At 35.6% G+C, this 64,325-nt stretch overlaps 6 protein-coding genes, 1 long non-coding RNA gene and 2 pseudogenes across 8 annotated transcripts in view; 1 reads left to right on the forward strand and 8 right to left on the reverse strand.

Moving 5' to 3' along the window:
* LOC144545643 (WAT1-related protein At4g30420-like) overlaps positions 1-4,109 on the reverse strand; it is a 6,678-nt pseudogene extending 2,569 nt beyond the window's left edge. Inside the window, exons 1-2 of the transcript XR_013508569.1 lie at positions 3,873-4,109; positions 3,003-3,071 (exon numbers count right to left, since the gene is read on the reverse strand). The product of XR_013508569.1 is annotated as a WAT1-related protein At4g30420-like (transcript). The remainder of the gene's footprint in view (positions 1-3,002; positions 3,072-3,872) is intronic.
* On the reverse strand, positions 1,297-2,904 carry LOC144545447 (WAT1-related protein At4g30420-like). The gene is made up of 5 exons (XM_078294026.1): positions 2,793-2,904; positions 2,462-2,690; positions 2,123-2,293; positions 1,888-2,039; positions 1,297-1,581 (listed from the first exon to the last, which is right to left on the reverse strand). Exons 1-5 carry the CDS (start codon positions 2,900-2,902, stop codon positions 1,386-1,388), a joined length of 858 nt encoding a protein of 285 aa, XP_078150152.1. The 5' UTR covers positions 2,903-2,904; the 3' UTR covers positions 1,297-1,385.
* A 6,114-nt stretch (positions 4,110-10,223) lies between the features above and the next one.
* On the forward strand, positions 10,224-14,330 carry LOC144545804 (uncharacterized). Its single transcript, XM_078294373.1, has 2 exons — positions 10,224-11,345; positions 13,945-14,330. The coding sequence occupies exons 1-2, from the start codon at positions 10,602-10,604 to the stop codon at positions 13,966-13,968; spliced, it is 768 nt and encodes a 255-aa protein (XP_078150499.1). The 5' UTR covers positions 10,224-10,601; the 3' UTR covers positions 13,969-14,330.
* Positions 14,331-17,577: 3,247 nt separating this feature from the next.
* On the reverse strand, positions 17,578-18,450 carry LOC144545644 (BTB/POZ and MATH domain-containing protein 1-like). Its single transcript, XM_078294205.1, has one exon. It carries the CDS (start codon positions 18,448-18,450, stop codon positions 17,578-17,580), a length of 873 nt encoding a protein of 290 aa, XP_078150331.1.
* An 18,574-nt stretch (positions 18,451-37,024) lies between these two features.
* Positions 37,025-37,849, reverse strand: LOC144545551 (uncharacterized). The gene is made up of 4 exons (XR_013508547.1): positions 37,745-37,849; positions 37,581-37,662; positions 37,394-37,492; positions 37,025-37,223 (listed from the first exon to the last, which is right to left on the reverse strand). It is a non-coding gene; the product is annotated as an uncharacterized LOC144545551 (long non-coding RNA).
* Positions 37,850-39,142: 1,293 nt separating this feature from the next.
* LOC144545980 (uncharacterized) lies at positions 39,143-41,123 on the reverse strand. Its single transcript, XM_078294530.1, has 4 exons — positions 40,489-41,123; positions 40,210-40,413; positions 39,586-39,825; positions 39,143-39,498 (listed from the first exon to the last, which is right to left on the reverse strand). The coding sequence occupies exons 1-4, from the start codon at positions 40,813-40,815 to the stop codon at positions 39,340-39,342; spliced, it is 930 nt and encodes a 309-aa protein (XP_078150656.1). The 5' UTR covers positions 40,816-41,123; the 3' UTR covers positions 39,143-39,339.
* A 687-nt stretch (positions 41,124-41,810) lies between these two features.
* LOC144545645 (uncharacterized) lies at positions 41,811-48,462 on the reverse strand. Its single transcript, XM_078294206.1, has 4 exons — positions 47,982-48,462; positions 45,103-47,861; positions 42,782-43,079; positions 41,811-41,839 (listed from the first exon to the last, which is right to left on the reverse strand). Exons 1-4 carry the CDS (start codon positions 48,460-48,462, stop codon positions 41,811-41,813), a joined length of 3,567 nt encoding a protein of 1,188 aa, XP_078150332.1.
* A 4,339-nt stretch (positions 48,463-52,801) lies between these two features.
* LOC144545646 (BTB/POZ and MATH domain-containing protein 1-like) lies at positions 52,802-53,785 on the reverse strand. Its single transcript, XM_078294207.1, has one exon. It carries the CDS (start codon positions 53,783-53,785, stop codon positions 52,802-52,804), a length of 984 nt encoding a protein of 327 aa, XP_078150333.1.
* An 830-nt stretch (positions 53,786-54,615) lies between these two features.
* LOC144545647 (WAT1-related protein At4g30420-like) lies at positions 54,616-57,656 on the reverse strand (annotated as a pseudogene).
* Between the last annotated feature and the right edge of the window lie 6,669 nt (positions 57,657-64,325).

Raw genomic sequence — 64,325 nt, forward strand, 5'->3', positions numbered from 1 at the left:
GTAGCAATGCTTTGTCTGTACACCACAAAAACCATGGTGCTGAAACCGCGGTTGAATGCCGCTTTCGACACCAGATTAATTCCTGCATATATGCACTGTGTTGCCACCATAGCCATAAATGGTTTCTGTCCCTCTAAGCTAAACCCAACCATTGTTGTGTTTACACTTAGAGAGGGAGAGAAGCTTTCAAAAGAGAGAGAGAGAGAGACAACGTACGTTACAACAAGGATTTAAGGTGTACATTGTACATTTTTTATAGAGGCACTATTACAGTTTGCATGCAATTAAGAATTTTTTTATAAAAATCATAAATAAAAAGCAATATTTTATCAAATCAACTTGATTGCTTTAGTTTTTATAAAAATCATAAGAACCAAAATGTCATTTCGGTCCGAGTCATTTTCACAGATTTCGATAAAAAAAGTGATAATAAAACTTGTGAAAACACAAAATGACATTTCGGTCCCCAAAAAAAAAGTGTTTTAGACCAAAATTGTATTTCGGTTCTTATGGTTAAGCAATCAAGTTGGTTTGGTAAAATATTATTTTTTATTTATGGTTTTTAAAAAAAAATTTTACAATTAATGTACTGATCAAGTGATCATCATCTCGTAGAGCCCACAATAGGCTTTCGTTTGCTGTATCTATATATGTTGCAAACTTTGGATTGTTGGACTTAGGCCTACTAATATTTGGGCCTGGAATCTGTAACCCATCAATTGAAATAATTGGGCCTGAACAATTCATCTTGGTTCAAATTAGCAAATACATTGCGCAATTGTCGATGCCTCATCCCCTGCAAATTAATATCTATCTCAAATATTAAGTATCATTTTAATAAATATTAGCATCAAAATACCTTTCATTGTTTTATTAATTGAAAATTCATACTTACATACATACTTACAAACATGGATTTTTATCTTATTTTTCAATTGTCTTAGCAGTAAAATAGATTTCGTACCAAATACAAAATAAGATATACTTTAACAAATATTTGTATAATTTACTCAATATATTATTTTTTTCAATTGAATTCTCAGATACTTATTTCAATTGGTTGTTTGATGGAAAACCCAATTGGGCCAAGCAGTCTAATTGGGCTGGCTTTTATTTTTGTTTAATTTATAACGATTATTTTTAAACCAGACTACAGATTGCAGAAATTTTTTATACAGATTTGAATGATTTCTGTGTTCCATTTTTAAACCAGACTATACAAATTACTTAATTTTGGTAGTCATATTGTAGTTATGTATATCCAATAACTAAACAAAATCTCCCCAGTTGAAAAAAAAAATGGCCAAAATTAATATTTTAATTGAAGGACATGGTCTTAATAAAAAATATCATAAATACTAACAAAAAATTGACACATTAATCTTCTATTTTTCCAACTCTGACTTGTTTGTCAGAAGGGGTTGTTCAATATCAGCTTCACAATTTTGAGATTCAGTGTCTATTGAGGTGGAAATCTTTTTATAATCTATAACTCTCTGTTCTTTCATTCTCTTCAAATCCTCTGCTTTACCCCATAACACTACATACAGTCCTCCAATAATGGCAGTAGCACCAACAAAGCTGGAGAAGAAATTAGCAGAAATAATTTGTGTCAACTCTTAGAATCAAAAGAAATAAAGAGAGTTATTAGAAGTTACAATACGAATAGTAGATATTGGTGATAAATTGTAATAACCGATATAAGTGTTCGTCGCCTGCGAGTCAACCTCTGTCATTCCAATTCCTTTATTTCCTTTTTCTTATTATTTATAGATTTTTCATTGATTTGTTGATTATTTATGGTGGCAATCAAGTTTCTCAATGAGTATTTATTACTGTAAAACTATCCTGACTATGAATTTTGTGAATGATTTTGAACACAATTACCTTCCAACGTGGAGCTCTTCATGAAGAATAATACAAGAAAGAACTGTTGTAATTATAGTCGAGAACGGGTTAAACATAGCAGAATATACAGGCCCTCTAACCGATATGCACCAAGATTGCAGATAGAAGTTCACAGCAGATCCAAATAAACCCTGTAAATCATGGATCAATTAATTATATCTATATATGCTCCCCTTAAATAACTAACAGATCTGAAAAAAAGGCAAAAGGGTTAGTTAGGTACAGCATATATGCAAGCAAAGAGGTCACTCAGAGAAGTGAAACACCAAATGCTCAAATCACCAGGATGCATGTAAAATGTTAAGGCGGCTGTTTGTAGGGCTGACATTAAGCATGTCCATGCCGAGAGTGATAACGGGTCGGAGTACGATTCGCAAATGGGAACCTACAAAGAAAGGGAAAGACCAAAATTATCATATTTCTTTGGAACCACTACTTTTAGAATAATCTTTTTATCAAGATTTGGAATTTAGTAACATGAGTACACAACTTTCTTTCTATTTATTCTTTTTATTCACAATTTAATATTGTTGTAACCTTTAATGAAAGCTACCTGTAATATAAGCCATAAAGACCACAAACTGCTTGATCCCATGAGACAGAGGCCACTGATAACCCATTTGTCGATATTCGTGTGAAGATCCACCATTAAATTTTGGAAAGACATGTTTAGAAGCTTTGGTCCTTTAAAGAAGGCCACTGTCATTGCTCCTCCTACACAAATCATGGTGCCAAGTATCTTAGCCCAACTTCTTAAACTTCTTAATTTCACTGTCTCTAATCTGTAAAATGCAAATTTAAATGAGGATCGAATTCAAATAATTTCATTGTCTCTTAATTTCACATATAAAATAAGATTAAAATTTTAGGAGTATAAAACATACCCAACAGAAGCAGCCATTACAAAAGTAATTGCTGGAATTAGGTTGGCCATAGCTGCAGCCATTGATGGAGACCCCAAATGTACCCCTTGATAATACAATGACTGAGTCATGGTGACACTGTTGAGTATTTATATAAGACATTGCAAAAGCACCAACTTATCATTAAAAAAAAATCCAGCTTAATTGAATTTCAAGTAATTTCATACATACCCAGCTAAAGTTGCAAGGAAAACCAATCCAAAGCCTTTAAAATTGAGAGACATGTCAGAATCCCTGCCCCTGTAAATTTGAAAGGTTTCAAGCATAGTAAGAAATATCGGCCGATACCGATACGGATTGGCCGATACGTATCGTTATCGGCCTACCCCGATCCGATCTTGAACCAATCCTCACGTAGAAAATCATAAAGAAAAAGCAAAAAAAAACTCCGATCCTGAGCTGATACCGATCCGATACCCCAATCCCGTATCGGTATCGGCCGGGACCGATCCCGATCCCGATACCGATAATTCCTACTATGATTTCAAGTTAACAGAGATGCTTAAACATTTAAAATTAATTCAGATCAACACATGATAATTGATAATGACTACGTTTATATATATAGCTACTAACTTTTGGAAAAATCTAGCAATCTATCCTCTATGACTCTTTTTTTAACTTTGGAAATAGCAGCATGATCAATCCATCAATATGGACTCTACTATTCTCTATTGCTCTCTATATTTAATTTGCCTCTGGTTTTCAATGATGGTATTACATATGTCACCCAGATAATGGTTATACATGTTTTGAGGCCCGAAAAAAATAAATAAAGAAACATAAGTGAAAAAAAAATATGTTCTCCCTTCTTGTGCCTTGATAAGTAATAAATTCAAAATTCAAACTATGACTAGTAGGAAATTAACTAGGAATAGTACCAAATAATAGACAATTTGTTTCATGCTAGGGACTTTTAAGTTAAAAATGCTGATTGGAGATCTAATTTTACTTAAGGTATTCCTCTTTGTATGAAATTGTTTTGTCAGTGCTATCTAAAAGGTGATTAAAGAGAAACTATACAGTATATACAGTACGTACCGCTTTGCAAGGAGTGTGAAAGGGATTAGAAAAAGAGTAGCAATGCTTTGTCTGTACACCACAAAAACCATCGTGCTGAAACCATGGTTGAATGCCACTTTCGAGACCAGATTCATTACTGCATATATGCACTGTGTTGCCACCATGGCCATCCATGGTTTATGTTCATCTAGGCTGAATCCACTCATTTTTGTGTTTACACTTAGAGAGAGAGAGATGAACTAAGAAGGAACCAGAGACAAAATTTAGGATAAATTGGCCAATAAAAGAAGAGAATTTCCTGTATTCCCCTCAGAAATCTCAAAATTACATATCTCTAAAATTCATAATATCATATTTACTCAATTATTGACTTTTCTATTAAAACTCATTTAAATTTTTTTTTTTTTTAAAACTTGACAGAAGCTGTCAAGGCTTTGGTTAAACTAAGAAAAATCACAATGTGATACATCAGAGACTGAACTACACGGTATCAATCGGTACCGTTTACTCATTTTAAATTTATAAAGTATCATTTTTACCCTTATTAAACAAATGGGTCATTTTCTTCTTCTAATTGGTCAGTTGTGAGAACAAATGGATCATTTTCTTACTTGTGACACACACGCAAGAGTAATATACCAAAATGTCACTGTATATGTGTCACAAGTCAAAAAAATAAACTAATTGTCCTCGGAAATCAACCAGTTAGAAGATGAAACATTTTTTTTCACATACTGCATATTTTATTTTTTTAATAAAGGATACAATGGATACTTTATAAATTTCAAATGAGTTTTATTGGATAGTTTTGTGAACTTTTAAAATTTTAAAGGATAAATATTGATTTTCTGAAAAATATTGATTTTGTATCTATCTTAAAAAAATAGTAAAAAAAATTTATCTATTTTAAAAAAATAGTAAAAAACATTGATTTTGTATCTATCTTAAAAAAATAGTAAAAAAATTTTAAAAAATATAAAATTTAATCTCTAAGCACATTTTAATGTAGATATCATGTTGAGTAGTTCAGATCTTTTGTTTGCATTTTGAAATTGAAAATAAAGATGTTGGAGTACGATTGGGGCATAAAACAATGTGGCACTTGGGCCCTCCTCTATTTTTTTTTTTATATTTGAGTCAGTGAATTAATGATTCTGATATCTTTCTTGAGGGTATTCTTTTAAGATTAATAATAATTATAACATTAAGCGGTGAAATAATTTTTTTATTTTTACATCTAGTTTATCCTTATCTCTATTCTTATATTAAAATATTATGATCCGCTAACGACAATGATTAAAAATATGTAATTTTAGCTTAAATATCAACTCTCCAATCAAATAGTTTGTCTTAGTTGGATTCTATGCATACTTTTTAATATTTTTCTACACGCAAAAATCAAAATTTATTTAAACACGTACTCACCACATTACTCGTCATATGTAGATATCATTATTTTCTCATTTGTTTCTATTTTTTAATTTTTAAAATGTTATTTAAGGATACAGATCTATGATAATAGTTGCAATTCCACTTTTTTAAACTAAGAATGTAGCTCTGAATTGGAAAATAATGAAAGAAATTACTTTTATCCTTCAAATAGAAGGAATGAAGACTAAGAATATTAAGAATAAGGAACAAATTTAAAAAAAAATAAAGAATTGTTCACTGTTTTTTTTTTTCTCACTTAATCTATTGCAATTTAAACTAAAAAAAATAACCATTCTCTTTGTTCCTCTCAATTTTCTTACCATAAGTTGGTCTTTTTTGCCTAAATTGGAGAGCACATGGTTTGTGCTTTTAAAAGGCACTTTCTAGACATTGTGATTCCATGAAAAGTAATTATTGCATTTGACAAAATTACAAAGGAAATAAATTCGGTAATTCTTTGTTCCCTACTATTTCAATTCCCTCATTTATAACTATTCCGATTACCTAAAAAAGGATGGAATTTTTTCGTTCCTGACCAATGAGAATCACACGAAGCAGACTTTTTATTTTTTTCATTACGTCTCTTTCTTCTTCTTCTCTCTCTGCTGCATGTACTCATGACCAATTCCTTTTCTTCTCCTTATTTCTCTGCCTTCCCTCTCTAGTCCCTATCACCTCCTTCAACATATCAAAATTTGTTATTGACACAACAATATTATAAAATTTTAGAGAAAAGGTTTATGTCCACTGAGTTTTGTCCACCATTTGTCCACAACCTTATCCAACTCTCGTTCTAACTGTCGGTCCCCACCTTCTTCTAATGATTTCCTTAAACAAACCTTCCTTCCTCACCAGCAATTCCATTTTACAAATTTTCGATCTCTCCGCTGACTCTTTTCTCTTCTAATCTCTCTCCCCGTTCTCTTCTCTCAGCATTCTTATGGATTCAGATCTGATCTCGCCCCGTTTACACACTAGCTTTTGCCTCGTTTCTTTTGCATCTAGATCTGATCTCGACATAACATACTTTCTTCTCTTCCCGAAATCTCTCTTCTGATCATCAAATCATCACATCGACCTTTACTTCTGCCTCTAAAACACCATTGCAAGATCGAATATGAAGAATCAATGAAGAATCGATGCTAACTTGGTCGACAATGGAGCAAGAGGAAGAGAGGGACGAAGGGGCCCTTGACAACGACATTAACTTGCTCAGAGAAGAACGGTCTGGAGCATAATCGGGATATTTTACAGTATTCACTTTGTAGTTTTACAGTATACAAGATTCAATTTTACTGTATACAAGATTCAACCCAGTGAACAGATTTTGTTTGTGGTGAACAGATTTTTGTGTGGTGAACAGATTTTTGGTGAACAGATGATGGATGTATGTATAGATTTAGAAATTTTACAATATACATGGTATTATTTTATGGTTTATATTTTGAAATTTTACAGTATACATGATTCTTTGCAGGCTGTAGTTTAAGCTGAAATGTAGCATTTTTTACATTTTATCTTACAGTATACATGGTATTATTTTATGGTTTAGAGTTAGAAATTTTACAATATACAAGATTCAATTGAAAATTTACAGTATTATTTGAAAATTTTACAGTATACAAGATTCAATTGAAAATTTACAGTATTATTTGAAAATTTTACAGTATACAAGATTCAATTGAAAATTTACAGTATTATTTGAAAATTTTACAGTATACAAGATTCAATTGAAAATTTACAGTATTGTTTGAAAATTTTACAGTATACAAGATTCAATTGAAAAATTTATTGTATACAAGATTCAATTTTACAGTATATAAGATTCAATTTTACAGTATACAAGATTCAATTTTACAGTATACAAGATTTAACCCAGTGCAGACGCTAATAACTAACTCTAACTGCCAATAACCACTAATAACCGCTAATAACTAACTCGAACTGCCAATAACTTCTTATAACTGCAATTTCCAAAAGTACAGTTTGAAAGTACATTTCTTTTCTCATTGCAATTTTCTTGGGGAGACCCAATCCCTCGCCGAGAGGGGTTGCATTGAAATCCATCTCTTCATTTATTTTTATAAAAGAGTCTATCTTCCATTCGGCTTCGCTACTGTAATCCTACACCAAGGACATGTAGCCATATTTCTTGACTACCACTGTATCATCTAACAAACAGAGATAATACCACACGAATTCTCCAACCGGGTATAGGGGGATCTCCCATTCAATATCGCCTATGGTAAATGGACCATACTTGGTATTATACATTCTTTCGAAGGATTTTTTATTTTCAACAATTCTTCGTTTATTCAGCCCTGCGGTGCAAGCCGTGAAACCTCCTTTGTTTCAACTGTAAACACTCCTTCAGCAAATGAACCCATTGTTGGATGAGGTGAAAAAAAAGCCATTGAGGTATTGCACAAATTAAGAATTTGAAGGATGATTGATAGGGAACAGAAATGAAAGAGGGCTTCAATTTAGGGCGTAATTAACAGGCAAAAGACTATTTCTCTGTGTGCAAAGCACGCAGCTAAGACATGAGATATAGTGACAATGATTTGAGAATATTCCTTCCAGAATATGTTTATTAATTGCAACATGTTATCTACTATTCAATAAAGTCAAAACATACAGATTTTGAATAAATTTATATATATTTTCTTTTCTTTTGCACATCAATTCCGTACGGACCGTACTAATGAAAATCTAGTTGCTGCCAAATTTGGATTTGAGGCCTTAGGCCTGCTTGTATTTGGGTCTACATCCGTAACACATAAATTAAGAATAGTTGGGCCTAAACAATTCCTAATTTTATATTTGTAAATTTCGAGCCACAATATAAAAAACCCTTTGATTTTTCAAGCTCCCCTATGTGTGCTGAAGCTTTGATTCATATCTGCTATAGCAGAGTTCAAAATAGGTAATTCTCTACAAACAGCGTATATTAATGGTAGGAGTGCGTATCCTCTGAGATATCTCATATTTTGCATGACCGACGTGTCCGGTGTCTATTCGGGGGTGACGTGTCTGGTGGCTATTTGACCTTTGAGATTCATGCAGAATGTATTGCAACGGTTGGGATTTTCCAAAAAGTCACACAAAATATGAGATATCTCAGAGGATGTGAATTCTTAATGGTAGCGGGTCATGAATATATATAGTAGATTTTGGTGATTTTCTCCAAGCAAGAATACAATTACAGCTCTGTACTTTGGCACATAAATGCTTGAGAATTATATGTATATAATGGAATCCTTTCTCCGTTTTGTTAAACAACCAATTGGCGCATGAAAAATTCAAGCAATTAAAAAAAAAATCATAATTGATATTCCTTTCAAATTGACCAATGTACAGAGCACCACCAACTAATAGGATTCTGAATTGAACTTGCAAGATCACCACCTCCATTCCTTTCTTTGAGAAGAAATAAAGATCATATTAGACTTCCAATGGTTTGGATTAATTTAGTATAAATTCAATCGGTCAAAAGTAGAAGGTCATTAAATTAATTTTAGTGCATTCATTTTTTGAACGTTTTTTGACCGCTTGACTTTATACTAAATTAATTCAAATATTTAAAATTTTCACATGTAGACGCATCACTCGTAAGATTGGCTGGTTTCAACAGTTCAGATTCGTCATTTGAAACCGATTTAATGGGTTTTGGAGTTAAGTTCACCAAAGTGTCGGTGAGCTTAAGAACACCCTAGTTCTACTCTATATATATAGGCTGTGGCTAATTTGTCGGATTTGTCATTAAATCGTCCTTTTCAAAACACACACACACATATATATATATATATATATCTATATATAGAGTAATGCTACGCTACTTTGCAAATTAATTCGGCTGTTTTAATTTGCGTTTCTGACCCTCCGATCTGCTTCAAAAATAGTGTTGATCAGATCTAAAATTTGCGGAACTGGACGTCTCTTGTAGAGCCCCCTTTACATATCCTTTTGAAATTATCGGAAATGGAGATCTCCAATTAAACCCCAGACGCGACCCGTTCCCTCTATTCCTCTCCTTTTCCTGGCGACTGAGCGAAAACCTAAACCCTAGACCTCCCCGACCCCTCTCCTTCTCTCTCACGCGAAAAAGAAAAGAGGCGACGTCGCTCCCTCTCCTTTCTTTCTCTCTATCAGAGTCGCTCATTCACCTCTCCTACCAGTACTTCCCTTCGCCTCCGACTGGTCACTCGAAGTCTAAACCTAGCGCCTCTTAGTCGCTCAGTCGCTGCCTCTCTTGCCAGGTGCTCTCTCTCTCTCTCTGAATTCAAGCAACAGTCTATGCATCATCACAAAGGTAGTCTGAAACACCTTATTCTGACTGTAGTCTCTTGTTCACATTGATCCGACTTTATGTAGTTCAATTGCTGGCAGTAAGAGACAGAAAGTAAAAAGAGCTTTTGCTTCTAAAATACCATTTCAGATAATCTGATAGGAACTTTATGTTCCAGATTATCTGAAATCTGTTGAATGTAATCCAAGTCAGCAGCCAAGTCAGCAAGGTGCATAAGAACTGCAGTTTCTAGAAGCTACGTTTTTAGTTGTAGGTCTATTTCTGTTAAGAATTAGTTGTAACCAGGTTGTTAATCTTCTTAGTCAGACACGTTCTCTGTTTAGACGTGTGCAGAAAAGGGTAGTTTCTATATTTAGTTTGTCATGCAGTGGGTTGGTTATAGGCTAGTTATAGCAGCGTTATTTTGGGATTAGTGGGTTCTAAATATAGCTGTCTGTAGTGGGAGTAGTTGGTTCTAAATTTAGATATTGTGTTACTTTAAATACTGAACTTCTGTAATCGAATGTGAGGAATGACAAGTTGTTGCTTATAGTTGAAAATTGTAGTTGTTCTCTGTTTTTTGTACCAGCAAATTTACCAGAAAAAGGCTGCTGCAATCAGCAAAGTTTCCAACAAATTGGTATCAGAGCCAAAGGTTAGAGATCAGGGCAGATCCGACCATGGCAGAGAACATGAGCGTTTCAAATCCATCGATTCCGCTGTTCAAGGGAGACAACTACGAGTTCTGGAGCATCAAGATATGAACTTTGCTCAAGTCGCAAGGTCTATGGGAATTGGTGGAGACGGGAGCACCGACCGCAGATCTCGCACCAACAGAAACAGTGAAGTGAGATACGAAGGCGCTGTTCTTCATTCAACAAGCCGTTGCTGACACGGTGTTCACAAAAATAGCAGCAGCGGCATCGGCAAAGGAGGCATGGACAACCCTGAAAACCGCATTCCAGGGAAATTCAAAAGTTCTCGAGATAAGGTTACAAGGCTTGAGAAGAGAGTTTGAGACGCTGAACATGAATCAAGGCGAATCTGTTCAAGCATTTCTAACAAGAGTCACATCCATCGTCAACCAAATTAAGAGTTGTGGCGAAGATCTCACAGAAAAGATCGTGGTTATGAAGGTGCTCCGCAGCCTTACAGCAAAATTCGACCATGTCGTGGCAGCAATCGAAGAGTCCAAGGACCTCTCCACAAACTCTTTCGACGAGTTGATGGGTTCGCTGCAAGCCCATGAAGTACGACTTCTCAGATCTGAAGAGAAGGACGATTCTAAGGCATTCCTCACCAAAGGCAACTCAAGTAGAGGAAGAGGTCGCAGCGGTAGAGGTCGTGGAAGAGACACGAGCAGCAACCGTCAACAACAACAAACAACAAAAAAGGATATCGAGTGCTATTATTGCCACAAGTTCGGTCATGTCAAGGCAGATTGCTATAAGAAGAAGAGGGAAGACGGACAAGGCAAGCAAGGCGTTGAATGCCACTATTGTCACAGAATTGGTCATGTGCAGGCTAATTGCTACAAGAAGAAGCGTGAGGAAGAGCAAGCCAATGTTGTAGAGGAGAAAGGCACCGAAACCATGCTCTTCATGGCAAAAACTGATGAGAAATCAGACGTGAGTCAAGTTTGGTTCCTGGACAGCGGATGTTCTAATCACATGTCCGGTTACAAGTATCTCTTCGAAGAATTGGATGAGTCATACAAGAAGCCTGTGAGTCTCGGTAACGACAAACAAATACAAGTTGAAGGTATCGGCAAGGTGGCTGTCCAAACTGCAAACAATACAAGGTATCTACACAATGTATACTACATCCCTCAACTTTCACAAAATCTCCTAAGCATTGGGCAAATGATGGACAGCGATTATGCAAACAAATTCGAAGGCAACACTTGTAAAATTGAGGAGTCATCAACAAAGCATGTGATGGCAACCATCCGGAAGACACAAAATAACTTGTTTCCCCTGGAAATAACAGAGGTTGATGATACTGCACTTGCAATAACAGAACCTAGTCAAAGCAGATTATGGCATCTAAGGTATGGGCATTTAAATATTAATGGTTTGAAATTACTAAACCAGAAAAATATGGTGATAGGACTACCAGAGATAGAGGAAGTCGGGTTATGCGAAGGTTCTATACTTGGAAAACAATCAAAATTGCCATTTCCGAAGGATCAATCTCTCCGTGCAACTCGAGTACTTGAACTGGTGCATACCGACCTATGTGGGCCCATGGAGACGAGTTCAATGGGAGGAAGTAAATATTTCATGTTGTTCATCGATGATTTCAGTAGAATGACATGGGTATTCTTCATTACCTATAAAAGCGAAGCATTTAAGATGTTCAAGAAGTTCAAAGCCATGACTGAAACGCAAACCGGCATGAAACTGAAAGTGTTAAGATCAGATCGGGGTGGTGAGTATCAATCAACCGAATTCAAGAAATTTTGTGAACAAGAAGGCATCTTGCAGCAACTAACCACACCCTACACCCCCGAGCAAAACGGTGTAGCTGAGCGAAAGAACAGAACCGTTGTTGAGTTGGCAAGAAGCATGCTGAAATCAAAAGGCATACTGAATTCTTTTTGGGCAGAAGCCGTAGCCACAGAAGTCTACATTCTCAACCTTTCACCAACAAAGGCAGTCATGAACAAAACTCCGTATGAGGCGTGGTTCGGAAGGAAACCAACCGTGAGGCACTTACGAGTCTTTGGATGCGTTGCATACACTCTTATCAACTCGCACAACCGAAAGAAGTTGGATGCCAAATCTGAAAAGTGCATATTCATATGGTATTGTATTCAATCGAAGGGATATCGACTCTACAACCCTGAAACAAAGAAGACAATTGTCAGCCGCAACGTGATGTTTGATGAGAATACGAGTTGGAGATGGAATTCGGAAGGTGTTGAAGTACCGATTGCTTTACAAAATGAGGAGGATGAGGACAGCGAGCAGCCTCAATTTGAACCAAACACCGAGCAGCCTCAAGTTGAAACAAACCTAAACGAAGACATACCAACACCATCACGAGTTTATACAAGAAGAAGCAACCAATCGCCACAGCAAAAGACCAAAACCTTGCAAGAATTATATGCAACAACACAAGAGCTTTTGGTGGCTGATCCCGAGTGCTTTGAAGAAGCTGCTGGAAAGGAAGAATGGGTTACAGCGATGAAAGAAGAAATGAGAGCAATTGAGGAAAACAACACTTGGGAGTTAGTACAGCTGCCAAAGGATCACAAGCAAATCGGGGTCAAATGGATCTACAAAACCTAGCTTGGTCCTGATGGGGAGGTGCTCAAATACAAGGCAAGATTAGTTGTGAAAGGATATGCACAAAGGCAGGGAATTGACTACAATGAAACATTCTCCCCTGTTGCGAGGTTTGAAACCGTTCGACTCATGTTAGCACTTGCTGTCCAATTAAAGCAACCAATCTTTCAACTTGATGTTAAGTCTGCCTTTTTGAATGGAGAACTAATGGAAGAGGTGTATGTCGAGCAACCTGAAGGTTTCAAAATCAAAGGCAAAGAAAACTGGGTGTATCGGCTCTACAAAGCACTTTATGGCTTGAAGCAAGCCCCACGAGTGTGGTATAGCAAGGTAGATGCATGCTTTCAGACCTTGGGGTTCACGAGAAGCAAGAATGAGCCGAATCTCTACATCAAACATAACACAGGTCTGCTGGTTGTTTTTTTATATGTTGATGATATGATCTACTTCGGTACAGATCAAGGAATGGTTCAAACATTTAAAGAACAAATGATGCGTATGTTCAAGATGACAGATTTGGGTAAGATGCATTACTTTCTAGGGCTAGAGATTGAGCAAGAAAAAGGTCATATGTTCATTTCTCAGAGGAAGTATGCCAAAGATCTAGTTGAGAAGTTCGGTATGAAAGGATGCAATCTCGTGCAAACACCATCTAATGTCAACGAAAAACTCACAGCAGAGGATGGCACAGAACATATTGATGCAACACGATTCCGAAGTTTGGTTGGAGGCTTGATGTATTTAACACACACATGACCCGACCTCTCGCACTCAGTTGGGGTCATCTCAAGGTTCATGCAAACACCGACCAAACAACACATGGGTGCAGCAAGAAGGATATTAAGGTATGTTGCAGGCACAACGAGCTATGGACTGTGGTACAAATCTGTGGAGAATCCAAGTTTAATTGGGTATAGCGATAGCGATTGGGCAGGGAGCTTAGACGATAGAAGGAGCACATCCGGGCAAGTGTTCTTTTATGGCAACAATGCAATTTGCTGGAATTCAAAGAAGCAATCAACCGTTGCACTTTCCACAGCTGAAGCAGAGTACAATGCTGTGACTTCAACTGCACGTCAAGGGGTCTGGCTTAGACGCATGCTAGAAGAGTTAAATTGCAAGCAAACAGGAGCAACAATAATACTATGCGACAACCAGTCAACGATAGCAATGAGCAAAAATCCAGTGTTTCATAGTCGTACTAAGCATATTGATACAAAGCAACACTTCATCCGAGAGTTGGTTGAGCAAAAGGAAATCGAATTGGAGTATGTTAATACAAATGAACAAGTTGGAGATATCATGACCAAGGCTCTTGCAAGAGAGAAGTTTATTTGGTGTCGAAGAATGATGGACGTAGATGACTTTGGATTAAGGGGGAGTGTTGAATGTAATCCAAGTCAGCAGCCAAGTCAGCAAGGTGCATAAGAACTGCAGTTTCTAGAAGCTACGTTTTTAGTTGTAGGTCTATTTCTGTTAAGAATTAGTTGTAACCAGGTTGTTAATCTTCTTAGTCAGACACGTTCTCTGTTTAGACGTGTGCAGAAAAGGGTAGTTTCTATATTTAGTTTGTCATGCAGTGGGTTGGTTATAGGCTAGTTATAGCAGCGTTATTTTGGGATTAGTGGGTTCTAAATATAGCTGTCTGTAGTGGGAGTAGTTGGTTCTAAATTTAGATATTGTGTTACTTTAAATACTGAACTTCTGTAATCGAATGTGAGGAATGACAAGTTGTTGCTTATAGTTGAAAATTGTAGTTGTTCTCTGTTTTTTGTACCAGAAAATTTACCAGAAAAAGGCTGCTGCAATCAGCAAAGTTTCCAACAAAATCACCAATTTCTCTGCACTAGACCTACTGAGAAGACGCCCTTTTCAAACTTTTGAAGCCAAAGAAAGAATGAATTGTGAAATTTTATATACTAAATAAATTGGATCTATTAATTGGTGATTTCATTGGCTCTTTTATTAAGCTGTGACGGTATAATGCAGAGAATAGATGTTGCTGAATTGGAGCTTTTGGGGCAGCACAGTGAACATTGGCACTTTGCAAAATACCATTTCAAGAGAATCTGATGGAGAAGTGTAATAAATACAAAGATAACATATCCTAGAAGAAACATGATTACAGGGACCAATTTGCAAAAGATACCCAAATTTGTATACATTGGCACTAGATCAGGAAATTCATGTCATTGGCTCAAGCAAGGTAGGGGCAGAACTGGAACTCAACCAACTGATGCAACGACATGACCAAGAGGACATACTGATTGGGTTGCACATTTTGATGTCGATGTTGTAACTTGTGTGTATTATCTGCGGGTTTTGATGGGATGGATAGTACAGGAATCTTTTGGGTTTTCATATTTTTTGTTCTTTTTTGTAAAGTGTCAGCTTTTATGTATCATAATTATCTGCATGAAGTTTGCAAGTCAGCTTAATGTAAAACACTTCTTATTTGTTACTATTATTGTTTGATGTTGTAACTTGCTGTATTACTGTTATGTGAATCTATAAAGTTCATAGTTTCATTTTGGGCATTGAAGAATATCTCTATATAATTGTTATTTCTCATGTATTAGAGATGCTGTAAGGTTTTGTAGTGCTTGTGTATGACAATTTGATGTATGAAATTTGTCGGTCAACATTGGCTCAATCATTATGTTCTTTATTTTTGTACCAGTCAGTTTAAAATTATGCTAGTTTCCTGTACCAGCCAGTTTTGTCATAGATCATTTTCACTTAAGAAATCGATTACATACCAATACAATTAATCACAAAAGGCTACATGATGAAATAATCTCTTTCATCACTGTCACAAATAAAAAAAAGAAGCCAAATTAACAGTGCATGCTTTCCATTAAAATTTTTGTTCACACAGTGCAAGTTTTCTACTGCCATTGCAAATACATCTCTAAATTCTGACAAAAAAAAGATAGAAATACACAACACTTTTTTTTATTATTTCAAAGCCCATGGACAATATTAAACAAGTATCCTTACATCATAGCAAACATCCCAGAGATATTGTAAAATTCTCCAATTGCTACTGGTACCACAAACTGGTATCAGATCCTAAAACATAGGTTATATACCCTAGAAACCTTGTATTATTCAAATTCTAAGCTATGCTTACACCTAGAATTCCTAAATTATGAAACTGAATTTTTCACAAGACTAGCTTGATTGGTTGCACCTTTGTTGCTCGTTTGATTCGGAAGAGAGGAATCACAACTGAGACTTGATCTACTAATACTACATCAAATGACGACCAGAAGAATACTACACATAAAGCTACAAAAATACAACGAATGTAGGCACATATGGCATGAAAGCGGTAAAAGATATGCCGTGGTAGGAAATCATTATGTGCAGTGAAACATGGACATCATGTCCATGTGAAACAAGCTCACATGCCGCATCAACAATCAGTTGTTCTGCCCCACCTATTTTTCAGAAGAAAAAAGACAAATAACACATACATAAAAATTGAGATGTATAAATGAAAATAACAGGATGCTTGTTTCCAGCACAAAACTAGACAGCATGCTTGTTTCCTCCGCTAGTTATGGTTTCAGCCAAAATTTGGGCAATTATGCTCCTTAATGCTAAGTACTAGGGCCGTACCCATAAGTGTTTTCTATTAAAATATTCTAGACACCGTTTTAAATTCCTATCAAATTTTCAGTCATGAAGCTAAAAAAAAGGATGGAGGGGTCTAAATACATTTGTTTAGACTTTAGATCCCCGTATGACTGAACAAAATGATGTATCCATCTATCCATCAATAAAGAGAATAAATAAATTTAAAAATAGAAGTGTTTTATCATGGGGTCTCAATATTAGCTTACCTTCGGTTGGAAAAATCACAGTTGGAGATTGAGCAATTGATTCGAGATTAAAAACGATCTCCTTCCTTCTATGACTGAGGAGCTTAAAAATCACAGTTGGAAAGTACTGGTAGGAGAAGCTAGGTTTAGACTTTAGAGAGGGGAGATCGACTGAGCGACTCAGAGAGAGAGGCGACTAAGCGACTTCGCGACTTAGAGAGGCGCTGATCACCTCTTTTCTTTTTCGTGTTAGAGAGAAGAAGAGGGATCGGGAGGTCTGGGGTTAAATTGGAGATCTCCATTTCCGATAATTTCAAAAGGATATGTAAAGGGGGCCCTACAGGAGATGTCCAGTTCCGCAAATTTTAGATCTGATCAACACTATTTTTGAAGCAAATCGGAGGGTCAGAAACGCGAATTAAAATAGCCAAATTAATTTGCAAAGTAACGTAGCATTACTCTATATATATATATATATATATATATATATATAATTAAAATGAGAAAAAAGGAAACTGCCAATATGATACAAGCAATAAAAGAACATGAACAACTTAACAAAAACACAGATCACAACAAAACCTTTGAAAAACAAAAAACTGGATAAACTCCGATCCCTGTTAGAGATTAAGTGGGTATATAATGTGGAAAATAATTAGGAATACAAGAGTGGTAGGTAGGAGATGATTAATTGGAGATGTTCAGAAATAAACCATAATATAGTCTGTAAATGAACTTCATTGTAATTGTAATTGATACACAAGATTAATACAATATTCATTCTCTATTTCATCAATCCTTTAATCCCTTTTATTACTTGCAACTACTCCTAACATAGACATAGGTGGTCGACTTCTTTTGTACCCAGAACAGTTGAAGCAATTATTTCAATCATGCTGAACAATTTTGAGCAGATCACACTCATGATACTCCGACAGATCTATTGTGGTTATCATGGCATCGGCAACCACCTTGGTAAGCTTGTGCTCGCATATTAACTTGAGCCCTTCAATTTTAAAACGATGTGCTGCGACAAACATGCGGTAGTATCTCTCTGGTGGGGTAACCTCCTCGAAGTCAGGCGGCAAGGTATCGGTATAAATGAAATGGAGCAAGTGTTTAAATGTGAGTCCATCAATGTGCCGTACGGATACACATAAACTATTCATGCTCATATTAATATCCTTTTGTAGGGCGAGAAGTTCTGATCGGAAAACAGATGAACGAGCCGCAAGCACACACCTATGGGCAGCAAATGTGTCTTTTTTCACAAGAAAAATAATATCTGCAAAATCACCAGTTACCAGGAGGGTTGATGAGGCTGTCGAAGGCACAGAAAGATTTGGTGATATGAACTCGGGTTGATGAGGCTGTTGAAGGTGCACAGCATTTGCCGGCGCCTTCCTGAAATCGTCAGCAATGACCCATAATACGAATTTGTTCAAGAAGCAATCATCTTTACAATATTTCTCTTGCTCTGATTTGCTGAAGTATGTTAACTGTACCATGGGGAGGCCCAATACCTTGGCAAAGGGGAGTACTTCGAAACCCTTCTCTTCATTTAATTTTGTCCATCTGTGGATCTTCCAATCACCATTGCTACTGTGATCCTGCACCAAGCATATGTAGCCAAACTTCTTGACTACCACTGCATCATCTAACAAACAGAGATAATATATCAACAATTCTCCGAACGGAAATAGGCGGATCTCCCATTTGATGTCACCCAGGGTAAAGGGACCGTACTTGATAGTATACATTCTTTCGTAGGATTTTATTTTGAACAATTCTTGATTTATTCGACCCTGGGGTGCAAGCGTTGAAACCTCCTTTGTTTCGAAAGTATACAATCCTTCATAAAATGAGCCCATAGAATGCTGCCTGAGGTGAAAAGAGCTGTTGAGGTATTGCACAAATCAAGAATTTGGATGATGATTATTGAGGAAGTCTTTGATAGGGAACATAAATGAAACAAGGCTTCAAAGTAGTGTGTAATTAACACGTAAAATATTAGTTCCTTGCATGCTCAGCAAGAGATGATTAGTGACAAAGATATGAGAATATTTATTCTATATTTGTTCCTTTATACTTACTCTTTTGTGCTCATTCGTGCCTTGTTTAGCCCACTAAGTTCATATTCTGATTATAGTTACAAGTAAAGAAGTTTGTTGAATTTAAAAAAAAAAAACAAATCACACAACCTGAACAGATTTATCAAAGGTTAGTATTTTGGTCATATCTTTCTCAAACTGACTCGGATTTAGCTAAATAAAAAATTTCTGGAAAATTGTAAAGGAATCTACAACATCTATATTTTGAGTATCTTTAAACATATCTTGGCCAAGTAATTTGTTGATAGGTTGAAATTTTATAGAAAAAATGTCTAGGGCTTTGGTAGGAATTCGACCTAAAAATCTTGTTTAGCTTAGGGATTTCAACGATAAAAATGTTACTGTCAAACTTAGGATGATAATTTCAAGCCATAGTCATATTTGAATTATTTTTGTGTTTAATTTGGTTAGACAATGTTAATGTAGTTAAGATGTTGAGCAAGAGATTAATTACTTAATTTTGGTTGTCAAACTGGAAATATGTAGATCCATGAGTTGGGATCTTCCCAATTAAAAAGTAAAATGGCCCAAATTAAATTTTTCATTGAATGACATGGTCTTGAAAAAAAAGATCATAAATAATAGTAAAAAATTGACACATGTTGATCTTCATTCCAACTCTGACTTGTTTTTTAATACTGAGCTTTATATTTATTTGTTAACTAAATGAAGATTACAAAAACAAAATTAGAGTTGAAGTTTCAATAACTCATGCTTCTGTAATTCGATCCTATTCAACAATTCTTTATTTTTTAATAATATGAACAAATAAAGCAAAATTCTTTTTTTTTATTATCTTTTGGTGACTTAATTTGCTTCATGCATGCTTGACACGGGAGCAGGCAAATGTACAAATTAAGCGTAATTGGTTCACCAAGGCATGCATGCATGAGCCATCTGTTACCGGTACACTTAATTAGGAGCCACATAATCAACATGAGTTAAAAAATCATGTCAAGAAATATTAATTTTTAAGTATTTATAATATTTTTCAATTACGGAAAGCAAAAAAAAAAAAGTCTAGCCCCGCATGTCAATATAATATAACTATTAGTATTTATTAATTATTTAATTTCATTGATGTTTGAAACTGGTCTGGCTCGATTCGAAATTGGCCTGAATTGTTCTAAAACCTCTAACTCTTCCTATTCTTCTCTGATTCGTCTCAATTCAAACTATTAACGAACCAAATTGAATTAGTTCGAATCGTATCTAACTAAACTCGAACTCCTGTTTGAAACCCTACTTTGAATCAAACCAGTTCAGTTCGAAATTGGTTCAAAAGAGACCCGTTAATTGAGCTTAACATTGTTATGAAGACCGAAAGCACAAAACAAACCCATTAGTTGAACAATGGCCTGATATCAAGCAAAGATACTACCACACGTTCTACTTAAAAAGAGGACTAACACTACTAGAATTCACTCTTTTTTCATGCTCCCGAAAATGGCTTTTTCCAAGGGATTACCCTTGAAAAAAGCCCAAAAATCGTTATTTTCAAGCGCTACCCTTGAAAATACTACCGTTGATAATACCCTCCTTGGAAATAGTCAGTATTTCCAAGGGGACCGTTGGAAATACTCTTTTCTAGCTTTTTTCAAGAGACTACCCTTGAAAAAAGGACCGTTGGAAATACTTTCAAATTTGACTTCTGTCTACATTATTTTCAAGGGGAGCATCGTGGAGCCCACTAGATTATTTTCAAGGGAAGCATCGTGGAGCCCACCAGATTATTTTCAAAGGGAGGGAACATGGGTCCCACTTGAACATTTCCAAGGGTGACACCCCTGGGACCCACTTGAGTATTTTCAAGGGCAGTTTATGGAGGACCCACCCCAGCAAATTCATGGCCAACAAAAGTGGGCCCCACCTGGTCAAATGTTGGTGCTATTATTTGAATGAGTTCGTGCATTTTTTTTCCATGGAAATACCTCTGGAAATACTAGCCTCCTTTTTTTTTGTACCAGAATGCTTTCATTGGATTATTCTCCCGGTACCAACCCAATATTCCTTTACAATTCCCAATTCTCATTCAAACTGATAACACATCTTACAAATCGATAAAAAACACATTGAGAAAAGAGATTGCAAAGCATTTAATAAGCATAAATCATTAACATAGCATAATCAACACATTGTATCAAAAGAAAGTGAAAAACCCTTTACAACACAGTATTGTGTACTTGCACACTACTAATATACCCAAAATATACCCACTATGCTATGAGTTAACAAAAATTCACATAATAAGTTACCACCTAGTTTGTTGATATGTTAGAGGTTGTAAATTCACCAAAATGTGCACTTTCGGACACTAAAAGGTCTGGTTAAAGTTGAAGGTAGATTGCCACCTACAATATTAAGAAAACATCCATGTGAGCATCCATGTGAAATTATCGAGTCTGTTACCTACAATATTAAGAAAATAAATTATGAGAATTATATTATTATTATTAGCTTGGAAATGCATTTTGCAAAAATGTGATAAGTTACTAAAAATTGTACTCTACCTTGCTGCTGTTTATCATGGACGATGGTAAGTTTTGCCTGGACATATAGTTTGACTTATCCTCACTGTAGAAGGTATAAGTTAAATCTCAGTTGCTAAAATTTCAATAATTAAAATTAAATAATAATAAATAAAATCTTGGATGTAAAGTACATGTTGGTACCCAGGACTAACATGGCCATACCATTATAAACAGACAATAGATTGACAAGGTTAATTTGTTGGGTATCTTTGGTTATAATGATCAGTGTGTCAATTGTCAAAGTAGTATCTAATTATGGTAGAATGAATCTCATTATTATCACTCCATGTTGTGTTTTTAACTTGACCATCTTGCTAGTGTAAATTTGATAAAAAAGTAACCAGATGTCAACCAAATAATAGTTTTTTGTTCTTTACATCAACTGCTTGTGGAGAGGCTAGTTTTCAATTAATTCAAAATGTTTGAGGCAAATTAACCACTTTATATGCAATTTTAAAACTAGAATTGCTAAGATAAACCAATGTTCGATGATGATCACAAACACAATTAGTAGGCATCAATGCAAATACAATAATGATATGAGGTGCAATTTGAATTAATAAAAAATGCTTTGCATATAATTATGGTCATACAAGCAAGGATAGGTATAATGAAATACTAGTTTAAACTTGATTAAGCAACCAAAGCAGGAAACATTTTCAGAAATTGGCATACCTGTACTGTACTGGTACTGTACCAATGTCTCGTCATTTTCACAATTTTAATCAAGTGATTTGTATCAGTGTACCTGTACTGTACCAATGTCTAAATAATAGAAAATAGAAGAGAAGGCAAGCAATATTGATACCAGTATCATAAAAAAATAGCAGACTTGAAAAGATATATAATCTCTGATACCTTTTGAAAAAGGACAAAACTATCCTCCTTATATGGATATCTAAAGCAGAGTTACAAATATCATTAATTGTCAAATAAAGCCTCTTAATTTTGGGCTATAGACTAGAAAGTTCATCATTATTTTTGAACTTACTGGTTGTATATAGTCGAAATCAAAACCAGCATATTCATTGAAATGATTCTCAATGTTGTATCCTCTGTAACTGTATGAGCCATACTCAAATCTATGAAATAAAGTTTACCTATCCAAATAATAAATATGAAAAAAGCATAAGTTACTATTAATTGACAACTACAATTATGGATTGTCAGAAAGCAAAACCTGCATTTTTTCAATTGAGAATTAAAAGCACAAGTGAAACATCACTAAGGCTTTAACTTCTAAAAAATGAGAAGTTACTTTAGATGGAGGAACAACCTTTGCCAAAAATTTCGAAAAAAAAAATACTTAAGAGAAGGTTACCTTGCAAGTCATTTAGCAAAATATTTTCAAAAAGCAAGTCATTGTATGAAAAGAAGGTGGAAAAATTTAATAGATCGGTAAGATCCTGTTAAAAAATAAAAAAACAAATACTACAAGCACCAAAAGCATAGAATAAATAACTACAAGTATATATGAAAGTACCTTAAGTTCATTAACTTGCTTATGAATCTGGACTGCTTTTTGTCATCATCGAACTAAAGTTTTTCAGCTAAAACCAAAATATTAGTTAGTTTTCAATTCAACATTAGTTAATCAAACAAATGCCAAGAATACAAAAGATAATCCCCCAAGGATTAAAATATAAATTTTGCATGTACATTCTTATATAGAAATCATGTTGAATAACTCAGATTGACATTTGGACTTTAAAAATGAAAATATTGATCCGTAGGACGGACCAATATGCACTATGCATATATAGTACCATAGCCTCACTCTTAATGCTATTGCCACCTATATAGAAGTCAAGTATAAGGCCAGCATGTAAAACCAAGTGTGCATTCATCTCTTCCACAAGCAAACTGCAGGCCTAATTGACATGATGAAACAAGGATACCAACAAAAAAGTAAATCCAAAATACGTACCCCATGTAGGAGATGAATATTGCACACAACAACTCGACCAGAGCTAAAATCAAGCAGTTATAGTAGCATATTAGCAAATATGGCAAAGGCTACAATAATATTCAATTATGACCAATTGAGCCTCCATTAGCCCCTCAGCACTGCAATTCACCATTTATTCAGTTTTTAGTGCCTAATAATGAAAACCAATGTGGAATTGATACAATGTGAGAAATAGGGAAATAATATGAGAAAGAACAGTTACTGTTGCGCCTAAGTTATTTTTTTTCTCTCTAAAAGTAACTGTTCTTGCCCGTTATAATTTTTTGGAAATAATATGAGAAAGAACAGTTACTGTTGCGCCTAATAAAGTAACTGTTCTTGCAGCTTATCACATAAACCCGATGTGCTCCAGTAGCTAGTTTTATGAAAACTAGACTAAACATATTAATATCATCATTCTTTCACTAGAGGTTCATATGGGCCTCCATTAAGGTATTTTTTTTTCTTAAACAAAGATTTTCATTACCTCTCCTCAATCTTTCCCAGCACCAAAGGCTCCTGAAAAGTAAAAAAAAAGTGAAATGCATGAGAGGGAAATGTACTTTGCATTCAACATTATCATTTAACTAATGCATGCATTATGAAATTGTTTTACCTATGTAGCCTAGAGTCAATGGCAGAACACTCAATGTACAAGGGGATAAGCTGGTTACTAATCCAGCACCAAAAATAACAGCCAGACTGTAAATCATGAAGAAGATCTAATAAAGTTTGTCAAAAAATTTAGTAAAAAACTGTCAATTTTGCATAAGCAAGCAAAAGAGGCATTTCATCAAACAGTTGAAGTGCACCACAAGAAAGACAATAATAACTAATCAACTCATCAGTTCCCCGTAGCATACCTGCTATGCTACTAAACTTGTTGTCACTGAAGGAAGCGAGATTTTCTGTGCTGACACGACTAATTTGGGCCTCTTCAGAGTTCCTATTAGGCAGAAGGAGGTCAATTGCGTTAGAATTCTATGTGCGCATATGTGTGCGTGTGTGTGAGAGAGAGAGACTTGTGTTAATTTAAATTGCAATCAGATGCGTAAATTCACAAATTCAGCCACTGCTCATCGCGGCCATCTTAGTCGCCACCTCTGCTACCTCGTCGCGGCGGCTGCATTGTAGAAGATGGAGAGCACAGATGGAAGTTTGCGTGTGCAAAAGGGTTTGGTGGTGGGATTGGGCGAAGGTAAGGTCTAGTGGTTAGATCGTAAGTGAAAAAGATCGGCATTAGGTTTGGTGATAGCGGCAACTCCATTTGAAATTTCCAAAAAAGAAGAGGAAAATGGCGGATAAAATTGGAGGGAATGGAAAATTTTAGAGAGAGTAGGTGCCTAAAAATCTTCTCTGGATGAAATGGGAGAACAAAAAATTTGAGAAGTATAGATTTTAACAGAGCAGTTTTAGCTTCAAGCAGTGTATCAGATATTTTAGAAGCTCCTTAAATTATATAGGTTGTGCGCTGCATAATTTAAAACTGCTTTGCTAATAAAATCACCTCAAATAAGTACATCATCACCATTTATTATTTATCAGACGGCTTGGAGGTTGATATTTGCTAATTATGTAATGCATATACATCAAATAATATGAAAAAAATTAAAATTAAAATTACTTATGTTTTTTAGGGCCAAATTATACTTATAAGTGTCAATTTTAAAGACTTTCATCATTATTTGCCCCTTCAAATTTAGCAAATATTTGCGGACCGTTCATTTTCACATAAATGATCGACGGTTGATTTTCAATGAAATGATTCTAAATTTGTTTTGAAATGATCAAGGAGATATATTAAACACAACCAACATAAAAGTTTTGAAATTTTGTTGTATCTGAGCCTTGATCCAACGTGAAGTATTTATAGCCCTTCGATGTTTTGATATTCCGTCGACTTGATGGAAAGGTAAATAAATATAAAATTTCATCAAAATTTTCTGCAATAATATATATGCAGTGCTCTTTGATTTCAACGGTTTCGATCGACCAACGGACGACATGTATACGTGTGCCTTCATTAACTCACAAAGCAAGAGTATATGTTTCATAGAACATAAACTCTTGCTCTGTGAGTTAATGAAGACGTACGTAAACACATTGTTCGTTGGTCGATCGGAACCGTTGAAATTAAAGAGCACTGCATTTATTTCCTTATAGCAAAGTTTGATCTGATTTCATGTTCATTTACTTATCCATCTGGCTGATGGAATATCGAGATATCGAAGGGCTATGAACATTTGTAAATCTAAGCCGTTCGATTAAAAATGTGTCATCCTGATTGTCAATGGACATCTCCATTATCTCAGGAGATCCGGACCAATCTATACTATGTATCTAATCCTTGATGATTGCTACAGTATAATGAATTAAACAGCGTCTCTGACAAATGGGTCCCTTTCTTCGAATTCGTATCCTCTGCATTAACTCAAAAATGAATCTTTTGAGTTAAGTATCTAGACCGTCTGATTTGTTTTGATAGTCGTGAAAATTAGATCCGCACTAAAAGTAAAGACCCCTATGTTTTAGGGGAGGGTCGGATGGACTCCGTTTATAATCGGACGGCTGGTATCGATTCTTTCTTTTTTTGAGTTATTGCAGACGATGCAGACTCCCTTTCTTCAGCGATATCGATTCTTTTTTTTCTTCTTTTTCTGCATTTCCCTTCTCTCTACTCCCCTCCGATCCTCATTCCCACCACCCCTTCTCCTCCCTCTGCCTCCTCTCCTCCTCCACCGCCACCTTTTTTTCCCTTCCCCTTCCTCCGACGAATCCCAGCCTGAAACCCAAGGTCGACACCATGCGCTCTGTCCCCTCCCTGCTGTCTTCCCCCTCTCCGTCGGTCCCATCCTTCACCGCCGCAGCTCTGTTACACCGCCCCCTCCGAGATTGCTTTCACTCACCTCCTCCGCAACTGGTACTCTCTTCTCTCTATTTTTTTAACCATTTTTTGTTATACACTGATATTGATTAATTTTTGTTTAATTGGGGCTTTTTAATTGAATTAGGGTTTTACCAGTAAAAGAGAAAAATGGAAATGAGCAGTAAAAGAGGAGAGAGGTGGAAACACCCCAACTCAGTTTTGTGAGAAGAAAAAAGAGAGAGAGGGAGGGAGAGGTCTCAGCCGAGAGAGAGAAACTGTCATTAAGAAGTTTGACACAGAGGTAAATATACGCGAACTATATGTTGATGATTTTTACCTGGCAGTGTTGTCTGCTCTGCTGGTGTGGAGGAGCTGCCTATCTCCAACACTGGTTTCCATAGCTGCTACCAGATACCCTCTCCAGTGTTTGCTTGCGACACGATTGTAAAGGTGGAGATCAGCACCTATAGGCTGGTGGTGCCATCAGAATTAACCGGCATTCGTTCTGTCAAATCACTGGTGCTCATGAATGTTACAGTGGCTGATGACGACCTCCAAAGGATGATTTCATGGTGCTATGGTACATTTTGAAATTGTGGCACGTGTTAATATCCTTGCTTCTGAAGGGTAATCTCTCTCTCTCTCTCAAAACATATTTGAGAAAAGAAATACTTTGGTAATAAAGTAATCTAAAGTTTGTTTTACTTACACCAGTGTATATAAATTGCAAGGGTTGTAACATTTCGTGTTTACACAAATTTGAGAAGAAATAGGGGTTTCTCTTTCAAATACGATATACCTTGCCAGTACTTGTAATATATTTAATTACCCTGCCTACCAAGTAAAATATGTAAATTACAGTTTTGCAAATGGTGCCTAGATTATCAAATGGTCTGCCATCTTTTTTAATATTTGCAAAGAAGGGTTAAGGAAGAAACTGGAAGTTGCCATGAATATTACTGTAATGCTTTGAATTGAATTTATATAGGATATGGAGAGATTACTGAACTTAGTAGATATTATACATTCATCACAAGAAACCAAAATGAATGCTGTTATGAAGTCTCAGCTAGAGGAGTTTTGGCGAGGCTCTTGTTACTACCTGCAAGAGGATGCCTCAAGGACAAGTTGGTCATTTTCACTTTATCACAAATTATCCTTGGTCCATTTGACAGATCAGCTGTCATTTGATTCATCTGAGAAACTTGAAGAGAAACACAAGACAAGTTTATTTTATTATATATTCTTTTTTATTATTTTACTTTTGACAAGGAAGAAAATTTTGGTATAGAACAGAATCTCAAACTTGCCATTTGCACAAATAAAGATATAAAAGGAGAGACAACTAAGGAGCCAGTACCAGTACTGTCTCATTGGTTATTTACAAGTCACTATGCACTAAACAAATAGAAAAGCATAGCTCTAATTCAAATATGTTCAAACTGCTACATCTACATGTGGAGGACATTCATATGAATATATTGAAAAATGAATTTCTTGATTTGGAATTTTCTGTGATTTATGATCGATTTTAGAAGTTCATCTTTTGAAATTGGGACTGGTTCAGAAAAATTGCTACCAGCCTGAAATTTGTCAGTTAGAAAACCACCTGTTCATCATAGTCCCTGAGCCATAAACATTCTGAAATTAATTAGGCATAAAGTTCAAGTATTGATGGTCATTTCCATATAAAAAACTCCAAATTTGGCCCAGCCAATTGCTCTCAGCAAAAATCACAAATCAGACTGTCAGAATAGAGAACTGCAGTTTACCAACAAACAGATTTTGTCATTTTGAAAGGAGAATTGTGCAAAATCAATTGAATTACTTGTATGAAATTTTGTAGATTTGACCATTTCCAAAGAAGGTAAACTAGTGTCTTACTAATTTAAGTCTTCTTCTTATTATCTTGTACATGGTGAAATAACTTATCTTATCCATGACCTCATTTTATTCAAAAAAGAGAGAGAGCTGACATTGCTTTTTTTTTTTTTTTTTGCCTCTTAGTCTAGTAATTGGAGATGGAAGCATACAAGGAAATGAACAAATGATCAGATTACGAAGAAAAATTGTAGTGGATTTTTTTACACTTTTTATTGTTTTGAGAAAAATTGTAGGTGGATTTTTTCTGATCATAGATACATGAAATTGTGTGTTGAATAATGAGGTACTTTGATTTTGTAAATATGATACTTGGATAATATGATATTATTATCGTGTTATTTAGTAATCTTTTTATATAATTTAGTATTATTAATTGGAATTGTGGGTGTTTATTGTACTAGTTTTATTGTTGTGATTTATTATTTTCATCATTCAAAGGGGCATCTCAAATAAACAAAAATGTTTCTGTCTCTAGGAGCTAAACATTTTCAAGGGTAGTCTCTTGGAAATATTATGTCCAACTATAAAATAATATAAACTGAATCAATAAAACATTTCCAAGGGTGTGCTCCAGCATTTTCATGGGCCTCAGCATAAAATAATATAAACTGAATCAACAAAGTATTTTCAAGGGTATTGTGCTTCAGCATTTCCATGAGCCTCACTATAAAATAGTATAAACAGACTTACCAAAACATTTTCAAGGGTAGTCCCTTGAAAATAATATGGGCTCTCAATAAAATATAGTATTCGTTCTGTTTAGCGGGTCATGGGTCATGCAAAAGTATTTCCAAGGGTGGATAGCAAGCATTTTCAAGGGTTGGCATCAGGGATTTCCATGCGCTACTATTTCCAATGGCCTACCCTTGAAAATAGTTAAATGTGTCAGCAAACTCAATTTCATTTCCAAGGGCCCTTCTTATCCTTGAAAATATAGATGCTACCCTTGAAAAAAACGGAAATTCTAGTAGTGACTTTCTAAATTATTTTTCAATTTCGAACAAAACAATAATTTTTCTATATTTTTTTTGTAAAATCTATGAATTTATTTTTGGATAATTTTTAATTCTAAACTTCTTTAGAATTAATGTTGTAAACTATTAATTAAAAGACACAAAGTTTAATTTTGAGACGGTAAAATATATATATCACAACGAGCAACAGGTTGTTTGCATCCATTTCATATTGAAAACTGTATATGAATGTTGAAGCATATTTTCAGATGAAGATTATACGGGCTTCAGAATTTTTATGGGATTAATGTAACAAAAAGTTACTTAAAAATATCCGGCCATTTTTATTAATACCCTTAAAAAAAACTTAATTTTAAAAATGCCCCTACATCCTTTTTTTTTATTTTTTTAAACTGTCCCGACTACCAGGCCCACGGGCGGCCCAGATCCTCTAGCAGACCGCCCGGGTCAGGGGAGGTCCACTAGGGACCAGACTACCTGGGGGCCGGGCGGTCCTCTAATTTTTTTTTTATAGAGATCTTAATATTTTGATTTAAATAATTTTGTGAAAAAAAGTTTTCTTGTATGCCAAAAAATAAGACATTTGATATATTTATGAAGTGATGTCGTAACGCTTTATAACTTTGATTTGATTTGTCAGTGGAATATCACAAGTCTAATTTTAACACTAATTAAGGACTTGGCCTTGATTACAAAATTTCCAACCTCTCACAGCTTGTTGTTCTTCTCTTTATTTCTGGTATTAAAACAGTAGTTTAGAGCTACTAAAATATGTTCAAATCTCAAATTAGATCTCTGTCCATGCAAGACTGACCTCTGGTATGGTACCAAGTCCAAACTCAGCAGCCAAGCACTAGGCAAAGGCCATTGGTATAGTGCAATACACTAAAAACATCCAATTTGACCTTTGCTGGTAAATAAGAAAGTATGGATTGATACATGGATCAAATAGCAAAAGTTATTACACCAGCATGTCGAGCATTCAAAAATACACATAATTGATATAAATTTCAATTTATTTGGATTTTTCTACAGTTAGTTATGAATTTCCAAAGTTTAGCTTTCGAAAAAACTTTAAACAGCCATAACTTTGGCTAGAAAAGTCGGATTTGCACGTGTGACCACTTTTTGGAAAGGGAGGGATGAGACGGATTCGAATATCATCCGGAGGATTACACCCAAGCATCCGAAGCATCAAAATTTCAAAAAAATGTCGTTTAGTGCCTCAAAAATTCAATTTAAGTTTTTGTTCAACAGTAGGCATACAACGATCGATATTTTGTTTAGTTAATAGCCTAAGGGATTATTCAAGAATGATTCATATAATTATTTTAAAATGCATTTACTATTTATTGTGTTCATTTGTCTATCTCCAAGCAAATGATATATGTTGACAATAATCAAATAATCTAATTATTCTCTCTCGCTCTCCAATTATTCCTTAAAAAAAAAAAGTTGACATCATTGATGCAATCTAACCATATTTTCTTGTGTATATTTGAATAAAATAAATTATTAAGAATGAAGGTCAAGTCCTTAATTAGTATTATCTTTAGAAATATACAAATTAGGAATAATACTAGAATTTCTTTTTGTGTGATTTTCTACACTTTGGCTGTGAATTTATGAGTTATTGAGACTTTGATACTATGCATAGCATGGATTGCTCAGTGCTATGGCTGAGAGGATTCAACAATTGTTTAGAATCACAGTGTTAGAAGTTCCAATAAATGGAAACTCAAGTGCTGAGATTCTACCTACTGTTTGGTTTCTTTGAGACTGTTTTTTTGACTAATGCAATGTATGAACCCAGAGTAACCCGTTTATTTATCTAAAGTCTATAATAATTTGGATACAGTAAGTAATTGGATAAATGCATAGCAGACGGCCACGGGTAATTAAACCCAATTAGTTTAGTACTCAATGTTCAATCCAGGTTTTTTAATTATGTCACATAATTAAATATTAATTAATTGTTCAATACTGTACGTCCCTGATCAGATTGAATGTAACCAACACATGCAATGCGACAATTAATATACGCAAGTTAAATATTTATAACAAATGTGAAGTAATAGTAATTTCTTTTATTGATCAAAAACATTAATTAATCGTCAGATCAGTATGATTGTCAATTAATTGCACCAATATTTGCAATAATGGTGTGGTGTTTCTTCTTTAATTAAAATATAAAACTAAATAAAGTAACACAAAATTAAGTTCTGCGTTAATTTTGAAGAAAATTTTAGTCCCATACTCTAAAGTAACTCAAACTCTGAGTTGATATCAGGTCCGTTCATTGGCTTGCACCAATTCCAACCCTCGGCATAACTTCAAACTCAACATTTCCGTTACTGCCCAGTATTAAGTCTCAAGCCAACTTTTTACTTCAGTCACAAAAGAACTCTATCTATCACGTGGCATTTTTTTCAACTGGCCTCTTTTTCAACTGGCCCTTTTAGTTTCAAGGGATAAACCGATCACTGGTATTAATTACTTGAGATCTACTCCAACAAACTCGTCGGTGGAACAACTACTGCTATCATCACATTGAAGGTTGACTTCTTTTGTACCAGCAACAGTTGAGGCAATTATTTCTTGCTTCTTGTTCTGATCAGGTTGAACTACTTTGAGCAGACCGCACTCATGATACTCCGAGAGATCTAAAAGCAGTTATCATGGTGTCAGCAACTGCCTTGGTAAGCATCTTCTTGCATATTAACTTGAGCCCTTCAATTTTAAAACGATATTGCGCTGCAACAAGCATGCGGTGGTACCTCTCTCGAGGAGTAACTTCCTCAAAATCAAGGGACAAGAAATCAGTATAAATGAAATGGAGCAAGTGCTTAAATGTGAGTCCATCCATATGCTGTATGGATACACATAAATTCTTCATGCTCGTATCGATATTGTCCTGTAGAGCGAGAAGTTCTCTTATCTAAGAGGAGAGCTGATTAATTGCAGGTCGCGTGCGTGGTTTTAAAACTGAAGACAATTAAAGATTTTCCGGCCATAAATTAAATAAGTTTGAATTACAATGGGCCGAATTAAAAGAAAAAAATAACCCTTGTTGTTGGGCTAAAGTTGGACCTACTATCCTTTATACATCAGAAAGCAGTTGACTGTGCCCTTTTTGTTCCAATGTCACTCATACATTGGTTATACATGTTTTGACGCCAGACAAAAAACTAAAATAAAAAAACATAAGTGAAAAAAAAAATAGGATCCTGATAACAATCTCCGCAGTCTTAATCCCACAATAAATCCCGCACAAACTACCAAAAAAGTCATGGGGAGACCGCTCAATCATGAATACTCCGCAGAAACTATTAGTATTTAACTTCAACCATCAAAGTATTATCGTGGATTTGCAAATTATTAATCCCTATGCAATGATCTCTATTTATAACTGAATAAATCAATCCATTAATTGTACCAGCACAAAATTTTCTTTTTTTTTTGAATTGTCTCCGCACAACTGGGGACCATTAAATAAACAATCCCTCATAAATAATTGTCATTTATCCCCGCACAATTTTTTTTTTTTTATGGATTGTCCCCGCACAACTGAGGATCATTAAATAAATAATCCTCTCACCTAATGATAAATACTTCTCAGACATAATGATAAATAATTTATGTTACATAGATAAATATTTTTCAAGTATAATTGCAACTTTCAGTAAAACATCAATGATAAATACTCTAAGACATAATGATAAATACTTTATGTTACATGGATAAATACTTCTCAGAAATAACAAATAAACATTTATTAATGGGAATTGTTATTAGATAACAGTATAATTAATGCGGGAATTATTTTAAAGGAATAATTAATGCGGAAATTGTTATTAGAGAAAAGTATAATTAATGTGGGATTGGTATTAAATGACAGTCTAATTTAATACGGTGATAAATGGAAAATAAGTGAGGAGATATATGGCAATTAAGGAAAAAAAAGAGTGCGGGAAAAATGCAGGATGGACGTGAGGGGAGCAATATAATTATTCAAAAAAATATATATGTTCTCCATTGTTGTGCCTTGATCAAGTAATAAATTCAAAATTCAAACGATGACTAGTATGAAATTAACTAGGAATAGTACCAACTAATAGACGATTTGTTTCATGCTAGATTCAGATCAATTGGATTTCCATGGATGCTGCTGATTAAAACCAACACTACTATCGAACCGATATATGACAGGAGTGTATATCATGACACGACAAGTCATTTTAAGTTCAAATTTTATAAAGACATGAGTATCGATGTCGTGTCAAACACAGACGTATGCAGTACAATTTTACAAGTGTTGATGTAACATAGGTCTCAGGCAATTCCAATTTAGGTTGGTTTGAATAATGTCCAATCTGTTCATACTTTATAGTATGAATTGAAAGTTAGGGACTTCAAGTTAAAAATGCTGATTGGAGATCTCCTAATTTTACGTAAGTTCTTCGTCTTTGTATGAAATTGTTGTGTCAGTGCTATCTAAAAGGATATTAAAGAGAAGAGTAAGGCTTGGGTGCTATGGATAGCATAGAGGCCTCTATGCTACGGCTCAATATTTGAGTTTTCAAAATCCAAACGGTCGATCCGAACCGTTCATCTTATTCTCCATATTAATATCTGATTGGAGACCAAATTTTACATTTTTCTGAATTTTTTTACTATTTATTAAGTATTTTACAAAATTGTTGATCCAACGGTGGCTGCACAAAACAGTAAAACCGTTGGATTAGCGATTTTCAAAGTGGCTTAATAAATAGTAAAAAAATTCAGAAAATTATAAAATTTGGTCTCCAAGCAGATATTAATATGGAGAATAAGATGAACGGTTCGGATCGACCGTTTGGATTTTAAAAACTCGAATATTGAGCCGTAGCATAGAGGCCTCTATGCTATCCATAGCACCCAAGCCTTACTCTAAAGAGAAACTATATAGTATATACAGTACGTACCGCTTTGCAAGGAGCGTGAAAGGGAATAGAAAAAGAGTGGCAATGCTTTGTCTGTACACCACAAAAACCATCGTGCTGAAACCGTGGTTGAATGCCGCTTTCGACACCAGATTGCAGTGTGCATGCAATTAAGAACTTTTTTTTTTTAAAAACCATAAGTAAAAAACAATATTTTATCAAATCAACTTGATTGCTTTGGTTTTCACAAAAATCATAATAACCGAAATGCTATTTCGGTCTTTTTTTTTTTTTTGAGACCGAACAATTTTCACATATGTCAATAAAAAAATGATGGTAAAATTTGTGAAAGCATCTTGGATCGATCGAAATGATATTTCGGTCCGAAAAAAAATTTGGACCGAAATGTCATTTCAGTTGTTATGGTTTCTGGGAAAAAACCGAAGCAATCAAGTTGGTTTGATAAAATATTATTTTTTATTTATGGTTTTTAAAATAAAATTCTGCAATTAATGTACTGATCAAATGATTATCATATATTGGAACCCACAATAGGCTGTCACTCGCTGTATCTATATATGTTGCTAAATTTGGATTGTTGGACTTCGGCCTGCTAATATTTGGAGCCTGGAATCTGTAACCCATCAATTGAAATAATTGGGCCTCAACAATTTCATCTTGGTTCAAATTAGCAAATACATTGCTGTCACAACCCCGCCACTGGACCGAGAGTCGCTACAAGAGATACACCCTCGCATTCATCCTTCATCCCATCAATCTACGTCGCAAACAAAAACAGATAGAAAACAATACGGAGTCAACTACAAAGCTCAGTAATCAGTTATTTAACGATGCGCTTTTCTATAATTGGCTTAATTAAACAACTATTCAAACAGACTTGATTAATTAACATCAAATTATAAATACATATTTAACCGGTAATAGCACATGGATCTGAATTATCAATAAAACAAGTCACACAATATTCATATCATTTCCTTTCAAACAATCATTTCATTTCTCAAATTCTCAGAAGACACAATCATATAATTTCACAAATCAAATTCGAACGACAGACCCGCTATCCCGTCAAATATGCATCAGAATCCAATAACCAATTCAATCATCCAATTCAAAATTCAATTCAACCAAACAAAACAAAACACAGATTATAAAGAAGTCCGATTACCTGATAACGATCAATTCAAAAATCCAATCGAGTTGCAACAACCATTCAGAATCAACGCGACGTAATCAGAATTCCAATCAAACAAACAATCAAATCTTAATCAATATAAAATATTTTTTTTTACTTTCTCCTAATTTCCTTCACATTTCCTCTTTCTCTCTGTTTTTTTATCTCTCCAATTTTATTTGGTTCTGATTTTTCCAAAGAAAATAACCCTCTTTATAGAGGTTTTAACGGTGGTCACAGGGATGAGGTTTATGCATGGGAGACACGTGGAAGAATGCCACGTAGGATCATATTTTTTTTAAAGTTCAACATTTTTATACAAGTAACCTTCTAATCTAAAAGTTGCAAATAAGTCCATAGTAATTTCAAAAATAATATAAATATTTACCGGGTTTTACAATTGCCCAATTGTCAATACCACAAATTAAAATCTATCTCAAATATTAAGTATCATTTTAATTAATATTAGCATCAACATATCTGTCATTGTTAATTAATTGAAAATTCATACTTACATACATCTTTATATTGGACATTATCATGACCTAGATTCAAAGATTGATTTTTTTCATCTAATTTTTCAATTGTTTTAGCAGTAGAATTGATTTTGTACCAAATACAAAACAAGATATACTGTAACAAATATTTGTATAATTTACTCAATATATTATTTTTTATTTTTTCAACTAGAATTCACAGATACTAATTTTAATTTTTTAAACCAAAAAAATTCCCAGTTTATCAATAGGCTGTTTGATGGAAAGCCCAATTGGGCCAAGCAGTCTAATTGGGCTGACATTTTATTTTTGTTTAATTTATAACGATTATTTTTAAACCAGCACTACTACAGAATAAGTGATTATACACGGACATAAACAAGCGAGTTACACGGATTTCCCGCCGCGTGGGCTGTCACGGTTTAGAAATCCTTGTATATATACACACGGATATTTACCGTGTACAATTACTTAATAGCTACACGGATTATTACATACACAGCCGTTTACAAATCCTTGACACTGGCGCTCTCCATAACCGAGCTTCACGGATTATTACATAAAAAGCCGTGTACAATTCGATTTCTACACGGTTATTTATCTAAATATCCGTGTAGCTCTCTTATTTTTTAATTTTGTTTAATATTGAAATATCTTTCTACACGGATGTATAATTAAATATCCGTGTAGCTCTCTTATTTTTTAATATTTTTTTAATATATAATTTTATGTATTAATTTTCTTCTTTATTTTTTTAATGTGGAAAAACCTTTCTACACGGATATATAATTAAATATCCGTGTAGCTCTCTTATTTTTTAATATTTTTTTAATATTGAAAGATCTTTCTACACGGATGTATAATTAAATATCCGTGTAGCTCTCTTATTTTTTAATATTTTTTTAATATATAATTTTATGTATTAATTTTCTTCTTTATTTTTTTAATGTGGAAAAACCTTTCTACACGGATATATAATTAAATATCCGTGTAGCTCTCTTATTTTTTAATATTTTTTTAATATTGAAAGATCTTTCTAGACGGATGTATAATTAAATATCCGTGTAGCTCTCTTATTTTTTAATATTTTTTTTAATATATAATTTTATTTATTAATTTTCTTCTTTATTTTTTTAATGTGGAAAAACCTTTCTACACGGATATATAATTAAATATCCGTGTAGCTCTCTTATTTTTTAATATTTTTTTAATATTTAATTTTATGTATTAATTTTCTTCTTTATTTTTTTAATGTGGAAAAACCTTTCTACACGGATAATTTTTAAAATGTCCGTGTATAATTGAACTACTGTTTTTTTTTTTAATTTTTTGCTTTTTTTTGGCTAGCCTCCAGTTTTGCCAGCCATTTAAAATCAGATCAATTTCAGAACAGAGAATTTCCAAAATAAGAATACCAAAACCCCTAAATTTTGGAAATTTCCAAATTATATCAAAAATTAATACAAAATTCATGTACACTAAATTATACAAAGATCATACAAATCCATATTCTGGTTTACAAAATTGTTTTATAAAAAAATCTGCCCATATACATCTAAAGTGATCTAACTGCTCCTTGGAGTAACTCTTTGACTGTGATGAATACTACAAAAAATTCAAAACATGCAAGTTACAAAAATATGGCAACTACATCTCTGTTTTGCTTTATAGAAATAAATTATTGCAATTATAACAATGCAACTAATAAAACAAGTTTAGAGGAAATCAATATTAATTGTATGGACAAGTCAAGGCAAAACATATGAATTACATACCGGATATGCTGGCCATTTGAATTGTATGCTCTCAACAAAGTGAAACATAAAAATCATCGTGTAATAACCGCATTCCCAACCGCCATTCTGTTGCGGGCACTGAAATTTACATTCAGCAGCCTATGTCAGAATGACAATAAATTTTTTAACCCAAAAATATGAAATTATAAAATTATAGTGTGCTCACCTCCTTCCAGAGCCCATTCATTTTATTTCTGCTCTTACCCGTGCTTTGCACTCCACCCTCTTTAAGATATTGCCGAAAAGCCCTTACAAAATTGAGTGACTGTAATTAGCAATTCCACAATTATAAAAATAAAAATCAAACCAAGTGATATTTAGATTACTTACTTAATTATAACAGGCATGACTCTTTTGGACTGCTGAGTGGTGATGGATTTGTCGGGCCGGCTTGAATCCATGACATAAATCGTATTTTCAAGTGGCACAATTACCAACAAACACTAGTGGGAGCTGTGGGGGGGAGAAGAATTGTAGTACTTTAGCATAAAATTAGTGACATATATATTTCAGCATGTAATAGTGACTCAAGTGTTTGCTATGGTTCATTGTGTAATTCTTTAACTGAAAATATAAACAATTAATAAGGGTTACAAGTAACCTACCTTTGGTGGCATGGCAGGAGAAGAAATTTCTTTTGATCCCCATGAGCATGATGCATCGCTTTACGCAAGTAGTCGACACAATCATCCTCATACCATTCCAACATCATTCCATTAATTATGCCGGGGTCCAAAAGTGCACACAAGTTCACCTTACCTTTCGATGCGGTCTCACGGCATTTCTGGACTAGGAACCTGAAAAATCATCATTTTACATTAGAGTATATATTTTAGTGCTATACACATGATATAAATAATTGATTGGTCACTAACATGAGGAAAACGGTGATGACTCCCACATCGAGCCATTTATCGCTTGATGAGGAGGCCTGTAGAAAGTCGTTGAATTCTGTGAAAGGCAGCACAACCTACCTGCCATCGTGTAGAAACATACCGGGGGGGGACACTGAAGGTAACAGTCGTCATGTCCTTGGGTGCCTTGATCAAGTAGGCGTGGAGAGTCTGCAACTGACCAGGCAAACGCCTAACCTCTTCTGCTGTGAGCCCCGTACGGTCTAGTGGCGCATCCACTGGCGCATCAGGCACTTCTGGCGCAACAGACACCAAGGCTAATTCCATGTCCCGTACCGGTGACAACGCTTCATCCTCATTGATTGTTTCACCTCTTCGTGTCTGTATCAAATTTTGTATATGTCTTTTTCAAGTATTTGAAAAGAATGATTTGAATAAGATATCCTATTGTATTTGGAGATTACGTACATTGTCCAAAATAATTTGATTTTTCGGCTATTGGACTATCACATAACGGGCATCATTAAGCACCACCATTTCATCGACAGGGACAAGAAGAGGTATTCTCACAGCCCAATCCTACGTGATCTTCTCAACCGCTACGCGGAGATAGTTGGGCCTCAACTGATCACCGGCTGCAGGAGGATATACAATGCCCTTAGCAATGGTCAGAGGAGTAGTACCGAAATACATGACGAGGTCGCATGCTGTGGCCTCCTGCAATAATTATCAGCAATTAGTTGTCTTTAGAATGAAATAATATTGTCTAGCGAATTAACCGCGAGAATCAACAATACCTTTCGATTATGAACAAGTAGTGCTTACCTTTAGATTGTCCAAGCTGCCTAGCACTTCGGCCCCGGATGCCTGACTACTTCACCGAACTCCCGGAGAAACGGGAGGTTGATCCTCGGATGGCTGCCTAATTTGGTGCATTTGGTTCACCATCTTTGATTCCAGCTCAGCCAGCTTCTGGGTGTACTCCATTGTAAGCTCCTCGCGTACCTCCTGGCGCACCTGCGCCAACCTTGATTCCATCTCGTCTTTGTTGACCTTGGCACGAGGTCTTCTCTAGGGTTTTGCTTCATTGAATTCCTCCTTCCAGCCCGTGTAGGCCCCTCTGCCCCTAACTCGACCGGTGTGTTCTGGATTCGGGAGCGCTAAGGACAAGGAATCTTCTTGTCTTGCGACAGTCCGGGCACTAGAATTGACCTCCTCCTCCACCTCCAACTGTTAATTAAAAAATTGGTTATAACAAAACACTAAGTAATGTACACAGAGTTATCATTTTGTTTGAATGACACAAAAGGCTCTTACCATTTTATGAGCAATGGGCTCCACGTCTTTTGGGAGTACTATCCGCCCGTCAACGGTTACCTCAGATCTTCCCATGACCCAATCTTGGCCCCTAGGATTTTGGATCTTAACCACGGGAGAATCTTTGTTTTGCGAAAGAACTTTTGCCCATTCTTTCGACTTACCCTCGTAACCACCCGACCCTAATTTGTGCGGGTACTTGTTCATTTGGGCGATCTTCCTGCCCTTCTCACTTTTTTTCTTCGAACATCAAAGTAAATCCATTACTTAAGGAAGATGAGTACAGATTGAGAAAGAACAAAAACTAAGAGCATCTCCAATCCAGCAATTGAAATTAATTGCTAAATTAGCAATTATGAAAATTTTAAAAATTAAGCAATCCACTCTTACATTGGTGCAATCAACCAAACAATTGAGAATTAAACATTTGACCAATAAGAATTAAACATTTGGCCAACTCATCTTTAGAAAAGGATTTCTTATTAAGCAATTCTTTCCAACAATTGCTAAATAAGCAATAGCCATACAACCCAGCAATTACAAAAACAATTGACACATCAGCATAAGCAATTCATAAGCAATCATTGTTGGAGATGCTCTAATGAGTTACCTAAATTTACATACCTTGAATTCTTTAGTTTTCTTCAAAGCTTGGAACTCCTCCCACACCTCCTGTGTCAGCCAAGGATACACTGGCAACGGATCTTTCCCTTGATCCATGTAAACTGTTTTCAACCTGCTCTTGAATTGCTTCCAAGCTTCATTCATTATCTTCAAAGTCTTTTCCTTTATCTTGTCTTTTGGGTCGTCCACGATGTTCCACTGGTCCTGATTGACAACGAAACTACTGCATGTAAGTTCATCTACTCAAAAAAAAAAAAATAGAATTGTTAGGTACTTTACCTTCACAATGTTCCACCATTGGTCCTTGTCCTTCTTTTCATCAAACTTATCCCAGCGCTCAACCAGGATAGATGCATTTTTCTTCACTGTGGCGGCGCAAAAATTTGAGTACTTTACCCGATTTTCACCCTTCGCACAGCCGTTCTTCCGGAATTCTATTGGCAATATTTCCTTCTGCTCAGTGATCTTCTTGCACATTGTCGGACCTCTTTTCCTTTTTTCAGGCCGAGCCGGCGAGACCTCTTCTTCCATGACAGGTACATTCTCTCCTTCTACATTATCCATCACAGCTACATTCTCTACATTATCCTCACCTGAATGTGTCATCGTTCTTTCTACAATCTACCGAGCGAGCGAGAGGAGCTTAGAGGTTCAGGCGAGATGAGAGGAGAGCAACAGAGAGTGGAAACAGAGAGCGAAACACCAACAGTGGCAGCACCAAGAGAGAGGAACCATGGAAAGAGAGAGGAGGAGACGCGTGGGTTTAGGGTTTAGAGGAGACGAAGGGATTTTGAAAAGAAAGTGACCAGGCCGACCCAGCGCGCATTTTATTTCGCGCAAACCATTTCTACACGGATATTTAATTAAACATCCGTGAAGGAAGACATTTCTAGACGGTTATTTCATTAATAATCCGTGTATAAATTTTATACGTACGCGGAAAAAAATGCGTGCCTTGGGAAGTTCAAAATATAAAGACATATTTTTATGTTTTTTTTATATTTTTACACTTAATTTGCATCTAAACTCAAATATTTATAAATAATAAAATTTCAGAGTTTGAAGCGACGTCGTTCCGACTTCCATTAGATAATTATTTAAAAAGCACATTTTCAGTTTAAATAGCAAATCTTTTAACTTTCTACACGGATGTTTAAGTAAAAAACCGTTTAGAAATGATAGAGAATGTCTCCACGGATATTTCATTAAACGTCCGTATGCAAATATTTATTAATTTAAAATTCTTAGAAGACGAAACGGCTCTTCAAAATTCTATATAAAATTAGTTCGATCAAGATATTTATATAAATTTTATTTGAAAGTAGAAATGGCCGAAGTCCCTCCGACCGGCAGTGCTCACCCCTCAAATGTGCCATGGCCATTGCCCTCCGGCTACGTCCCGCCCGAAGAGGTTGATGTTAATTTCGAACTCCCCCCCGGTTTCGAAGTCCCTCCCGACTATCTCAGGCCTCCTCCCAACTACAGGAGGACATGGTCGTGGCTGCCTTCAAATGTGCCACGCCAAAGTCCAAGGGGGCACCCACCACCAAAGCCGTACATAAGGAGGGGCGATCGCTAGATCAGGCCAAAGAGCCCCTGGATTAGGAGGAGGCCGGGGTCGCGCCAGGGCCTTTATGAAGGCATGTTTCATTAATTTAGCTAGCTTTTTATGTTTTCTTCTTCTGTATTTTGTTTAATCAGTTTTTTTTTGTGTTATATGATGTATTTGCTAGGATCCTTTTTGATGTAATATATTTTGTTTAATTTAATCAACATTTTGTTTTCTATAAATTTTTCTTTTTTGTTAAATAAATGATGCTATCTAAATAATTAATAATGCTATAGATATAAATTAGCAGTACAAATTGATGTTATATTTAATTTATGGGGTTTACAAAACAAATAAATTTATGCTTTACTTAATTTCTGACCGGACAGAATAATTATAAAATAATACAATTTTGGGAAATTAAAAACCTTTCTACATGGATGTTTAATTAAAGTGTTAAAATACCTTTCTACACGGATTTTTAATTAAAGTGTGGAATACCTTTCTACACCGGACGTTAAATTAGAAATCCGTGTAGACAAGTATTCTACACGGACGTTAAATTAGTATATTTATATTTTATATTTTCAAATAATCTGATATTTAAATTAGTATATTTATATTTTATATTAATAATCTCATATTTATATTAATATTTAAGTAAAGATTAATAAAATATAAACAGACAAAATATAAACAATTAAAATATAGACAAATCAAAATATAGACAAATGAAATATAAATTATTTAATATTAAAAATAAAAATAATCTATTTCTTGGTTTTATTTGAATGTGATTCATCTTTTTTGTCTTTCTTGCTTTCTTGATCTTCTTCATTTTTTTTCTGCTTCTTCCTCGCCCTTCTCTTCTCCTCGTCTTTCTCTTCTCCTTCCTCCTCATCATCTTCTCCAGAAGCCTCTTCCTCTCCCTCCTCTTCCTCTTCCTCCTCTTCCTCTCCCTCCTCTTCTTCTTCATCGTCGTCTTCGTCATCATCTTCTTCTTCTTGATCATCGTTCTCGCACCCAGGGCAGATCCATGAATTGTATCTCGGATCTCTGCTGCCTTGGTAAGTATTTGAGCAGACGCATAACAGGTGGTATGAGTCTTGACAGTGGTTGCAATGGAACAACCACTCATATTTTCCGACCTCTTGGCATATTGTGCACTGTATGCCTTCAATGGGTAAGTCGTTTTGTGAGTTGTCTGAGTCTGAACCTTCAGTTTGCTGGAAGAACTCACTCTCAGAATTATTTGAATCGTTAGAGTTTGAGTAGTCACTGTTATTTTGTGAGTCATCGGATGAGTAGGGATCCATTTTTCCTGGGAAGAAATTAAAGAAGTAAGTTCAAAAGAATTGTACAATTCAGATTGTTTTGTGATGGAGTTTCTCGGATTATATAGAATTATGAAGTCGTTTTGATCGTCTTCTCAGATAATTAAATAGAAATGCAACTATTTGAATTCCGTGCTTCAAATTAAATGCAACATTTTACAGCATTCATAACGGACGTCTTAATTAAAATAACTATTTCTACACGGACGTTTGATTAAACGTCTGTGTACGATTCTTTCTAATGTTTTTGGTCAATAAATATGGCTCTAATTACTAAAGGGTTAGGGAATGAATATGGTGCCCTTTCAATTTTCTTTTATTTAATATTCATAAGTTCCAACGATGCAAAAGGCTGCTCATAATTAATACATGTAAAAGAGTAAAAACTAATTAATAAAGAGTAACAAAACATGAAGGCTCGAATGTCTACACGGATTTTTTTGGTACTTACACAAATAATAAGTTGCCTTTATTTTTTTATTCTTAAATTCTGCATTTAATATGTAAACTGAAAAAAAAGAACACTACATTTAAACAATGATACGAAACTGAAAGTATTGAACAGCAGATCATACAAAATCATTTTAAACAATTATAAAAGTTCCCACATAACACAAAGTAAAAGATAATACAGACTTAACAAAAAACTGGAAAAACTAATAAAGAGCTTGCTGACGCTTGGCCCTACAGATGTAGGGCTTTGGTTTAGGATGGCCCCTAGGGCTCCGCCTTGGCTTTGACAGGGGTGGCCACGGCCAGCTTTTCGGGAAATATCCGTATACAGGTGCTGGTTCTTTTTTGTTCGCTTCCGCCACTGGTTCTTCATTGTTCGCAGCCATTTTGTATATAAGAAGTGTATTTCTCTTTATTTGATCCCAAATATATTGAGTTTGGAGTGTCGTTTCCTTTTCCAGTTTAAATAATAAATGTAAAAACTGAAGAATAAATGCAAAATTTAAACGGACATTTAGCTAAATATCTGGGTAGAAATGTTTTTAAACAGTTTAAAATATGCAAAAAAATAAATACATAAAAAAAGAGCTACACGGACATTTAGTTAAATGTCCGTGTAGAAAAGCTTGGGGTCATTAAAATAATATTATTAAATAAAAAATAATAACAGAGCTAAACGGACATTTGTTAAATGTCCGTGTAGGACTCCTTTTTTTAATTACAGGTTTCAACAGTTTCACGGAATTCGAAAAGATGATCAAAACGACTCTTCTTAAAGGAATAGGGGGCTACATGTCTGATGGCCATCGGCCCACTTTTGTGTTCGATGGGTTCTCTTCATCGTCGGTTCTGCTTTAAGATTCGTGTGTACGGATTTTAAATCATATGCAAAATTGCGGGCGCGAATCCTAAAGCAGAATCGACGGTGAAGAGAACCCATCGAACACAAAAGTGGGCCGCTGGCCATCGGACAGCCCCCCTCTCCCCTTCTTAAAAACTTTATTACAAGAATTCTTAGAAAACATCGGCACAAAAAAAATATATTTATATTACTATTGTGCATGGTGATTGATAATCTGATTTTTATATTTATATTAATATTTAAGTAAACTAATATGAATTATAAATAATCAGATATCTATATTCATAAAATTTATATTTAAAAGGAATAAATATAAACAAATAAAATGTAAAATACAAAAACACAGTAAAATGTTATCGGTTTACAGTCATCCAAAGCTCTCATCAATACTGCAAGTAAACTCTGCTTTTCTATTCGAGTCATTAAATACATAGATGGATCTTCTGGCTGATACAAAAAAAAACTAAAATGAGAAACAAATTAATATCTAGAGATAGATTATAGAACTAACCTTAAGTGATCTTATGGTCTGACTCTTCGTTCGGCTCTTCATCTCTGAAATATTATAAAAGAAATAAATATTATACATTGTTTTTTTTCTGGAATAGAAAGATGAAATTTTTCACGGTTAAAAGGAATAAATATTATACATTGGATTTTTTTTTCCTTTTTCTCCTTTTTTCCACTGTTTGAACATTTTCCCATAGTCCTTCACTGTGGTCAGATCTCATGTAATTTGCTTCGTCTTGTTCTTCAGTAGTTGCTGCTATCTCAGCTTGCACATCGGCACAAAATGGAGGTATCTCATCGAACTGGTCGTACTCTTCTTTGTCGATTACGTTTTCTATCCCAACAATCCTTCTTTTTCCGGGTAAGACGATGCTCCACCTAGAATCACTCGGGTCAGTGACATAAAAGACTTGAGTTGCTTGCTTGGCGAGTATGAACGGATCATCAACATACCCGACTTTGTTAAAATCAACCAGTGTGAACCCGTCATTATCAACTTTAACACCACGGTCTTCGACCCATTGACACCGAAACAAGGGAATGCTGAGGTGAGTATTGTAAATGAGTTCCCAAATTTCTTCAATAACACCGTAATATGACTTTGATGCCATTACAGGCCGGGCATCCCCTGATCTACTGAATTCTTGAGACGTCGCCACCAACGTCACCCCACTATTTTGCATGGTGCTCTTATCACTTTGTAATTTAGTGTAAAATGTATATCCGTTAATCTCGTATCCTTGGAATGTTCTAACAACCATTTGGGGTCCTTGGCCCAGCAATCTAACCGTTTCACTTACGGGTGACATTTCGGAGTGTGACTTCACTCTTTCTTTCAGCCATCCTATGAAACAATGGTTATGCTCGTTAGTAATCCACTTCTGACTTCTCGTGTAGTTCTGTTGTCGAAGGATTGCCATGTGCTCATCTATATAGGGAGTGACATCTGCCATGTGCTGTAGTACAATAAAATGTGCCTTTAACAGTTCATCTCTATCAGCAACTATGGCTTTCAACCCAATAGTCCCTACTCCTTGGAGCCTTCCCTCGTACCGAGATTTTGGAACGCCAATAGGACCAACACTGGTCATGTAGCTGGTACAAAACTCAATCATCTCTTCCGTGGAATATCCTTCTACGATGCTACCTTCGGGCCGATGTTGGTTCCTTACGTAACTTTTCAAAATACCTATGAATCTCTCGAATGGATACATATATCGCAGGAACACGGAACCACAAATCTTAATTTCCCTCACAAGGTGAACAACAAGGTGAACCATAACATCGAAAAAAGATGGCGAAAAATACATCTCAAGATGGCAAAGAGTAACGACGACCTCCTTTTGTAGAGCGTCCAATTTTAGCGGGTCTATCACTTTGGAATTAATTGCATTGAAGAAAAAACAAAGCTTCGTGAGGGCTTGCCGAATGGGCTTTGGTAAAATTCCCCGGATTGCAACAGGAATCATATGTGTCATTAAAACATGACAGTCGTGGGATTTCGGACCAATCAATTTCATGTCCTTCATCGACACAAGCTTCTTAATATTCGAAGAATACCCTGATGGGACTTTAATACTATGAAGGCATTTACAGAAGCTTGTTTTCTCGGTCTTCGACATTGTGCACATTGCGGGAGGTAGGTATGCCTTTTGCTTTCCTTTATCCTGCGGTGCAAGCTTGGGTCGTATTTTCATTTCCACCATGTCTTTTCGAGCATTGATACCGTCTTTAGTCTTCCCCGAAATATTCAACAATGTGCTAATCAGACTGTCGCAAACATTTTTCTCAATATGCATGACATCTAGGCAGTGTCTCACTTCTAAATATTCCCAGTACGGTAGCTCCCAAAATATGGACTTTTTTTTCCAAATATTTTTCGGTGGTGCTTTGGCACATTTTCCGAAAACAACTTTAAGGTTTTTTACCAGCAAGAAGACACCCTTCCCGTCTAACGGACGACGTGCCACTCCAAGCTCAGTGTTCCCGTTGAATTCTTTCTTCTTCTTACGGTATGGGTGATTAATAGGAAGAAACCTACGGTGCCCCATGAAAACATTATTTTTACAATTTTTCAACCTCAGCATCTGCGTGTCATCTTCACAGATAGGGCACGCTTTATCTCCTTTAGTACTATAGCCTGATAAATTTCCGTACACGGGGAAATCGTTTATGGTGCAAAATACCATGGCCCGCAGCTCAAATTGCTCTTTGTTGTACGCATCCCACACCCGGACGCCATCCCTCCACAATTTTTGGAGGTCCTCAATTAATGGTGCGAGATATACATCTATGTCATTTCCGGGTTGTTTGGGTCCTTGGATTAGTAATGACATCATTATATACCTGCGTTTCATGCACAACCAAGGAGGAAGATTATAGATGCATATAAGAACTGGCCAAGTACTGTGTCGACTGCTCATGCTTCCAAACGGACTCATTCCGTCTGTGCTCAACCCTAGCCTAAGGTTTCTTGATTCGCCACCAAATTCTGTGAAATCTCTATCAATGTTTCTCCACTGAGGAGAATCAGCTGGGTGTCTTAGTTTACCGTCCCTTTTGCGCTCTTCTTCATGCCAACGCAATAATTTCGCATCTTTGGGATTTGCAAATAACCGTTTGAATCTCGGTATTATCGGAAAATACCACACCGACTTAACCATAGCCCGGCCCTTGTTTCCTTCATCGTTACCATCGTCAGTGTCCTGGTTCTTACGTCTGTACCGTGAAACACAGCATTTAGGACAAACATGCATGGCCTCGTACTCTCCACGGTACAATACACAGTCATTCGGACAGGCATGTATTTTTTCGACCTTCAAGCCCATTGGACAGATCAACTTCTTCGCCTGATATATTGTACAGGGTAACTCGTTGTTATCTGGGAGCATTTCTCGTAAGAGCTCTAATAAGGACGTGAAACTCTTGTCGCTCCAACCATTGTCTGCTTTTAAGTTCAACAATTTCAACACAGCTGACAGTTTTGAAAATTTGGTACACCCAGGATATAACGACTTTTTGGATTCATTAGACATATACTAAAATTTTTTATATTTTTTATCACTAATTTCATCTTCCACATCACGTAACATGTCCTCTAGATTTTCAGTAAAATCGTATTCTACATTTTCATCAATAATCTCACAAACACCCTCATTGCAATCAAGTTGAAGAACATTATCAAAATTTTCGACATTCTCAAAATCATCGTTGGAATGAAGCTCAAAATTACCAACAACTTTTACATTAATATCAACATTGTCTTCCAAAACAAAATTTATATTGGTATTACTACATTCCCCAATTTTCTCACCATGCATAAACCAACATGTATATCTTTTCTGAAATCCCCGACAAATCAAATGAGCTCTAATTTCTTCCGAGTCCCCAAATCTTTTAAAATTGCTACAATCTCTACAAGGACACAAGATGTCGTTATCCTTTGTCTTCGCTCTATAACTCTCGACACATTTTATGAACTCATTAACGCGAGCCAAATATTCTGCACTATCACATCGCAATTCGTACATCCAACTTCGATCCATCTGTAAATTAAATTAAAATAACGGTTCCAATTAATCATGGTGGTCGATCAACATATATTGTTACAAATTATTGGCTTACAAAGGGGCCGGTTTACAATCCTAACCCACTCCTTGAATATTATGCCTCATATGTGAACACATTAGCGGGATTTAATTAGTATTTGAGAAAAATTCGGCAGCATTTCCCCTTAACTCCCCAAGTATGTGTAAAAACCACATACTCATAGGAGCAATAAGGAGAAATATTGACGAATTTTTCTCAAACACTAATTAAATCCCACTAATATGTGTTCACATCCTAAATGAGACACAATATTCAAAGAGCAGTCCCAAACGGGGGACTATCCAAAATTAATCCCTATTAGATTAATTTTGAACGGGCATGGACCTAAAAGCATCAATAGGTCGGTTATTGGACGTCAATACACTAATTATTTACATTACCTAAACAGATCAAGCATGCATGCATTAATAAATAATTGACCTAAATAATTAAGCAATAATAAGTACCAGAAAATTAGCGACAGAAAAGAGGAAGACTAACCTAGCAGGATAGAGAGGAGAAATGCAAATTAACTTCAAAGATCTCAGCACCAGTTTCAATCCTTGTGCCCAGAAATCAGACCAATTCAATACAGAGAGAGAGAGAGAGTTATTGATCAAAACGGCGCTGGAAGCCTGCTCGAAGAAGCTTTTTGTAACCCTAAACCTTTCTACACGGACATTTAGCTATAAATGTGTGTAGAAAGTCGAGAGAGCTACACGGACTTTTATATAAACAGCCGTGTAGAATTGTTTTTTACACTATTAATTAAAACGAAAAACCTTTTTTTATTCTACCTTTCTACACGGCGCTTTATTAAACGTCCGTGTAGCATTGTATTTTTTTTTAAATGTTCTTCGTATAGCAAAACAAACAATTTCCAAAACAGAGGAACACATTTAAAATCCACAATTCCAAAACATACATAGCAATTTGAACAAAAAATTCAATAACACTAATTTATACAAAAATTATAAATTCTTATTGAGCATTAATTACAAAAGTTAAATCCATATAAACTAAAAAATTCTATTAAGGACTGGAAGAGGTGGATATATGAAGGACACTCTGAATCGGATGGAGAGTCAGATGAAGTGTCGGACGAGATCGTCCGACACTCCATCGACTCCCCATCCGGCTCTGGTCCTTCATCCGACTCTTCATCCGGCTCTGAAATTATCCTCCAAAAACACTTTAGCGCACAAATCAGACCGGCTCTTCATCCGGTTTGAAGGTCCTTCTCCAATTCTTCATCCGACTCTTCATCCGGGCGACTCTGAAATTATCCAGAGCGGGTGAAGATACATATTTTAATAAAGAAATAGCTAGCTAAAACCAAAAAGTTGGATGGACCTTCAAAAAAAAGGAAAAGAGATGGATGAAGAACCTTCAGAGTCGGATTAAGAGTCGTCCGACTCTTCATTCGACTCTTCATCCGCTCTGAAGGCCCTTCATCTCACCTCTTCCCCTTTTTTTAAAAATCTTCATCCGACTCTTTATTCGATCAGCTCTTTCTTTATTAAAATATGATCTTCATCCGCCTCCGAAAGTCCGAAGTGATCAGATCACAGAGAGAGAGAGAGTTGATCAAATCGGCGCTGGAAGAAGAAGGCCTTTTATATAACCAACTTGGTGATGGAAAAGGCGCGCCCTTTACCAAAACCCTAAAATAACCTTTCTACATGGCCTTTTTTATTAAACGTCCGTGTAGCTCTCTAACAGCTTTCCACACTAATAATTAAACAAAAAACCATGTATAATTGACACCTTTCTACACGACGTTTTATGAAACGGCCGTGTAGCTCTCACAAGCTTTCTACACTTTAATTTAAACAAACATCTGTGTACAATGCCGACCTTTCTTTACGGGTCTTTAATTAAATATCCGTGGAGCTCTCTCAAGGCTTTCTACACTGTTATTTAAATAATAATCCGTGTACATTTCCTGATAAACGTCCGTGTAGCTCTCTCACGGCTTTCTACACTGATTCTTTAGTAAACATCCATGTAGAGATCCCACACATATTTCAGACTTCCAAAAAATTAGAATTTCTCCACGGTTTTTAGGTAAAATTATCAAATCCGTGTAGAATGTGCAGTGTACAATGACCATTTCTGTAGTAGTGCAGAGTATAGATTACAGAAAATTTTTATACAAATATGAATGATTTCTGTGTTCAATTTTGTTTAGAGATTAATTACTTAATTTTGGTAGTCATATTGTAGTTATGTATAACCATGAACTAAACAAAATCTCCCCAATTGAAAAATAAAAAATGGCCGAAATTAATATTTTCATTAAACACAGGAACGAGCCGCAAGCACGCACCTATGGGCAACGAATGTGTGCTTTTTTACAACAAAAATAATATCTGCAAAATCTCCGGTTTCTAGGGGTGTACTAATTAGGTCTAAAGGAGGTGATATTACCATTTCTTCTTCATCCAGCTGGTCAAGTGCCGAAGGCTCGGAAGGGTTTGTTGTGGCCGTCGCAGGCGCGTAGATTTTGTCTGTGCTTTCTTGGAAACATCAAAATTGACCCATAAAAAGAATTTATGCACAAAGCAATCATCTTTAGAATACTTCTCTTGATCTTCTTTGGTGAAGTACATTAACGGCACCATGGTCCATGGGGAGGCCCAATCCCTCGCCGAGCGGGGGTTGCTTTGAAATCCATCTCTTCATTTATTTTTAAAAAAGTGTTGATCTTCCATTTGCCATCGCAATTATAATGCTGCACCAAGGACATGTAGCCATATTTCTTTGCTTCCACTGTATCATCTAACAAACAAAGATATATAATACCACACGAATTCTCCGACCGGGTATAGGCGGATCTCCCATTCGATATCGCCTACGGTAAAGGAACCATACTTCGTATTATACATTCTTTCGAAGGATTTTATTTTCAACAATTCTTTGTTTATTTGGCCCTCGGTGCAAGCCGTGAAACCTCCTTTGTTTCAACTGTAAACACTCCTTCAGAAAATGAACCCATTGTTGGCTGAGTTGAAAAAAAAAACTTTTGAGGTATTTTTTTTGAGAAAAAAACTTTTGAGGTATTGCACAAATGAAGAATTTGGAGGATGATTGATAGGAAACAGAAATGAAAGAGGGCTTCAATTTAGGGGGTAATTAACAGGGAAAACACTATTTCTCTATGTGCTCAGCACGCAGCTAAGACATGAGATATAGTGACAATGATTTGAGAATATTCCTTCCAGATAAAGTCAAACATACAGATGTTTGAATAAATTTATATATATTTTCTTTTCTTTTGCACATCAATTCCGTACAGACCGTATTAATGAAAATCTAGTAGCTGCCAAATTTGTATTTGAGGCCTTAGGCCTGCTTGTATTTGGGCCTAGATCCGTAACACATAAATTAAAAATAGTTGGGCCAGAACGATTGGAGCCACAATAAACGCCTATGTATACTCAAGCTTTGATTCATATCTGCTATAGCGGAGTTCAAATTGAATTATTGATAAATCGTAAAATACACCATTAGTTTAAATTATTTTTCTGGCTCATTTAAGTTCCAGCCCTGTATGGAAGTTGCAAGGTATAGAAAATTCTCTACGTAGCGGGTCATGAATATATATAGTAGATTTTGGTGATTTTCTTCCAAGCTAGAATACAATTATAGTTCTGTACTTTGGCACATAAATGCATGAGAATTATATAATTATAATGGAATCCTTAATTTCTCTGTTCTGTTACACAACCAATCTGCGCATGAAAAATTTAAGCAATTAAAAAAAAATCATAATTGATGTTCCTTTCAAATTGACCAATGTACACAGCTCCACCAACTAATAGGATTCTGAATTGAACTTGCAAGATCACCACCTCCCTTCTTTGAGAAGAAATAAAGATCATATTAGATTTCCAAAGAGATACAAGCAATTAAACAACATGATGAACAACTTAACAAAAACACAGATCACAACAAAACCTTTGAAAAACAAAAAACTGAACAAACTCCGATCTCTGTTAGAGATACAAGTGGGTATAAAATGTGGGAAATAATTAGGAAGACATGAGTGGTAGGTAGGAAATGATTAATTGGAGATGTTTAGAAATAAACTATAATATAATCTGTAAATGAACTTCATTATAATTGTAATTGATACACAAGTTTAATACAATATTTATTCTCTATTTCTTAAATCTTTCAATCCCTTTTATTACTTGGACTCCTCTCCGACATACTTGTCGGTGGTACAACTACTGCTAACATAGACATAGGTTGTCGACTTCTTTTGTACCCAGAACAGTTGAGGCAATTATTTCAATCATGCTGAACAATTTTGAGCTGACCGCTCTCATGATACTCCGAGAGATCTATTGCGGTTATCATGGCATCGGCAACCACCTTGGTAAGCTTCTTCTCACATATTAACTTGAGCCCTTCAATTTTAAAACGATGCGCTGCAACAAACATGCGGTGGTATCTCTCTGGTGGGGTAACCTCCTCGAAGTCAGGCGGCAAGGTATCGGTATAAATGAAATGGAGCAAGTGTTTAAATGTGAGTCCATCAATGTGCTGTACGGATACACATAAACTATTCATGCTAATATTAATATCCTTTTGTAGGGCGAGAAGTTCTGATAGGAAAACAGATGAACGAGCCGCAAGCACACACCTATGGGCAGCAAATGTGTCTTTTTTCACAAGAAAAATAATATCTGCAAAATCCCCAGTTACCAAGAGGGTTGATGAGGCTGTCGAAGGCACAGAAAGATTTGGTGATATGAACTCGGGTTGATGAGGCTGTCCAAGGTGCACAGCATTTGCCGGCGCCTTCCTGGAATCATCAGCAATGACCCATAATACGAATTTATTCAAGAAGCAATCATCTTTACAATATTTCTCTTGCTCTGATTTGTTAAAGTATGTTATCTCTACCATGGGGAGGCCCATTACCTTGGCGAAGGAGGGTACTTCGAAACCCTTCTCTTCATTCAATTTTGTCGATCTGTGGATCTTCCAATCACCATTGCTACTGTGATCCTGCACCAAGGAAATGTAGCCAAACCTCTTGACTACCACTGCATCATCTAACAAACAAAGATGATATTCCAACAATTCTCCGAACGGTATTAGGCGGATCTCCCATTTGATGTCGCCCAGGGTAAAGGGACCGTACTTGATAGTATACATTCTTTCGTAGGATTTTATATTGACCAATTCTACATTTATTCGACCCTGGGGTGCAAGCTTGGAAACCTCCTTTGTTTCAAAAGTATACAATCCTTCAGCAAATGAGCCCATCGTTGACTGAGGTGAAAAAAACTTTTGAGGTATTGTACAAATAAAGAATTTGGATGATGATTATTGAGGAAGCCTTTGATAGGGAACATAAATGAAAGAAGGCTTCAAAGTTGTGTTTAATTAACACGTAAAATATTAGTTCCTTGCATGCTCAGCAAGAGATGATTAGTGACCAAGATATTTGTTCCTTTATACTTACTCTTTGGTGCTCATTCGTGCCTTGTTTAGCTCACTAAGTTCATATTCTGATTATAGTTACAAGTAAAGAAGTTTGGTGAATTTAAAAAAAAAAAAAAAAATATCACACAACCTGAACAGATTTATCAAAGGTTAGTATTTTGGTCATATCTTTCTCAAACTGACTCGGATTTAGCTGAACAAAAAATTTCTGGAAAATTGTAAAGGAATCTACAACATCTATATTTTGAATATCTTTAAACATATCTTGGCCAAATAACTTGCTGATAGGTTGAAATTATATAGTAAAAATGTCAAGGGTGTTGGTAGGAATTCGACCTAAAAATCTTGTTTAGGTTAGGGATTTCAACGATAAAAATGTTACTGTCAAACTTAAGATGATAATATCAAGCCAGAGTCATATTTGAATTATTTTTTGTGTTTAATTTGCTTAGACAGTGTTATTGTAGTTATGATGTTGAGCAAGAGGTTAATTACTTAATTTTGGTAGTTAAACTGGAACTTTTAGTTTACTGTCCATATCAGATCTTCCCAATTAAAAAGTAAAATTGCCCAAATTAATTGTTTCATTGAATGACATGTCTTGACAAAAAAGATCATAAATACTAGCAAAAAAAGTGGCACATTAATCTTCATTCCAACTCTGACTTGTTTGTCAAGAGGGGTTGCTGGATATCACTTTCCCAATTTTGAGATTCAGTGTCTATTGAGATGGAAATCTTTTTAAAATCTAAATTTATCTGTTCTTCCATTCTCTTCAAATCTTCTGCTTTACCCCATAGCACTACATACAATCCTTGAATAATAGCAGTAGCACCAACAAAGCTGTAGAAGAAATTAGCAAAAATAATTTGTGTCAACTTTTAGAATAAAAATGAAATAGAGTTATTAGAATCTACACTACTAATAGTAAACCGTTTCAGTTCCAATTCCTTCTTTTTTTTCCTTTATTATTTATTAATATGCCATTGATTTACTTATATTTATGGTTTCATTCAAGTTCCTCGATGAGGATTTATAATGGTAAAACTATCCTGACTATGAATTTTGTGAATGTTTTGAATACAATTACCTTCCAATGTGGAGCTCTTCATGAAGTATAATAGAAGAAAGAACTGTAGTAATTATAGTCGAGAGCGGGCTAAACATGGCAGAATACAAAGGCCCTCTAACAGATATGCACCACGATTGCAGATAGAAGGTCACAGCAGATCCAAAGAAACCCTGTAAATCATGGATTAATCAACTGTATCAATATATGTTCCTCATAAATAGCTAAGAGATCTGAAAAGAAGGCAAGGGAGTCAAGTTAGGTACTGTATATATGCAAGCAAAGAGGTCACTCAAAGAAGTGAAGCGCTAAATTCTCAAATCAGGATGAACGTAAAATGTTGCGGCGGCTGCTTGATTGTAGGGCTGACATCAAGCATGTCCATGCCGAGAGAGATAACGGGTCAGAGTAAGATTTGCAAATGGGGACGTACAAAGAAATTATTTGCAACAATATATAGTATATATATAAATGCATGTGAAATATAGAAAGGTCTGGCTAGTATAAATAATCTTTTAATCAAGGTCTGGAATTTGGTAACACAGTACACAAAACTCTCTTTTAATTTATTCTATTTATTCACAATTTGGTATTATTTTATCTTTCAATTAAAGTTACCTGTAATAATAAGCCATAAAGACCAGAAACTGCTTGCTCCCATGAGATAGAGGCCACCAATAACCCATTTGTCGAGATTCGTGTGAAGATCCACCATTAAATTTTGGAAAGACATGTTTAAAAGCTTTGGACCTTTGAAGAAGGTCATTATCATTGCTCCTCCTACAGAAATCATGGTGCCAAGTATCTTAGCCCAGCTTCTTAAGCTTCTTAATTGCACTCTCTAATCTGTAAATTGTAAAATTATGGATTTAAATAATTGTTCACTTTATATCCTTCACAATAATTTTCATCAGGTCACATATAATTAGCTAAGATTAAAAGTTTAAAAGAGTATATATAATATTACATACCCAATAGAAGCAGCGATTACAAGAGTAATTGCTGGAATTAGGTTGGCCATAGCTGCAGCCATTGATGGAGAGCTCAAATGTACCCCTTGATAAAACAATGTCTGATTCATGGTGACATTGTTGAGTATTTATATAAGACATTGGAAAAATAAAAAAATGAATATAAATCAATATGACAAATTTCCAGCTTAATTGAATTTTAAGTAATTACATACATCCCCAGTTAAAGATGCAAGGAAAACCAATCCAAAGCCTTTAAAATTGAGAGACATATCAAAATCCCTGCCCCTGTAAATTTGAAAGGTTTCAAGTTAACTGAGATTCTTAAACATTTAGGGCATGTTCGGCAGAAAAATGGAGGTTATGTTGGAAATTTTGGAAGGATACAATGAAACAAAGAAAGAAATTTGCTGCTGAAATTAACTTCTATTGCTTGATTGAAAACAGATTACAACTTCTCTATTTAAGGCATACCAAAATGTCTAAAAATAGAGACCACTTACTCCACTAAATGCACGCCTCAACTAAATACAGAAACCACTAAGCCTATTCTAAATTTAGCACCTCACTAATCTGTCCTTGCTATTATAAACATATACTCAAAATAACTTAGCACTACTAACAGTTATTCTAAAAAACTGACTCGGATTTAGCTGAACAAAATTTTTGTGGAAAATTGTAAAGGAATCTACAACATCTATATTTTGAGTATCTTTAAACATATATTGGCCAAATAACTTGTTGATAGGTTGAAATTATATAGTAAAAATGTCTAGGGTTTTGGTAGAAATTCAACCTAAAAATATTGTTTAGCTTAGGGATTTCAACGATAAAAATGTTACTGTCAAACTTAGGACGATAATATCAAGCCAGAGTCATATTTGAATTATTTTATGTTTAATTTCCTTAGACAGTGTTAATGTAGTTAAGATGTTGAGCAAGAGATTAATTACTTAATTTTGGTAGTCAAACTGGAAATATGTAGATCCATGAACTAAACAATGGAGCTTTTAGTTTACTGTGCATGTCAGATCTTCCCAATTAAAAAGTAAAATGGCCCAAATTAAGTTTTTCATTGAATGACATGGTCTTGACCAAAAAGATCATAAATACTAGCAAAAAATTGACACATTAATCTTCATTCCAACTCTGACCTGTTTGTCAGGAGGGGTTGCTGGATATCAGTTTCACAATTTTGAGATTCAGTGTCTATTAAGATGGAAATCTTTTTAAAATTAATTTTTTTCTGTTCTTCCATTCTCTTTAAATCCTCAGCTTTACCCCATAACACAACATACAGCCCTCCTATAATGGCAGTTGCACCAACAAAGCTGGATAAGAAATTAGAAAAAATAATTTGTGTCAACTTTTAGAATAAAAAAGAAATAGAGTTATTAGAATCTCGGCCATTTTTATTAATACCCCCAAAAAAAAGTTAGTTTTATTATTACCCCTGTCATCTAGTTTTTTTTAAAACTGTCTCGACCGCTAGGTCCACGGGCGGCCCAAAAATCCTATCAGACCGCCCCCTGCAGGGGTGGGACACACACCTACCAGATCGCCCCCTGCAGGGGCGATCCACTAGCCAACTAATAAACCCCCTGACCCGACCCCTCTCTCCCTCTCCCGTGAACCCCTCTGTCTCTCCCATGACTCAAACCCCTGCGCATAACAAAAGAAAAACCGCCCTAGGCCTGCCTGCCCGGCCACCGCCACTGCCACCCTAGCTTCTGCAACCCTTGCCTCCGCACGGCCGCCCCCTCCCTTGCTACTGCCGCCCTGCTGCCACCCTCCCTCTCCCTCGCTCAGCGGCACCTTCACCACTGTGCCTCCCCGACCGTCGCTGCCACTCCTCTCTCTCTCTCTCTCTCTCGAGTAAGTTTTCGATTTGACGATTGAATGTGATTAAATTATATAATTGTTGAATTCGATTCGATTCGATTGAATGCGATTGAATTCGATTAAATGTAATTGTGATTGTGATTGTGATTAAATTAATAATTGTGATTAAATGTAATTGTTCGATTCAATTTAGGATATCACATCCTTCAAGATTTAGGGTTTATGGTTAAAAAATTAGGGTTAGAGTTTATGGTCGAATTTCTTGAATTGCTTGAATTGTGGGGTGTTAATAAAAAATTAGGGTTAGGGGTTTTGGTTACAAATTTAGGATTAGGGTTTATGGTCGAAGTTTTCGAAATTGATTGAATTGTGGGATGTTAATAAAAAATTTGGGTTAGGTTTATGGTTAAAAATTTAGGGTTAGGATTTATGGTCGAAGTTCTCGAATTGCTTGAATTGTGGGATGTTAATAAAAAATTTGGGTTAGGGTTTATGGTTGAAAATTTAGGGTTAGGGTTTATGGTTAAAAATTTAGGATTAGGATTTATGGTCGAATTTCTCGAATTGCTTGAATTGTGGGATGTTAATAAAAAATTTGGGTTAGGATTTATGGTTAAAAATTTAGGGTTAGGGTTTAGGGTCGAAGTTCTCGAATTGCTTGAATTGTGGGATGTTAATAAAAAATTTGGGATAGGGTTTATGGTTAAAAATTTAGGGTTAGGATTTATGGTTGAAGTTCTCGAATTGCTTGAATTGTGGGATGTTAAGAAAAAATTTGGGTTAGTGTTTATGGTTAAAAATTTAGGGTTAAAATTTATGGTCGAATTTCTCGAATTGCTTGAATTGTGTGATGTTAATAAAAAATTTGGGTTAGGGTTTATGGTTAAAAATTATATAATTATTATGCTGTATAATTATATATTAAGCAATTATTATAATAATATTGTAATATATTAAAGATATTATTAATATATAAATATTATATAATTTGTATCTTATTAATAATATATAACTATATAATTAATTAATATGTTATATTGCTATAATAAATTATAGTTTTATTGTTAAAAAAAAATTCATTAATACTTTATAACTATAAATCAATTGTATTTTTTTTTATCTTAGAAAAAATATCATATGTTGTAATTGATCATAATTGTTGAATTGCTTAAGTTGTGATTGATTAATATATATTTTTTGTAAATGTAGTATGCCCAGGGCTAGACGGTGGGGAGTACGACCTGCGCCTGCAGCGGGTTCGGCTAGAGCGGGTCCAGATGTTGTCAACCCGACTGGAGTGAGAGGATCATCGGTGGATCCGACTGGAGCGGGCACTTCCTAGGTGGATCCGACTAGAGAGGGCCCGTCGTCATATGAGGATATGATTGGAGCGGGATTTGAGGATCCGATTGAAGCGGGTCCATCATCTCAGGTCGGGACTACAAATGGCTTGCATGATACTGACACATTTAGTCCTCTTCTATGGACCCATCATGTTAAGCACCATATCTCATTGGCATCTATTGAGGTACATGATTTTTATACTTAATGTAAATAGTACTAAAAGAATGACATGATTTGAGTCTCACAGATTGATAATAAATACAAGACGATGTCATGCTTACGGTGAGGCACCGCAGGTCTGAGATTATGTTCGTTCCCCATCCATTGATGCAGCGATGCCTCGTCAATCTTGGGTTGTATCAGATTGCCACCATGCTGCAGAGTAAGATCGATCAGTCTCTGATGCATGGTCTAGAGGAGAGATGGCGACCTGAGACCCATACATTTCATCTTCCGGTTGGAGAGATGACAGTCACCCTTGGTGATGTGAGCGTCTTTTGGGGTCTATGTATCGATGGCAACCCCATAGGTGGCATCTCAGACCATCCAGACCTACAAAATATGATACCGGAGTTGTTGGAGTGTCATCTAAAGAACCTGCAGAAGAAATTGAAGAAGAAGAAGAAGAGGGAGAAGGGGTTGCAAAAAGGCGGAACTTGCACCGTGGGTGAGTTTTATATAGCACAACTAACCTTGTTCGGTCCCTTTTTGTGTATTTTACGTTCCCAGTTGCCGTGAACATGAGTCTCATTGATTTTCTTTATAAGTTCATCTATGTTGGTATAAAGTTGCCCTGTGGCAAGTTCGTGATTGTATTCAACACGACGACCAAATAAACTAATGTCTGCCTCTTTCAAAGCTATAGTATCGTTGAATGTGATGACCGGATGCTTACTCTCCTGACCTCTAATTGGGAATTTTTCTTTCCTGGACAAACCTGGTACATTTGCATCACCATCTAATAAGTCATCAGATTCCCAAATCCCTTCGTATTCATCCCCCGTTTCCATTTCCTTTTCTGGTATGGCATCAATAACATCAACATCAATATCAATATCAATATCAGTTTGATTAACGGGTACCAGTACCGACTCTGGCATAGATGAAAATCTAGGGATTATGGGTGTCTGTCTGGGTAGTGGTGGTGGTGGTGGTGACTCTTGAGTAAACTCAGTGGAGTTGTGGTACCCCGGGTTGTCATAACCGGGGTTGTGGTACCTCTGGTTGTCATAAGGGGAGTGGGGGTACCCCTGGTTGTCTTGAGGGGAGTGGTGGTACCCCTGGTTGTCATAACTGGACTGGTACCCTTGATTTTCATAACCCGAATTGTCATAACCTGAAGGTCCAACCGAGGGAACACTAGATGGTCCAACTCCAGCCCGGGGACCCCTCTTCGAATATAATTCCATTACCGGGACCCCACTAGACTCAAATAGAGTGTACACAAATCTCCACAAATTTGCATATGTTATAGGATATCTCACAAAGTAAGGTCTACCCCTCACCCCACCCCCACCCCTTTGTGAGTTGTCAATCTGTATAGCCAATTATATTTCATACCTGTTGGGGTTTACAGCAGTCTTTTCGTATACTACTTGATTAAGTTCCTAAAATGTGGTATTTTCATCAACATGGAAGCCAAATGCTGCCTATTTCGTGTAATACACGCCATCTGCACCCTTAATTAGCTTGCCGCCCACATACAGCGCAACTAACATCTTTTCCTTAACAAACTACATTTAAAAAATAATTTTATAAGTACTATAGTAATTATACTGTAATTATAACGGGTACAGTAATAAATGGCTAATTAGAAAATAATTAAAAAAAAAAACAAAAAATACCTGTTGCTGCAGGTTGCTGCAGTAAATGCACAGTAATTGCTATAGTATCAATGTTTAATTATAAACTAATTAAAAAATTAATTACCTGTAGCAGTCGCCTGAAAATCGCCAAAAATCCTTCCAAAAATCGCCAAATTCGCTGACAGCTTCTACAAGGATGTTTTCTGGTTTGGAGTGGTAGGAGAGAGAAACAAAAGGAAATTTATAGGGATCCGTACTGTGCATAGTGGACCGCCTCTGCAGGGGGCGGTCTGCTTGGTGTTTTGGGCTGCCCGTGCCTGGAGCGGTTGGGGCAGTTTTGAGAAAAACCAGATGACAGGGGCATTAATAAAATTTCCTTTTTTTGGGGTATTAATAAAAATGGCCGTTAGAATCTACACTACTAATAATAGTAAACCTTTTCCGTTCCAATTCTTTTCTTTTCCTTTATTATTTATTAATATGTCATTGATTTACTTATATTTATGGTTTTATTCAAGTTCCTCGATGAGGATTTATAATGGTAAAACTATCCTGACTATGAATTTTGTGAATGATTTTGAACACAATTACTGTTAAAAATAACGGCTAGTTATGATTTTTGAATTGTAATGTCTTGTAATTAATACGTTAGGTAGTTGTAATTAATAGTACAACGGCTAGATTTTAAATTTCTTCTATAAATAGAGATACATGTCAAGCTCAAAATAAAATTGCAATAATAAGTTATTTTCTTACATCTCTTCTCTCTTACAAAAATTAACAATTACCTTCCAATGTGGAGCTCTTCATGAAGTATAATAGAAGAAAGAACTGTAGTAATTATAGTCGAGAGCGGGCTAAACATGGCAGAATACAAAGGCCCTCTAACTGATATGAACCACGATTGCAGCTAGAAGGTCACAGCAGATCCAAAGAAACCCTGTAAATCATGTGTTAATCAACTGTATCAATATATGTTCCTCTTAAATAGCTAAGATATCTTAAAAGAAGGCAAAGGAGTCAAGTTAATTTGATTCGTGAGGACTCAAGGGTTGTTGGGTGAGCACAAGGCTCAAAGTAGTAATTGATTTGATCATGCATGATTACTCTAGGAGTTGTTAAATTGATTGAATAAGCTTGAGATTCATTGAGTATTGAAGTTTAAGCACACAAGCAACAATGACTTTCTCTAGATCTGTAAATATGAAATATTGAAGTTGGAGGCAGCTAGAGTGTCAATCGAAACCTTGGTATAGCTTGTATTTATAGAGAGCTGATAAAAATAAAGTATTTGGTGTTGACCGTTGCAACGGTACATGGACCGTTACAACGGTAGGGTAGTTTGAACTGGTTTGGATTGTAACGGTTGAGGACCGTTATAACGGTCTCCTTAACGGAAGTTTATGTCTCATCTTCCGGCTGGAGCCGCTTGATTCCGATTTAATCCACCACAGTCATTTCTGTGAATTTATTTATTCCGTTGCAACGGTCCTTGGACCAAGGACTGTTGCAACAGTAGGCCTCACTTAGGTTAGTCTCAAGCTTATTTTACTAATTTTACAAATTAATTATCTTTAATCTTGAGTTATGCTTTTGCTCTCCAGTATCTTGTGCTTCATGACCACATCTTCGATGTTATTTTGCAGTTCATTAATTCATCCTCGATGTGTATTTATTGAATCTTCTATTGTCATGAATCTGCACGTCTCAAGAAGGAAAACTGTAAAATGCAATTATTGATAAAAACAGAGTGCTATTGGAGGAAGAGAAAACAAGAACACAATTATTTTTATATTAACTCTTAAACAAATGTTCTTCTCTTACATTCTTCACAAGACACAACTCAATTTATAGACTCTTAAACATTAAAGTAAACTCTTAAAATTCGTACACAAAATAAATGAAAAACAGAATTATAAACAGCAGCCCTTAATTCTGACCCTTGGTAACTCAAACTGCAATAACTTTTTATAGGAAACTCCAAACGACTTGAAACTTGAACCACCAGAAACTAGACTCAAAGACCTCCTCATTTGTCCAGAATGATCTAGAATTGCTCTTTCAAATTCGCTCATTATTCAGCCTCAAAATATGTCCACTGTGCAGTCACGAATTTAATGGCAAATTAAGTTTATTAATCAACACCCCTCCTTAAACTTAATTCTTTTATGTTCTTCATGCTGAATAGGTTTCTCATTTTCTCAAATAGTCTTGTGGACAATGGCTTTGTAAAGATGTCAACTGCTTGGTCCTCACTTTTCACATTCACTAGTTCTATCTCCTTTTTACCCGTGTCATTCAAACCTAATCCATTGTCAACCTGATTACCATTACCAGATTTCAAATCCACTTTCTCATCCTCTCCACCATTTTCCTCGTGTGGAGGCTCACTCTCTGCCATTTTACTCTACACCTCTTCTTTCTTTGCATCTCCATTCTCCCCTTCTTATTCGACATTATCATTTGATTCTTCCTCTTTGCACCTATGAAGAGACTCTCTAACATGGGATTTGCTTCTTCAGGCATTTCTTGGGCTGTCTCTACAATCACCACCTCCTTGAGCTGAGAACTAAACTCATCTATCCTTTCTTCAGCCTTTGACTGACGAGCCTGTAGCTCTTCATTCTTTTGTGTTATACTCTGCAATTCGTTTTCCTTATCCAAGAACCTCTCCTTCAATTGCAAGCTCTCCGTTCTTGCCTCTTCAATTGCCTTGCTTGCCACATTTACTTGCAACTCGATGTAAGTTCTCCAGCAGCTACTCCTTCTCCTCCTTCGCAGCTCGCATCTTCATTTTCTCTTTCAAGGTATAAATTTCAATTTCTGTCTCATGCAACGATGTCTCCTTCTCCTCTAGTTGCTGAATGGTTGAGGCAAGAGATTTTGTGTTGCACTTTTCTGCTTTTCCCCTCTATTCATCCACCAAACTGGAAAGCTGCTCAGCCTTCTCCATGTTGACTTGCAAACACTTTTCCCGCACATTTCTTAAGTTCAGTTTGAACATTCGATTCTTGGCCATCTCTACATGTGCAAGCAACCGGCCTTTTTTGTCCTTCAAGTGCAACACCCGGTCTTAATTTTATGAAAACTGAATATCCCTTCTCCAATAATTGCCCCATGCTAAGAATGTTACTCTTCAAGTCAGGCACATAATAAACATCCTCAATCGACCATTCTTTACCATCTTTTTGAGAAGAACATATTTTACCTCAGCCCTTTACTTGAACCTTTGACGCTTCTCCAAATGGCACGTGTCCATCTTCAACCTTTCGCATCTCCTTGAATAGGTGCTTGTGCCCGCACATGTGATTACTAGCACCGGTATTGAG

Source organism: Carex rostrata, chromosome 28 (genome assembly GCF_964058835.1).
Source record: "Carex rostrata chromosome 28, lpCarRost1.2, whole genome shotgun sequence".
Lineage (NCBI taxonomy): Eukaryota > Viridiplantae > Streptophyta > Magnoliopsida > Poales > Cyperaceae > Carex > Carex rostrata.

What these genes read in the sequence shown, in the direction of transcription:
- LOC144545447 (XM_078294026.1), bottom strand. Translation starts at nt 2,902, where the DNA reads ATGACTCAGTCATTGTATTATCAAGGGGTACATTTGGGGTCTCCATCA. An exon ending in CTTTATGGCTTATATTACAG is followed by an intron (nt 2,294 to 2,461) that starts GTAGCTTTCATT and finishes CTTTCTTTGTAG; the next exon opens with GTTCCCATTTGCGAATCGTA. An exon ending in GAAGAGCTCCACGTTGGAAG is followed by an intron (nt 1,582 to 1,887) that starts GTAATTGTGTTC and finishes TTTCTTCTCCAG; the next exon opens with CTTTGTTGGTGCTACTGCCA.
- LOC144545804 (XM_078294373.1), top strand. Translation starts at nt 10,602, where the DNA reads ATGAATCAAGGCGAATCTGTTCAAGCATTTCTAACAAGAGTCACATCC. An exon ending in AAGTTGAAGGTATCGGCAAG is followed by an intron (nt 11,346 to 13,944) that starts GTGGCTGTCCAA and finishes CTGCACGTCAAG; the next exon opens with GGGTCTGGCTTAGACGCATG.
- LOC144545644 (XM_078294205.1), bottom strand. Translation starts at nt 18,450, where the DNA reads ATGTATACTATCAAGTACGGTCCCTTTACCCTGGGTGACATCAAATGG.
- LOC144545980 (XM_078294530.1), bottom strand. Translation starts at nt 40,815, where the DNA reads ATGACACATTCAGGTGAGGATAATGTAGAGAATGTAGCTGTGATGGAT. An exon ending in AATGGTGGAACATTGTGAAG is followed by an intron (nt 40,414 to 40,488) that starts GTAAAGTACCTA and finishes GTTGTCAATCAG; the next exon opens with GACCAGTGGAACATCGTGGA. An exon ending in AGAAAACTAAAGAATTCAAG is followed by an intron (nt 39,826 to 40,209) that starts GTATGTAAATTT and finishes TGATGTTCGAAG; the next exon opens with AAAAAAAGTGAGAAGGGCAG.
- LOC144545645 (XM_078294206.1), bottom strand. Translation starts at nt 48,462, where the DNA reads ATGGATCGAAGTTGGATGTACGAATTGCGATGTGATAGTGCAGAATAT. An exon ending in TGATGTGGAAGATGAAATTA is followed by an intron (nt 47,862 to 47,981) that starts GTGATAAAAAAT and finishes ACTTAAAAGCAG; the next exon opens with ACAATGGTTGGAGCGACAAG. An exon ending in GTGAAGGACTATGGGAAAAT is followed by an intron (nt 43,080 to 45,102) that starts GTTCAAACAGTG and finishes ATTTCTTCCCAG; the next exon opens with GAAAAATGGATCCCTACTCA.
- LOC144545646 (XM_078294207.1), bottom strand. Translation starts at nt 53,785, where the DNA reads ATGGGCTCATTTGCTGAAGGATTGTATACTTTTGAAACAAAGGAGGTT.